Source organism: Pempheris klunzingeri, chromosome 9 (assembly GCF_042242105.1).
Source record: "Pempheris klunzingeri isolate RE-2024b chromosome 9, fPemKlu1.hap1, whole genome shotgun sequence".
In the NCBI taxonomy this organism is placed as follows: Eukaryota; Metazoa; Chordata; class Actinopteri; order Acropomatiformes; family Pempheridae; genus Pempheris; species Pempheris klunzingeri.
The window spans coordinates 5,193,980-5,264,412 of record NC_092020.1 but is presented as its reverse complement, the minus strand read 5'-3'; the positions used below and the strand labels follow the sequence as shown (position 1 = coordinate 5,264,412).

The 70,433-nt window shown below is 44.5% G+C and overlaps 6 protein-coding genes across 7 annotated transcripts; 4 read left to right on the top strand and 2 right to left on the bottom strand.

The window, feature by feature from the left end:
* Positions 1-13,254: 13,254 nt before the first annotated feature.
* tbx22 (T-box transcription factor 22) lies at positions 13,255-20,164 on the top strand. The gene is made up of 8 exons (XM_070837228.1): positions 13,255-13,402; positions 13,780-14,035; positions 15,373-15,474; positions 15,576-15,750; positions 17,515-17,679; positions 19,149-19,213; positions 19,447-19,532; positions 19,623-20,164. The coding sequence occupies exons 1-8, from the start codon at positions 13,264-13,266 to the stop codon at positions 20,162-20,164; spliced, it is 1,530 nt and encodes a 509-aa protein (XP_070693329.1). The 5' UTR covers positions 13,255-13,263.
* An 8,790-nt stretch (positions 20,165-28,954) lies between these two features.
* LOC139207057 (charged multivesicular body protein 1B1-like) lies at positions 28,955-33,330 on the bottom strand. The gene is made up of 8 exons (XM_070836690.1): positions 33,249-33,330; positions 32,805-32,902; positions 32,556-32,702; positions 31,151-31,219; positions 30,948-31,055; positions 30,778-30,821; positions 30,353-30,425; positions 28,955-29,693 (listed from the first exon to the last, which is right to left on the bottom strand). The coding sequence occupies exons 1-8, from the start codon at positions 33,262-33,264 to the stop codon at positions 29,646-29,648; spliced, it is 603 nt and encodes a 200-aa protein (XP_070692791.1). The 5' UTR covers positions 33,265-33,330; the 3' UTR covers positions 28,955-29,645.
* Positions 33,331-34,806: 1,476 nt separating this feature from the next.
* On the top strand, positions 34,807-45,154 carry LOC139207589 (terminal nucleotidyltransferase 5C). Its single transcript, XM_070837328.1, has 6 exons — positions 34,807-35,006; positions 35,280-35,391; positions 37,481-37,795; positions 38,179-38,456; positions 40,935-41,494; positions 45,042-45,154. The coding sequence occupies exons 1-6, from the start codon at positions 34,807-34,809 to the stop codon at positions 45,152-45,154; spliced, it is 1,578 nt and encodes a 525-aa protein (XP_070693429.1).
* Positions 45,155-51,265: 6,111 nt separating this feature from the next.
* On the bottom strand, positions 51,266-54,598 carry hmgn6 (high mobility group nucleosome binding domain 6). 2 transcript variants are annotated; one of them, XM_070836624.1, is made up of 6 exons: positions 54,479-54,598; positions 53,490-53,522; positions 53,264-53,293; positions 52,541-52,591; positions 52,302-52,421; positions 51,266-52,174 (listed from the first exon to the last, which is right to left on the bottom strand). In XM_070836624.1, the coding sequence occupies exons 1-6, from the start codon at positions 54,491-54,493 to the stop codon at positions 52,127-52,129; spliced, it is 297 nt and encodes a 98-aa protein (XP_070692725.1). In that variant the 5' UTR covers positions 54,494-54,598; the 3' UTR covers positions 51,266-52,126. The 2 variants fall into 2 exon arrangements, with proteins under 2 accessions (XP_070692725.1, XP_070692726.1); XM_070836625.1 differs by having other exon boundaries at positions 52,541-52,588.
* Positions 54,599-55,632: 1,034 nt separating this feature from the next.
* sh3bgrl (SH3 domain binding glutamate-rich protein like) lies at positions 55,633-65,525 on the top strand. Its single transcript, XM_070836623.1, has 4 exons — positions 55,633-55,833; positions 62,427-62,612; positions 64,072-64,152; positions 64,528-65,525. Exons 1-4 carry the CDS (start codon positions 55,789-55,791, stop codon positions 64,561-64,563), a joined length of 348 nt encoding a protein of 115 aa, XP_070692724.1. The 5' UTR covers positions 55,633-55,788; the 3' UTR covers positions 64,564-65,525.
* A 1,494-nt stretch (positions 65,526-67,019) lies between these two features.
* LOC139207425 (uncharacterized) lies at positions 67,020-68,298 on the top strand. The gene is made up of 2 exons (XM_070837144.1): positions 67,020-67,216; positions 67,459-68,298. The coding sequence occupies exons 1-2, from the start codon at positions 67,048-67,050 to the stop codon at positions 68,148-68,150; spliced, it is 861 nt and encodes a 286-aa protein (XP_070693245.1). The 5' UTR covers positions 67,020-67,047; the 3' UTR covers positions 68,151-68,298.
* Positions 68,299-70,433: the final 2,135 nt, after the last annotated feature.

Below are 70,433 nucleotides of genomic sequence, written 5' to 3'. Positions count from 1 at the left end.
TGTAATAAAAATCATACTTTGAGTGTATAAAGTAGCCTATTCATCCCCGTGAATATTCCACTCTGTAAACTGACTCTGTAAATACATTCCCTCCTACAGGCTGGGTGCTACCTGCCAGTGTGTCTGTCCACTCACACTGACACACACAGTACACAGCCCTCACTGCACTGTGTGGAAACACAGGCCAGTGCCAAGGCTATACTGTATGTCTGACACATATCCTCAGTCCTCTGGTCTGTGGTGGTCCTCTGCTTCCTCCACTTTCACTCTTCTGACTCAGTTAAGGGTGCACGTATGAGTAAATAAACACTTACTGCTGCACCAGCGCTCTAATTCCACGCAACTCTGTGGCATCTCTCCAGCCCTCTGCACTGCAACTGTACCATATACATCTCCCAAACACACACATAAGCACACACGCACTGTGCAAGGCTATGATATTTCCTCTGTTAAACAGACAGATTGGACCGGTAATCACCACTGAAAGGTACATAAACAGAGCAGCTGATTTCTGTACCTAACTCCCCCTCCGTGCTCTCCCCCAAACTGACTTTCCCTGAAAACCCTAAGTGGTCCTGAAGGCTTGTTTATGGGCTCGTCTTACGCTGTGTTTGATCTGAGAGCTTGCCCACACATGCATGCGTGGACACACACACACACACACACGCAGCAAGAGAGAGGGAGAGCCAGCATTAGCAGTAATAGCTGAGATGATAAACAAAAGACTTAGATTTAATCCTGAGGGCTTCTCAGCATCACACACAACAGAGGAAGAGAAAAAAGAGGAGAGGAGGGGGCGAGGAGGTGAGGAGGCGACCAAACTCTCTTATTCCAGAGGGAAACAAGGGATGTTTGGGGGGGTTGTGGAGGCAGGTGGGGGTGTAATGGAGTGATTCTGGGGGAGAGTGAAGTGATGACTGAGAGGGAGTTACGGGGAGAGGCAGAGCAATCTGCAGCGTCTGATGCTTGAGTGAGTTTTCCGAGGAGCTGATTAACGGCAGATTAAACTCTCCGTCCATCCAGTTTACATCTCAAACTTTCTAACACGCCTGCTAGGTAGAATTTCTGTGCCCTGCGGACTGAAAAGAGCAAAAACATACTCAAATGGACACCCGTGTGTTTGTGCACAGGCACACAGAGGCAGCGGGCATCATAATGGTGGATGGCAGGCGTGTATGATGGAGTTTGAATGCCAGTGTTTCCCTGTGGTCTGCAAGCATAACGTCCAATAAAAGCAATAAGAATACACACACTACACTCATGCACATGCAGACACACACACACACACACACACTACACTCACACACACACACACACACACACATTTCATGCCTGCGATGTCAGCAAACTGTGAAAGTCTGCAGGGGCATAGCTGGCTTCATAAAGTGTGAGAAAAAGACACGCTCATGCATGACATCACCCGCAAGCAAGCCAACAAATATGAACACACACACACAGACACACCTCGTAGATTTGTCATCAATTTCAATACCAGACATGCGAAGCCGCAAGTGACAAATGACTTTGTCCCTTTCACTAGCCCCCGAGCCATACATGCAAGTACAGGCACACACACACACACACACACACAGAGGGAGAGAGAGAGAGAGAGCCCCAAAACTGCTATGGTAACAGCTGGCCACAGAGTTGAATTGAACCAAAAAGTTAGACCCTGCTCAAAGCTTCATAACGTCACTGACATGTCTTCATGTGGACCCACCATAATCACCATGTGCCTCGAGTGGGAGAACATTTAGTGGTCAGGGAGAGAGCAGACGGAGAGATGGAGAGAACGTAAGAGAGACACAGGAGAGCAGATCTCATGGTTCGACATGTGGGGGAGAGCAGTGATGCTGCTTCAAAGCCCCGTTCTGACGACCCCCCCTCCCCTAAAATCAGCGTGCATCACACTCTCATGATCCCTGCCCCACCACACACATGCTTTTGGCAATCACACATGGCTTTGAGACAAGGGTGACAAATGAGTCTTTCCTGTGAGTATCAGCTTCTAAAGCTACCTTCGCTCTCCCATAGCTCTGCCTGTCTGCCTGTCTTCATCCTCTCAGCGAGGCTCACCTCAGGGGAATGTTATAATCTCATGCTGAAGGAGCTCTGCTGGGGATGGCTGAGGGGTGTAATATCACTATAAAGATCAGGACTGGGTTGCAACAGCTATTCAGACGTTTGTGTGTAAATCCTTACATTCGTTTTTAGTAACTACTTGACAGCGAGTAGTTAAAACCTAAGAAACGTCTTACACATTTACATTTGTAGCACTGTCCGTGAAAAGAATTAACTATGTTAGCAGAGACATAGTTTACAGTGTCACAAGCTGTAGCTTCCAAAAGTTAGAATTTAGAAACACAGTCAACATGTCCGTCAATTGTAATGTGTGTTGCACGGGTTAGCGATTATGCTAACCTATGTGCTAGCCGGTGTTATTTGGGTGCTCAGAAAAATGTTATATTGTCATTTTAGCTTTATTGGGCTACTTTTGTGAAAGGTGATATTTTGTCTATGTTATCATTAAATTACTTTTTATCAACAATATTTAACGTTAGCTTACCTGTTTTACTTTTTTTTTCTAAAAGCAAGCTAAAGCTAGCTTTGTCAGTTAGCTATGACGCTGTGATAGATAGATAGATAGATAGATAGATAGATAGATCATACACTCAATTAACAACAATAAAATGGACAAATAATAAATAGGTGAGACAGTCTAAAGTCAGTCAGTGAAATCTGTAAAAAGTGAGAAAAAGTGCAAGTTAAAAATTATATAGAATTAAATGAAAAAGTTGAAATAAAATATACCATAAATATAACATATAAGGGACTATATCACATTGTCCACGACTGTTACTGAGCTCATTAGTAACAACTAATCTTACAAAGAAAATGCGTGTGGTGCATCTTGTTTTAATTTAGTAACACGATTCTCCTCATAGGACACTAGGACTAGTGAACGAACACGATTTGATTTAACTGACTTGTTCTTTCAAACGCTTTGGATTTGAATACAATTCTTGTTTGAGTAATTTATTGAGGGTAAAATAACATAAGATCTAACATTGAAAATACATTTTACATGGACTGTTTTCAAGAGGAGTGGGTGTTTTTCTTTCAGTATTTGATCTAATGTTGTCTGTTACAAGTAACGAGGTGGTGAAAAGACAAAAAGCAGAAGTAGACTATAGAAGGAAAGGATTTTTGAAGCACAGGAGTGAAGGAAAGGACAAAAGGTGGGTCACACGTGTGTGATGAAGGACAACTCAAGGTAACTAACTGGCACAGGTAGAAAGGGAAAAGTTGGTGAATCAAGCAGGATGAAAGGGTACACAGAGGAATGGAGGGATGGATATGGACGCATGTCTGTTATGTTCCTTGAGGTTAAACTCGAGGGAAATTACCTCATCATCATGAGACTGCTCCAGAGCGCTACATGTACGCTTCGGCCATGTTGACTTTGCACACACACACACACACACACACACACACACACACAGACAGACACATACACACCCTGTTCTGAATTGAGGCCAATAGCATCATAGCCTGGTCGAATCACTTCCAGATTCAGTGACGTTACCTCTGTCAGGTTCACAGGAGGAGCAGAAAGCACACACACACACACACACACACACACACACACACCCAGAGCACCTTTCCACTGGAGGACGATACACTGATCTGTATTCCTTCTTCAATTATGACACAGAGGTCATTTCAAGGCTTTTTTATTCCAGCTTCTTTATTGAACTCAGAGAGAAACGATCTTCACATCACCTGGACTCCAACAGGCCTGTAAAAAGGTTTTAGTTGCTTGCAGAGGTTAGGGAAGAGGACGCTGGTTCACATCCCAGGCTGGAAAACTGGCACACCCCTTATTATCAGCAACTACTGTTGAAGTGCCATCAGGCAATAAAGATCTGTGGATCTGTAGAAGAGCGTATCTGAAAGCTCTCAGGGGTGAGTTTGGGTGAAGCAGTGAAATACAGCACACTCAATAAACAGTGAGTAGTCTGAGGTTTAAAGTTAACAGGAAGACAAAGCTTGATCCTGCGTGAAACAGCTCTTTACTGAAATCATTAAATCTAAAAAGCCTTAATAGCCAAATATTACTCACAGCTTTGTGCAAAGGATAGCTTAGTGGAAACTGGTATTGAGTGTACTTCTGTGTATAAATATATATGTATTTTTTTTATGTATGTTTTCATTATTTTTTCTTGTTTTTATTCTTGTTACTTGATCTTAATTTTGATCTTAAACGTTTAATGTATTTTAACGTGAGCTTCACCTTTCTGTAAATGTTACTTTCATTTTTCGATTTATTATTATTATATTATCATAATAATGACTATTACTTAAAATTAAACTTGGTTAGACTTGAGGTCTGTCAAACACAAAGTTGTGGCTTATTTGTTGATATGATAATGCTGTGTGTGTGCATGTGTGCGTACGTGCGTGTGCATGTGTGCGTACGTGCATGTGTGCATGTGTGCGTACGTGCATGTGTGTGTGTGTGCATGTGTGCGTACGTGCATGTGTGCGTACGTGCATGTGTGTGTGTGCGTGTGTGCGTACGTGCAGGTGTGCATGTGTGCGTACATGCATGTGTGTGTGTGTGTGTGTGTGCTTGACGGGGGGAGGGGGAGGGTCAGAGGATATAGAGTAAGCTGCTAAAATTGATGACATCCCCAACACCACCCGTGATTCTCACCATGTCAAAGTTCACCATGCCAGAAAGAAGACAAATGTGATGTGATATACTTTGGATGAAAGTGATAGCCTGTGTGTGTGTGTGTGTGTGTGTGTGTGTGTGTGTGTGTGTGTGTGTGTGTGTGTGTGTGTCTGATTGTCTGGAAGGACTTTCCTGCACTTCAGAAGTCTAAGTCCTGGTCAGGATGTAGTTATGGAGCGCTAATTTGAAAGCCGTCTGATTGCGGGCTTTCTGTGGGCCCCTACCAAACACACACACACACACACACACACACACATACACACACATACACACACACAGGCTCTTTATCAGTCATTAATCTATCAGGTGTCATTAACAGGGGGAGGATGGGCTGATTGAAACCAGAGGGAGACAGAATGATGTCACACAAACACTCTTCACTGCCAGAGTGCTCATGTGTCTCCAAGTCCTCCTTTCATCCTCATCATCGCCACACACACACACACGCACACACGCACACACTTGTACATGTGACTGACATATAGACAGATAAAAGTGTAGGCCAACAAGGGAAACACTTATTCATGCTGCCTCGCTCTTCTCCAACATGTGAGCCACACCACCCTCCCAACACCAGGTTCCATAAAAACAGATCAGAGAAGAGCCTGAAGAGAAAACCGAAAAGCTTCGACTTGAAAAGTTGAAGCACAATAACAGGAAAGTTGTCCTGTGTGAGGGTAAATGTGTATCTTTAATGAATGAGCCCGTGTTAAGAAGGACAGAGGCATTGTCTCTCCTGCTCCAGTCGCTATTTTAAACCCCCTCCCACAACATACATGAATACACTTTTACACACTGCTAAGGATATCTTCGGAGGACCGGCTATTGTTTAGCAGTGACAGTAATCCCTTAAAGAGGTACTGTGTTTCCAGGCTGAGAATGGATCTCTTTATTAACACTGACGGAGGCTCATTATCTATAAATACAGGCGGGAGCCACTAATAAATCATTTCTCATGGCCCTGATAGAGCACTAACCGCAAGGCATTAAGGCATCGTGAATGCAAACCACACGTTGGCAGGCGAGCTCTCTGCATGTGTGTGTGTGTGTGTGTGTGTGTGAGTTACACCACGCTTTGGCAGCCTGGATGATGGGGCTCGAACTAGGCTTTTGATTGAAATAGCATGTTGTCTTTTGGAGTTCCCATTTTGGCAGCGTTTAAATTATAGTGTCTCTACGGGGCTGCAGAAAGTCTCTCGGGGTGGGAATAAAGTCAGAAAAGAGAAAATGCTTTTTTATTCATGTGAGAACGATCTGGATAAGACTGAAGAGATGTTTAATGACTTGACTTTTCAGTAGCGGGATTAATTAGTTTCCCCAGCATATCATATCATATCATCTCCAGCACATCAGCGGCAAAACATTAACATGTAGGTGGATTTTCATGTCGACAGGGGCTTCACAAGCTACGCCTCAGTTAGCACCTGATGCTGCTCATGTGGGGATTCTTGAATCCTTCATTTTGAATTCTTGAATCATTGGGTCTCTCTCTTAATTAAAGAGTTCGGTCTAGACCTGCTCTTTATGGAAAGAGTCTTGAGATAACACTGTTGTGAAGTGGCGCTATATAAATAAAGATTGATTGATTGATTGAAGACTGAAGTCACTATTATTAGCTACTTTCAAACTACAGATTTAGGAATTATTTACACCATTACAACTTAGGGAATGTTTTAACTAGCAGTAAAGACTTTAGTGATGTGTAAAATCAACTTAAACATCTGTAACGCACATCAAACCTTACTGTTAATGTAGGTATTACTCATATTTATTGCTGTCTACATGAATAGATGGAAAAATATAAAAATATATGTTTGAGAGTTAGCATTCTAGCTGGTGTTATTTGCCAAGTCATAATCATCTGTACACAAGCACAGGTTTATTGGGTGCAACCTGTTGTAATTTAATGATTCGTATGCCACCACCTAGCTATAACTGAGATAAGTTTGAATTTAGTCCAATCGGGAGAAAGTCACAGGGCTCCAGTGGAGACACACAAAGGATAAAGTGACGTCCAATGGATAATCAACAGTTCTCAATCAAACCAAAGCATTTCAAGTGGATAAACAGTATTTGTCATACAACATAACCCTCTGCATATAACAGTATGGCCAGCCTAAACAGACATTTTCATCTTTGTGATTACTGGCTTGGAAACATTGAATTCTTGCTAGATTAACACTGTTTCCTCCACTCTCGTTCTTTTCTCATTTCATTCTGCGTATCCAGAATAGAGTCTAACTCAAGCCAGGCGAGACTGGCCAAATTCTGACAGTTTAACCTTCCTCAGAGGTCACTCCTATTCTTGCAGCAGCCAGTCCAGCACAGCCTCCTGCTTCAGTCTGAGCCAGACCTGCATAACCAGTCATACTCCCATCCAGGCCCATTCTGCAGAGACGAGGGATGAAAGGTCCGATTAGGGCCTGCTGGAAGTATTCAGCATGCAGCCCCCTGCCCCGCCCGGCTCATCACCCCAGTCGGCGGCCCCTTCTAACCAGCCCCTCTCCCCTCGGCCCTGCACTGCTCAGGGCTGTGATTGACATGTGAATTACAGTGTGTGGTGATGATAATAAGAGTGCTACCCGGGGCCAGGCCTGCGCCTTCCAGCCAGCAGCCAATCCCAGCTGGCACGGCCTGAAAGACAACCGCTGCCACCATCTGAAGAGGCAAATAAAAATGACAAGCTAACTGTTAAAGAACTGCAGATTTTTCACATGTTGTTTTAAAAGCTTTTGTGGCCGTGCCAGATATTTTTTTTCAACTCTTTCTCTCTTTTCCCCTACATTTTTACTCTTCTTCCCCCCCCCCCGACCACATCCAGATATATGAAACCCCTCATTTATCAGAGCAATCTAAAAATAATTCCCCTCCACTGTGGCGAGGCTTTGATAAAAAATATTTGTGTTCAGAATGATTGCACTCAGTGGGACAAAAACAGATAAAGACGTGTGTGACTGTGGGGTTTCTCAACAATCTCCAACCACATGCACGCAGAAAGCCATGGCTTTCCCCTGAGTAATTACTACTTCCTCTCACCATGCATGTTAACAATACCAAAAAGGAACCCTCAACACATTTCAAACTCTGGCTGAAGTAAGCTAACGATCTGAAAATCTGTTTATGTTTGTGTGCTGGCGTTGTTCACTTTTATGCATTATTCTATCCAAGCAGGCCGACATAATGTGCTAGTTACACATTATGTTATTAGGAAATGACACTCTAACACCCCGTGGATTGGTTTTCCACCCACGACATTGTTCTGGGAAGAGTCCTGCTTGGCAAGGCTGCCCGTCTGAGCCGTCACTCCGAGGAGCTGATGGGATGGAGGGGAGAGAATAGGCGCTCGACTGAGATCCTCACATGCAGAGTCTGACTCTCATTATCAATTACGCCTGTTTTTGTTTCTTTTTACCACAACCATTAACCACACAGTTACTGGCAGTCAGGGAGAGAGAAAAAGGAAGAGAGATGCAGAGAGAGAGAGAGAGAGAGAGAGGGAGAAGGCAATTTTCATCAAAAAGAATTAGCTATCCAAACAAGTGAGATGAATGTGCCATAGAGCCGGATTCACAGCGGGCCTCATGAAAGCACTGTGGACAGATGAAGATCTATATGTGTTTAATAGGAAGAGGGTGAGTAGCAAGGGATAACTAAAGGCTTAGGAAGAGAAAGAGAGAACGAAGGGGGGAGAGAGAGGAGATAATTCACAACACACTTGTGGTGAGAGGAGGAGGAGGAGGCTACGTCTTGGCAGAGAAGTAAACTCCCCTCTTCTCTTTTCCTCTCGCCCCCTTACCCACCGGGCAGAGGGAGCCAGTGAAGGCTGGATGCCGTGGCACATGAGCCATTAAATCTTCCTACACTGTGGGCAGGGGGAAGGCGGTAGTACCAGGCCTCGTGCCCAGGCTCCTCAAATGCTGCCAGGCCAGAGACCCAGACAGCAGAGGTGCTGCACAGGGGGGAGAGGAGAGGAGATGGACAGCAAGGCAGAAAACTAAAAACATTTTATCTCATTATCTCTTACAGCCTCCACCATTGTTATGCTCAGTGAGTTTTAGTTGGCTGCACTTAATTCATAAATCTATTGGCCAAGTAGGACCAGAAAGAGATCAACTGAGTGTTGATACCTTTAAAGGATTAGTCTGGAAAAAACTTTTCATACAGTCAAGAAATCCCAAGAAAAGACCAAAACCAACAGCAGCTGAGCCAGTCTCTTATTGTTTCCAACCCTGTCTGTGTCTGTCAGCTCCAAGACCAGATCTTTAAAAGCAGGTCAACAATGGATTTTTTTTTTTGTTAAAAAAAAGACATGATTTGCTGAAACAGCTGAGCACTGTAGTTTTTCTTTAAAAAAACTGTTATTCAAAAGGGAGTAAATGTTGCTGGGGATTATTTTCAGCCTCAGGTTTGGTGGTTCTCCATCTCCGGCAGGAGGATGGTTTCTGTGGGAGGAAGAAGATGAAGAAGAAGAAGAATGTCCTATATCACAGGTTCAGATGATACTTTGTCAGCAGGATCAGTTTAATGTTGGGTTTAATATTTGCATAGAATTTGTTTCCTTTTAATTAAGCTTAAAACCTTTTTTAATTACTTTGTTTATACTGTTAAAATGTAAATTTTCACATGTAAATCTTTTATCTTTACGTTTATGTTTGTGAACATTAGTCTCTATTGTTGTACTGTTCTTATTTCTACCATGTCATTAGTCATCATAAAGCACTTTGAAACGCACTTTCATGCACTAACTTGCATGAAAGATGCAATACAAGTACGTGTGACTGATTGTTTGTGTATAGACGATGATGGTGATAAAAGAGCGTATTTTGGTGAAAGTGATTATAACCTAATCACACTGCAGCAGCCAGTTTAAACTCCCATCTCTCAGGTGAGATTTTCCTCTTCAGCCAAATCAGATTAAACACACATTTTTTCCCCCAGTTATAGCTGATTGGAGGAGCAAATCTGGATGCTTTTCAACAGCAAATCAAGGGGCAAGGCGCAACTGTGTTGGCAGACACAGCCAATTAACTCGTGCAGGCAGAGAAGGATGTGATGAGCGTCTCGCTGACTCTCCCATTAGAGCTGCTGCAGAAGCCGAAGCCATGAGGAGACACGGAGAGGATCCCTGCAGGGACTCAGCAGTCTGAGAGGCGCTCTGGACCTCAGACAGCTGCACCCCTCGACAGAGGGACAAGAAGGAGGTTATGAGTAGCAGATGTGACACCACACATTCACACATACACACTCTCACACACACCATGGAGCTGATGACATGTCAGGGTCAAAGGAATTTGTCACTCTGTAATCGGTCATGTTTTAAAAGCTCTGACTGGTTGCCTTTGTTCTGTTTCTGTTCTCATCTTCCTCCTCTTCGTCTTCCTTTCACATCTGCTGAGGATGTCTGTTCAGAGTAGAAATAGTAGAGGCAGTCAGTAAAAACACGTGTAAATAACAAACAGCTTACGTGCTACTTGACATCCTCACTGGATGAGGTTGAGGTTTTCAAGACCAAATTTATGTAACCAGTGTTGGAAACAATTAGCACATCATTGTCTCAGAGTAGAGTGTGTTTTCCACCAGGTGAGCCGTCATTCACATTCAGCACAGAGAACTCCCATCCCATTAGTGCCACAATACACTAAGTGTGTACAGCGTTCTACATTCAAACACTCCACATATGTCTCAGCAGACGGGTGGTGGAAGTTTGACGTTTGGCAACGAGTGGGCATCCGCTCCAGCAGGCCATGCCCAGAATAACCCTCACATACACACACACACACACACACACGCACACACGCGAAAACACACACACTAACTGCCCAGCATTGAGATCCAACTTAAAACAAACCATCAGGGGGCCCCGTCACATCCACTCAGCACTGAGCAAGAGACAGACAGGCCTGTTTATAAACACACACACACACACACACACATACACACGCATCAATGTGTGAGCATGTGCACATATACAGTACAGACAGACGCCTACAAGAAGTGTAGGGCTGGTCTTGATTACTCTTTGGGCACCAGACTTCAGCCACACATACACACACACACACACACAAACATTTCACCAGAGAGACATGGTGGATGTCAAAATAGAGAAATACGTAATTCATTTCACAGCAAAATGTCCCTTTAACAGACAAACTTAAACTTAAAGTTACCTTCATGCGACACTGGAGCCTACCTAAGGCCTACCAATGAGTTCCACTTGCAAACCAATTATTCAGCAGTGACTATTAATTAGACCGTGGACACGCAAATCAACAGCATGCGAACTGGCCTTGAGGCGCAAAATGATCGAAAAGCCTAATTGCAGCTGGTCATCAAACTTCCGCATTAATGGAAACCTGAAGCCCGTGCTAAATTGGATTTGAGTCTCTTGTTTCCGCCGAGCGTGCGTGTTGTGCTTAATAAGAGGAAACATGTGTGCCAAACATCCCAGAATGGGACAAACGCAGATTTGCTCTGGATTAAGAATCATAAAACAGCGAGATGCAGCTTCCTGTTGTGCTCAGCACAGCCAGGCAGCACTTGCCCGCGCGCCCGTCATCACTCGGCTGACATCCCATAATCCCCTGACGAAGATTTATGAGCTGACTGCTGAAGACAACATGGAAAAATAATCTCTCCGACTTGAGTGGAAGGAAACTGCACGGGCTATTTCTATCGCGTTTCTTGCGCCTTTTGTTCCAACAATGGGGCCCGCGCGCACAGAAACGCGCAGCCGGTTATTACGGATGCACGCTCTCCTCTCTTGTGTTTGAGATGCACTTTTGTTGCAAGTATTGGAAGAAAACGACAAGTTGGGAAAGAATAAACACAAATCCACAGCCGCAGCCCTGAAACAGGTTATGATGACAGAGAGCATGTGATTCCGGTTGGTCATAGTTCTCCATTTCCCGGCTGTTGTCAGAGATTTCCATCACCAACCAAACCAACCGTGCCGTAAACACAGCCCTCATTTGTTTTCTCCTCACAGCAATTATATCATGTGATCAAAAAGCATTTTAAATAGAGCCTTCGCTGACTTTTATTTGTGTAAAGCGGATCTATTTCATGTCGAGCAGTAATGTAATAATCCCGAGCTGTCATTACGGCCCAGTTTCCCCTGTGCGCCGAACTCCATCTGATCTCCGCGTTTATGAGAACCAGACTGGCGCACACCCTCACCGGGCAGCGCAAAGACCAAAAAGAAGTCCCACTTCTGCACCGGAGGGACGGGAGACAGCAGACCGCTCTGAGGAAAGCCTTCAAATTAATATAGGAAATGTTAGCTTCAACAGAAACGCAGAGGGTTTCGTGGAGATATTTCACCTTCCAGATGGTCTGAATTAAAAGACTTAAATATTTGTGCCTAAACTCCCCCTCCAGTGCTCTAAAATGTTCATTCTATTTATCTATCGGATGTCTGAATGGAGGAAAGCAACATGGAAAGCACGCAGGTCAATCAAAAAGCTTGTTTGTGCTCAAAAAACGGGAAAAAATGTGTCTCACATTTTTTTTTAGGTAAATCACACTGGAGACTTAAATCCTGCCTGCATGCAGCTGCGTGATGTTTAATCAGTTAGTTTTTTTTACTTTGTTATTGTTATTTTTCGGCTTAATACTCTCACGTTTCACTTTTGAAGACACTGAACTTGCATTATATCACAAAAAACCACAAATCTAACAAACAAACAAAAGTCCACCTTTTAGCCTTCAGCCTACACGGTATCATCACCCCACCGTGGCACCGCGCGTAAAGATGCTGCTGCCCGTCCTGGATGCTCAGAGGCCACTGAGACCAAGAGAACACTGCAAAAAATATCTGTTATTCATTAGTCTCATTAGTTCTCTTCACCTAGTAGAAAAATAGCAACTGAATTGATGATTTAACTAAGTAGTTTCCTTGCAAATAAACTGAATTCCAAAGCTGCCTTGAAACAAATGACACCTGTTGATGCTGAGAGTAATCTGCAGTATTTGGCATAGTTTCAAAATTGTGACGCCTCCAAAGGAAGAAAATGTGACTTCTTTAGAGTTGTTATTTCACTTCTGCATTATGATAATATATTTCTCATTTGCCTCTGAAAACTTAGGACGGGGAAAGTTTAAGGATGGATATTTTTTGCAGCGCAGGCCCATGTGGAGGAATGCACGCTGCGCTCTTCCCTCCCTCTCTGTGACGCGCAGAGGGGAACCAGAGGAATAAGCCCTCTGTGAGGCAGAGAGGAAAGGGGAGACACGCTAACGGATAAAGGGGGAGAGAGGGAGATATTGTAGTGAGGAGGAGAGGCGTGCCAGTAATCAAGGATTTTGGATGAGGGCGCGCGTCACGGAGAACACATGGGAACGCACAGGATCAATTACGCAGCGTCACGGAGCCGCCGAGAGAGAAGAGGGGCTCCCTGAGGTGCTGCTTCTGCTGCCTGTTCTGCCGCGTCCTGCCCTAAATGAGCCGGGACTCTGAACCCTTTGCGGGACAAAGTCAAAGTTCAGACGGATATACGAGTCGCAGAAAGACGGGATCTGACGCCAAGATGCAGGGTCTGAGTTCACGGGCCCACGCGTTTTCGGTGGAGGCGCTGGTCGGGAAACCGTGCAAGAGGATGAAAGTGTCGGAGGGACACGAGTCAAGTTCAGCTGGAGACACCGGCAGCGACACGAGCATCTTCACCGGTGAGACCGATGGATTTTCCATCTCATTGTTTGAATTTCCACGGTTTTACGCACAAGATGGAACAACAGACCCCAAGTTATTTTGCTAAATAAAACCTATATTTCATTCATTTGCTTTGCTTTTTCTTAACTGTACATGTCTTTGTCTTTAATTTAATCAAATTTAAAAAGGTCACATAAAAATATCTTAGAGGGGAAATAAGTTTAAGCAAATGTGTCCAATGTTATCTGGCAAACTGGAGCAACGTAGCTTTTGTGTGATTATACACTAGTAAGATCCACAAAAGCTGAACTTGCAGCTAACTTGTAAATAGTTTTGAAAAACAAAATGTCTCACATATATCACCAGGCTCATCCCAGTCTTTGTCTCTTTATAGGCCTGAACGAGTATCCAGTCAGCCAGACGAAGAAAGCAGGTTCGGCACCGAGGAGGACGGAGGACACCCCCTGTGACCCGGAGAGACAGACGGTCACATCCAGGGCCGAAGAGGCTGACCCCAGCGGAGAGGAGGACAAGCCGAGGGAGAGCGACTGCCGCCCGGACAGAGAGGTCCGGGTCGAGCTGCAGGGCTCCGAGCTGTGGAAGAGATTCTATGAGATCGGCACCGAGATGATCATCACCAAAGCGGGCAGGTACAAAAGCTGGATGTTAAAGACAGATTTTACAGTGATGTGGAGGAATTCTAAAGAGGGCTGAATCCATCCCTTACCTACTTTATGCACCGTTTGTATCCTGCAAAACTTTAAAACTCCAAACTTATTAGTCCGTCTGCATATGAAGATAAACAGCAAATATTCTACAGGTAGTTTTTGGCTTTGTTAATATATATCATTTGGTCTTCATTCATTTTAGGTGTAAAAACCAGACATGTCAGCTAAAACGAAACAAACATCCCATATCATCTGATTTAATTTTGGACCCGGTCCTTTACACTTACAAATATTTCTCAGTTATGATAAAGAAAAACTTTACAGAAGTCAGTTTAATCACAGAGATCAGAGCAGGCCCCCCCGTGCTCTGCAGCCCGGGCCTCACATACGACTCACAAACCTTTCGATAAGTGTCCGATCTGTTGTCAGTCCGTTATAATTCTCCTCTAGTTTCCATGTTAAACGGTCTGTTACGCATGAATACAACGGAGAGTGCTTCTGATTTTTGCATGAACTGTTCTGCGGTCACAGGTGCGCGTTTATCAGGTGTAAACCGGCTGATTAGAAGTCAGCAGCAGAACCGTCACTTTTATACTTCGTAAACAAATTAAGTGAGTAATCGAACAATAAATCGACTGCACACCAGAGACTGTAGCCTCGCTGTTTTTAGTGTTTACCTATATTTAAGTTTGGGCTAACATGCAGGAATATTAATAATCTTTAGGATTTTACTGATATTTTAGAATAATACTTTAAAAAAAAGAAACAGTGCACATTATATATCGGGCAGATTTATAGGTTTTGTTGAACATTATTATATTTTGTCACTGAATTAAATCGTTCAACAAAATATTTTAAAGAAGACTTAATTTACGTGTTTTTATGTGATCCACGACTGCAGGTTACATAATGAAACCCTGGGATAAAGAGACACGCTCGGTTAAATTAAATGTATCTTTCAGTTTTAAATAAATCAATTTGCGGTCTGATAGGTAGCTATGTGCGTGTTTTTCTACAGAACCCCCCCCCCCCCCCTAGAAATGAGTTATTGGGACATAACTACTTGCTGAAATCTAGGTTCCGTTTATTCAATTACGGGGAGCGCACGCTATAAATCTCGGCAGTGAAGATGCCCTCCTGGCCCCACGAGGTCCCTGAACTTCCCTCTGAACTTGGCCGCTGCAGGCAGGAACCTTTCAGCCTGTCTGTGTGGTTCCACGATGCCTGTTTTAGGAGAGCTTAGACGGAGGTTTAATTAAAAAGGCATCAGACGTGAGACATGTCAAGTTTCTAATGACTCTTTTCCCACCTCTCGTTAGGAGAATGTTTCCCTCAGTGCGCGTAAAAGTGCGCAATCTGGACCCGTGCCAGCAGTATTACATCGCAATGGACGTCATGCCCGTGGACTCAAAACGTTACAGGTGTGTGTGTGTGTGTGTGTGTGTGTATAAAAATAACCAAACCCACTATCTATTTACTCGTGTGTTTACTCACTTCCTGCTTCCTTGATAACCCCCGGCAGGTATGTGTACCACAGCTCGCAGTGGATGGTGGCTGGAAACACGGACCACTCCTGCATCTCTCCCAGACTCTACGTGCACCCGGACTCGCCGTGCGCAGGAGAGACGTGGATGCGTCAGGTCATCAGCTTTGACCGGGTCAAGCTCACCAACAACGAGATGGACGATAAGGGACATGTAGGTAACCCATCAGAGCATGCGCTGTTCCCCTCTCTGATATTAGACAGTGACCATGTCTGCAGAAGACCTACAGGTGAGACCTGTTTGGGGAAACTGTCTTCCTGATTAATATTATTCTGTATGTATGTGTTACTATGTACGTCTTATTATGTATTTTAATGTTTTGACTTATACCATGACTGCAGATTGTATTTGTCGCTGTGTCTGTATTGACAGTGGCAGGCCTAAATATAATGGTGAAGGATCAGCAGAGTCAGTCTGTCCTGTCATATTGCTGTCAGAGAGGGAAGCCTGTATGTGTTTTAGGGATAAAGGAAGTGGAAATCCTTCTCAGCTCCAGAACTTCCTGCATGAGGTCCAGGGATGTACAGATGTCACAGATGTGGTGACTGGGGAGGCTACAGGAGGCTTTTCACTTGATCCAAGTGTTTATATAAAACACCGTGGAATTCGTGTGTTTGGAGGATTCATTATTCTGGGATACGGCGGGGGAATGTGGAGACTGTGTTTGCACTTCGGCTCAAGCCTGGTTCTCTAAAATAGCCTCAAAATCCCTGATGTTGTTGTGGTCATTTTACCATCTTGTATGTTCTCTTTGGGCGCTGTTATTTCGCTCATCTTTTTGTATCCCTGGAAAGTCTTAGCTTTTTTGAAGCTGAAACATATTGGCATTAAATTCGCCAGTCCAGCTGCTTTGGAGATATCTGCCTTCTATGAAACCATATATAATACACATGACATTGGATTATCATGTATATTGTTATTTGGCTTCTTCCTTAACAGGTAAAAGGGAAAAGAGCTCAAACTGTTCATTTTAAAATACTATTTTACTTTGACTTTACGAAATAAATCAATTATGCCAAATGAGAGGAATAATGAAAACTACAAAAATTAAATTCTGGGAAATCAGTTTTAGTCACTAACAACTTTTTTTTTTATTGAAATAAGCAAAATCGATTGCACCAAATGTGATTATTGCATTTGCTGCATCATACCAATTTCCATGAAAGTAGTTAATATTTGTATGATACACCAAGCGAATAATATTTGATGTTTTATTAGTTATTATTTATTAAATATCACATTTGAGCTACATCTATATTATTGTATGTGATAGTATTGTGCAAGGTATCATTGTGTTTTCGTAGATAAATGCTGTAAGTTATATTTTGTTAGTAACTTATAACCATATAACATGTCAGGTGTTGCCGTTAATATGTCAGTGCACACAGAACAACATGATTTTAAATGTTGTTTTTTTTTAAATGATTTGAGACTCTTAAATTTTTACCAACATCCCCGAACTATTTGACAAACTGACTTTATACTGCAGAACTCAAACACTTTAATCTCATAGTTAATTGACAGAAAAATTAATGGCAGCTGTTTGGATAACTTCCTTTTTATGGAGTTTATAAATAAAAAAAAATTAAAAATTTAATTGCCACAAAATGACAAATTTTCTCTAATTCCAGTCTCTTAAGCACGCAGATTTCTTGCTCCTCTTTGTCTTGTGTGATAGTAAAATGGACATCCTCTGGTTTTTGGACAAAATGTGATGGCTGTGCTTCAGGAAATTGTGATATTTTTCACTACTGCCTGAGATTTCATACACCAAATGATTAGCCAGCTCAATGGAAAGACAACATTCAGATGACGTGATAATAATATTAAACCTCTGTGTCTGCAATTCACCTTAAACATAATGATATAACCGAGCTTCAGTAACATTTCAAATATCATCTTCATCTCCCCACCCAGATTATCCTTCAGTCGATGCATAAATACAAGCCACGTGTGCACATCATCCGGCACGACCCTCGGATGGACTTGTCACAGATCCAGTCGCTGCCTGCTGAAGGAGTGCACAGCTTCTCCTTCCCAGAAACGGAGTTCACCACAGTCACAGCCTATCAGAACCAGCAGGTACCGCTCTCTGAAGCCTTAACTCATCCCACAGAGCAGTAAACCACTCTGTAACCTGATCACAAGCAACGCACCGAAGAATACCGTATATTCTAAATATTTGGTTATTGCCTGTTTTAAATTACTGAATTTCTGTTTCTATTTTAAAAAAATTAAAAAAACTCAGCGGTGGAATCTAACTAAGTACAAGTACAAATTTTAGGTGTATGTACTTTACTTGAGTATTTTTATTTCATGCTACCTTCTATATTGTAATTTTACTCAACTACATCTGTCTGACAGCTTGTGTTACTTTTCAGATTAGTTTGTCATACCCTTCTTGTGGAGTAAAACTCTGGTGATTTAGAATTAGATTTTTATTCTAGTGAACTGAAAGAAGGTGAAAGTTTTTCTTTATGAGTTGAGAAAATTCCCCAACTTCTAAGCAAAATAATCAGTTTCAAATCCCTTTGGATCAGGTGGACAGAGCATGGTCACACAGGTGAAAGTCTAGAGACAAGTGGTTCTCACAGGACACCGATGCCACAGACATATGACGGTCCTATATACCATGATGCATTGCTGCAGATTTAAACTATTTAAATTTATTGAAAAGACCACAGCCTTAATCATCTACAGCAGTGAAATGCAACATAAACTTTAATCCAGCAGTAATATTAATCTAGAGATATCACACATGATAGAAAAACACTGACTTTTTTTCTGATAATACAAACTTTTACTTGAGTATGATTTTTACTTGTAGTGAAGTATTTTCACTGTGTGGTATTGTTTCTTTTTTAGCATCTGGATGCTTCTTCCATGAGTGGAAATAATGTAGAAATGTGCTACATAATGTTGCATGTCTACATTCTACACCCTTTATTCACCGGAAACATTAAAAAAGCAAATACCAAGTATTTCAATGGTCACGCACACAGAGACTGTAATATTCCTCAGTGATCCAATCAACACCTTAAAACTGCTTTAAACTGAACAGCATGGAGGTGATGGGGCCCAATTCTCTGTCGCCTCAGCAAAATCATAAATTGCAGTGTCCTGGTTTTGTGCCGGGCCGGTTGCTCAGAGCGGGTGTGTGTGTTCCTGTGCAGGAGGGCTGACCCCGCTGTTGGCTACCATTCCTCCAGTAACAGAGCCGTCCGCGGGGACTGCCAGCTCTTTTCATCAGGGCTCATTTTACGATCAGCGAACGTATTATTACAGAAACTCAGTAACGAGCAGTGACTGGGCCGACTGCTGGAGTCCACAGCCCATTAAAGCACCAAATAAAACCGCACGACCCCGACCCCCTTCTCCAAGAACCCTGTTTGACATGGCTGATCGCCCTAGGTGCTGCTGGGAGATGCAGTCCCTGAGGGACAGCCCTGCCACTCTCCATGCCATTATAAAGCTGAGCTCATTGTTGGCTTAACACATCAGCGGTTGACACGTTCACTCTAACCCATGTCTGTTCCTCTCTCCTGGGCCAGATCACAAAACTAAAGATCGACAGGAACCCGTTCGCCAAGGGCTTCAGAGATCCAGGAAGGAATAGGTACGGAAAACCTCACCAAACAGCGACACTTATTTTAGCTCAGGGGCTACTCCACTAAAAGACCCAAGAGGGATTTAAGGTTCAACCACTGACATTTGACACACATAAAACCTTCACATGAAGCTGAGCTGTGTAGTGCAGAATTTCACACCTCTCAGACCCAATATTTAAATACCTGGAATAACATTTTCAGTGCTTTTACAGTAAGTGTGTGTGTGTGTTTGTGTGCGTAGGGGAGTGTTGGATGGCTTGTTGGAGTCGTATCCCTGGAGAGGCCCTCTCAGCTTGGACTTCAAGCCCCTCACCATACAGCTCCAAGGTGCAGTGCTGCAGCTCTTATTACGTCTCTGCTCTTTGCTGTTTCTGTCTTCACGATTCAAGTTTCTGACATCCTCCTTTTTTTTGACAGGAGGCTCAGGGTCGCCAACCAGCAGTGTGAAGAGCTTCCTCCCTTTCTCCTCTTCCTCGTCCCTTCACCCGTTCTCCGTCTCCGCGCTCTCCTGCCAGGACCACGCTCTCCACACCTTCGCTCTCCCACTCTACGGCAAGGCCTCCGCCACCTCACCTGCCTCCCCGCTGCCCAGCAGAGCCCTCTCCTCCCTGGGGGCGGACAGACTGAGAGGCCTGCCCCCGCTGTCTCCGCTAACAGACCTCCCGCTGCTCTCAGCACTGCAGGCGAAGAAACCTCCCCACTGCAGGGATCCATGTCTTCATGGGTCTGCGGGGAGCTCCCCCTGCCTCTTCCCCCTCCACAGCCCCCTCAGCACTGAGGGGCCTTCTCTGTTCCCTCATCTCTCTGACACTGCGGGGCCCTACTGTCTTTACCGCTACAGCTTCCCCCTGAGCCCCCAACTCACAGCCATTTCCCGGCACGCCAAACTAGCCGAAGACACCACAGAATGTCTGCTGCGCCAGTCTCCATGGCACCCAACCACCAACCACTGCCTCTGACAGCTGGACCACACTTTTAGGCTCCGGCCCATTGAGTGTAACAAGCCAGAGCTTCTTGCAACAAAACAGAGAGGGCCGGCTCTCTATTCGAGCAAGACTCAAAGGAGCAAAACAGACAGAGCTGTTGCTGTGGGGGCGTTTCGGTATTTAAAAACGGTTTTGTACACTGTGTTGGATTTACCAGTACAGAAACTGACCCTGAGGCAGATCATGAGCTGCTCCTCTTCACTGTGCATATTCAGCTAGAGCCAAACATTGGAGTGAATAGGAATGTAGACAGGAAGCAGATTTTTATTTGGAACAGAAAACACAAGTTTCTTTACTGCAGGGCAGAACCTGTTTTCCTACTTCACACGATGTAGCGGTGTTACCAAAGAGGACCTGAGGTATGTGATATAAATATGAATGAATGGCTGTTTAACTGACCATAAGCGCTCTTTAATGTATTTTTCATACTTTTTGTCAGATCACACACCAGCATTCAAAATGTTCCTGTTCCATGCAGAGTGTATAAACAAAGTGAATGAGGAAATGCCTTTTCCATGTTGTATACAGTGTATTTCAAAGTAAAACATATGTGATATTTTGCAACAGGAAGTGATTTTGAATAAGAAATTATGCAAAAAATCTCCTTTGGGGTACTTCAGTGGTCCTGCGATAGGACAGACATGATGTTGGAAATTATACTGTGCTGCACAAAAGCGTGTTTTGTGTTTCTTTAGCTCTAAACTCAGCTGAATCTCAGTGTCAGGCTAGGCCACCCCTGACTAATAGCATGAGCTCATCAGGTCTCCCTGTGATTTTAGGGGAAGAACAACAGCTGCCAAGATTCAGACGGCCAGTTTCCATTCCTGTACTTTATTACCAATAACAGGACTAATCAGAGACGCATGGAGGTGAAAGGGTTATTCTACAGAGGCCTTTATTAGGCGCAGTCTATAATGAGATCGGAATAAGGCTCCTTGCCCTCTAAGATGTGCTGAAGCGGCTGTGTCATCATTATAGAAGTCACTGTTAAGACGCTGTTCCAGGATCAACAGTAAATCAATACTGCTGTGTGAAGACATGACTTTTCGGAGACATGTGGAAGGCCTTCGGAAAAGTGAACTCTGGTGTACCGAATGAGAACCTTTCACTACTGTGGGCCAACATAACGCAGAGTTTTTTTGTCCATACCAAAGGGGGCACGCCCGTTCAGCCGCTGATGTGATAATTCCTGCCTTCAGCTCAGACTCCAAACCCTGCACCATCCCTCCCTGCCTCCCTCTAAGCAGAGCTAGGAACAGCGGTTTAGGCAAAGCGGGGGAAATGGCCTGTTTCCCGACAAACGGTCATAACCAAACAGCAATTTACTTGTCATGGCCAAGCATGGCAGTGAGCTAATGCGTGCTGGACGTGGAAATAGCAGGAAGGAGTTAATTGAGGAACTCAGGCAGGGGATGGCCCGAGTTTCAGCGCGCGGTCAGGTGCGCTGCTATCAAACAGCCTGCCCTTTGTCTGCAGACGGATATAATCTGTGCTGGTTATTTGATACTGTCTGTCATTTCCATGTTTGGCTGTGTCGGACAATCACTTTAAACTCCCAACTAATTCCTGATCTTTCAATTAGACAAATTGCTTTCATACCAGGAGAGCTGGACTCTGCACCTGTTGCTCTGAGAGTGTAATACCCCCGTCTAAATACTGCTATGCTACATTGTGAGAGGTAATAGCATAAAGTTTGAAAAATTAGCTTTTGATTAGAGTGTTTCTGCAGGCTAGGACTTACATACATTTTGCAAAAGTAGGCCTGCAAATGGTGCTTTATGAAACAACGAGTAGCCAAACAATGTATAAGGGCACTCAACTTAAAACAGATTTTATTAACACAGCTTACTATTATGGGAAGTATTTTTAAGCTTTCTGGCTTAGAGTTAGATGAAGTACGCTCCATTTGAAGCTACTTTGGTTAGCTCAAATTAGCATGAGGACTGGAAATTGGGGAAACACGCCTGGCAAACCACAATCATTAACACATGTTACCCTATTTGTTTTATTAGCATAAAAACCGAAATGTAAAAATGACGAGGTTGTGGTGTTAGGGTGTGTTACGTGGTAGACTATTTCTTGGCGAGGTGCAGCAACTTCCTTCATTTTTACATTCTGGTTTTTGTATGGATTAGATATAACATGTTAACAGATATAACATTAGTGAGCTGTAGAGGTGCTGGTGCGCAGTTTGTGCTTTTCCTCAGTGTTTATGCTAGGCTAAGCTAACTAGCTTCATGAGAGTATCAATCTTCATCTAACTCTTGGCAACAAAGCAGATGAGCGTATTTACCAAATTATTCCTATAAATAAGTTTGGAAAAGCTTATTCATTATTTTATTAGCTTATACTGTGAATATTTCATACAGTCTTTCTTGTCTTATCAAACATCTGTTTTACAACACCTCTGTTTAAGAACTTGTTAGACCCCAAAGCTGGTTGAAAACCAATGTTGAGTTAACCTTTTATCGGCCTGTCAATGATTAACCACGCCGTTCATCCCCCCACATTGTTAATTTGCTTGATAATGTGTCAACATAATCCTCTTGAAGGTGGCGGCTGGAATAACATGGAAACTGTGCTGATTCGACATTGTAATAACACGAGGAGGGACGTTTCTGGGCCGCTCCAGAGTGATTGACAGGCCGTAAAGGCAGAGAAATTTGACCCTGAAGTCATTTGTTTCCAATCATGTGAAATGGCATCCTGAAGGAGGGGAGAAGCTCAGCAGCGTTGGGACGTGTAAATATACTCTGGCTTCATTAGATTAACATACACAGCGCACGCACACACACACACACACACACACACACACACACACGTCAGTTATCTCCTAATAATAGCTGCCATACACTCGCTCACAACCACCCAGATGCACACACCCGTACACACACACACTCCTTTGCCCAGTCGGCTTCGTGCCCTCCAGCCTTGCCTGTACTTGGCTCTGAGTCTCTTGTGAAGGTTTATACTGGACGCTGTTTTCTCTGCAAACTCAATAAAAGCTGGTTATTTATCAGGTCAGATTATGGGACGTGACTGAGCTCAGCTGTAAAGTTGAAAGTGAAACCAGCTGTGGCTGAAATTGAATTACACTGAGTGAGTAATGTGAAAAGCAAGGGCAGTTTAACAGTGATTAAGCGCTCTTCCACTGCAATATCGCGCAGGCATAAGATGCTCAGTCAAACTATATTTTGCCTCCTGGACAGTGAAATTCCTCTCCTCTCGTCTCTCCACTGTTTCCCTTCTATCTCAAAGACATCCTCTGTTGCTGGAAACATCAACAAGTCAGTTTTAAACACAGGCCAAGAGTCTCAGATCCTCCTCTGTTGTTCTGCAGCATTAGATCAAAGAAGTGCTGACAGAACCAGGAGCCTCCATGGATTTGCATGTTGCTTTGTGTGCGTGTGTGTGTGTGTGTGTGTGTGTGTGTGTGTGTGTATGCATACTGCTTGCAGTTTGGCCACAAGTGTGTGTAGACACGGGTCACCGAGGCATTACATAGGCATGTGCTCCCTGACAGGCCCCTGCCTTACAGGAGCAGAGGTGAGTGAGTGGAGGACAGACTGCTTTAACATGTGGCCTGGCACCTGGCCTGCATGTTTGTGTGTGTGTGTGTGTGTGTGTGTTTTGGGGTTTCCTCTGAGCGCTCCATCTGGGCCTCACACTCATGCCATTATCAGAAAACGTGTTAATGACCCAAACAGCTCTGGCACTTTCACTCACACCTCACCTCCCTATTTTCACTTTTCCTGCCTCTGTGAAGTGAACACACTCTGAACTAAAACAGCTCCGTATCAAAGTGTGGAAAGTGACTTTAGACTTATTTCACTGTAACAGTCACTAGTTACCTTTCAGGTTAATATAAGTAGTTAATATATAAAGCATTTAAAATGAGATCCACTTCAACCAACTAAAATATCAAAGCAGTGCTTAAATCTATGGCAACAGCAATAACAATTCACTGATATAATAATATAACTCTGATGGGACAGTCTACTTATTTTTTGTCATCAGATTTCTAATGCCTAAGAAAAAAAACCTTTGTTTTCAGCTGTGTGACACCTGTGATCCAATGGGTTTTTAAATGGTGTATTTATCTTAAGAAGTAGAACTTTTTTTCATCAATAAAGGAAGACGTAACCATTGAGTTTTCCTGAAAGATTAAAAACCACCAGATATCTTTGGACAGCAACATTATGATAATCGAAGCATATTTTCTTGTGAATACTGCTGTACTTTTGCACAAGTTACATTATCAGTGCAGGACTTTAACTTGTGGTGGACTTGCTCTATATTGATGTGTTACAGAAGCAAATGATCTGAACACAGCAGCAGCTACATTAAAATGCTATTCATGTGTTAATACACCTGTAGTAACCTCTTGAAATGCAGTGTTACACATTGTAGTATTTCTTACTCGATTAAAGGCTCTGATTACTTCTTCCATCACTGCCATACTCACTTGGGCATTTAGTGCTGCTCCTGTATATACTAACCCCTCCATAAGTTTAACTTGCTGTCATAATGGCATAATTGTTATCTTATTGCCGTTCTCTGCCTTTCACCCGTTCTTGTTAAGCTTATTGTTTTGTCATCAGTGGAGCTGTGTGTGCTGTGAGTGCAGCGTGGCTGGAAAAGGGCTGTCAGCACTCCGCTCATGACCAACAAACACAACACACACTCTGACCCGGGCTGTCCATCACACGGGGGGCCTTCCCTCCCCCTAACAGAGAGAGCATGTCTGCTAATTCCTCCCTGTCGGATGGACCTGAGGGGGATTCTACAGGTGCATGTGTATGAGTGAGAGAGAGATAGAATAAGAGAGTGAGTGAGAGAGAGAGGCACTCTCTGGCATTGGTTTTATTTAATACGCACCTATAAATCAAGCCTTTTGGAACAAGAGATGTGAGATATTCTTTTTCTCTTTGCCCCTATCTCTGACAGAGGGATAGATCGTTTTTACCTCTTTCTGCTTCCTGTGTATGACAGGTTATCACTCCTGGGACAGATACAGCACAGACAGGGGAGAATAAGGAAAAAGATGGAGAGTGATTGAGTGAGAATGATGCTCCGTGGCTGATGTATCGGATGGCAGATGAGGGGCTGGGGTGAGGGTACGGGGAGGAGAGAAAAGAGTGATTTAAGGCTGGCCTGTACTCTCCTCTCCTCTTATCCCTGCCCTGCTTCTTTCATGTCTGAAGCCAGGGTCGACCTGCCTGCTGCCCCAGATGGTGCTGTCTGTCTGGGTTGCCCTCTACAGGATGTGCCCCCCTTACCCACACAACTACAGACCTATACTTGCCTAATTGATTTCAGGGAGGAAGGCCCTCTTTCTCTTCTGTTTCACACACACACACACACAGACACACACACACACACACACACTGACCACTTGGCAACAGCTAGTGCCCCAAGTGCACACACACATACACGCGGCTGGCGCTGTGCGCTGTCAACGCTAATTCAATTTGTGACGCGGGAGTGTGACTAACAGCAGACCTGCAGAGTGTTTTACCATATGAACCACACACACACACACACACACACACACACACACACACACTCCCAACAGTCACATCCACTGGTATAATAATAATGTAATTCCAGAGGTATAAATCCTATTAATAGATCTCTTCTCTTCCTGTTTCCCTCATTATCAGGGGAGAGTCAAGTGGTCAACAACTACAGAGTGAACACCTTATTAACTCCTTCAACTTCACTGCCAGACCCAGAGTCAACTTACACAACCAGCCGAGGGAGACGCACTGCAGTAACAGCATGCTAATTCTGAAATAACTAGGTGAAAGTGTGTACATTACACATAAGAAGAGTAAATACAACCATGAATGGTTTAAATTATTATTTCTAATTTCAATTGCATTTTAACATAAGAATAAAACAAAATATCATGTTGAAGAAATACTTCATTGTTTTGAAATAGCGTGTAATATTTTAAAAAGTTAATAGAAACGTACAAGAAGATAGTAAAGAAAGTATTATTATTTAGTTTTGACTTGATAGTGGTACTTGAGAAGTGGCATTAAGGGCTGACCAAAGCTAGCACAGTTCATCCTAAAGGGGGAACATAAATAAATAAATAAATCAAATCTTATGACAATCCATCCAACAGTTGTTGGGACAGATCCAAAGAGCGTTTCAGAGCCAAACCAGGAAAAGCTGAACAGATATGAAGTGTTTTCACAGTTTTGAAGCACATGGGATAAATGAGAACTCTTTGTTTGTTTGATTTAGCCTGAGGCAACAGCCGCCTGAGTGAGGTGATGAACTATAATGTAATAATGAAGCGTGGCACACATTCCATACTGCACTCATGTGTGCAGACACAAAGACTGGCAGACAGCTTCAATAAAAAGTAAAAGACGGGGCTACATGTCCTTGTTCACGGGTTGTTTGACTGTAAGAGATACCGGGGTGGGTGATGGGCTGCGGTGAAATCTTAATGAAGCGTGCTCTGTAGAGCAGGGATGGATAGGGCCAGCTGTACCGGCGCGTGTGTGTATGTGTGTGCATGAGACAGTAAAACTGATTAAAAGCAGCGTTAACACATCTGACAGGAAGCAATGGTCAAGAGGTGAGTGGAAACTGGGGAAAGCCTTGGGCTGGAACGATTAGACACACACGAATCTGCAGCAGCAGCAGCAGATGGAGGCCGGGGGAAAGCCCTGGGCAGCAGCGATTGGTCACACATGCCCACCGATATCCGAGTAGAACCAATCAGCTCGGCTTCCTGTGCTTGACCTGACCCTTCGCACATAGTAATAGAATATTTCAAATGGGAGGCTGAGGAGGAGAGAGGAGACAAGGAGAGGAAAAGGAAAAAAACAGAGGCAGGGCTAACTGATCGCGTGAAACTTTTCCACCTCAAACGCCACCTTAAATAGATGTCGAGTCTCTTCACTGTCTGCACACACTGCTGATGATACACCATAGCAACCAAAGGGGTTGACTTGTGACCATTAAACAACTTTAAGTCATACCGCAAAGAATATTAAACAACAAAAACAAGCAATAAACGCATATTCTTGTGAAATAGAGTATGCACCATATATTTTTTTATACCAGATGAGCGTTGATTTTCTTTCTGTTTGAGGCCCTGTGTTAGTTTAAACCTATAATATATACTATAAATATGCAGCTTCAACATTTTTGTGAACTTTAAGTTCACTTAAGGACACCTCAGAACACTACATGTTGTAGGTCAGTCACTTTCTTTGTAATTCCTGAGGAAGTTTCCTGGAAAGAATTATAATTTGGTACCAATCACAGGGAAAATGGGAAGTAAATAATAATAATCTTATATATAATCTTAAATACACATATGGCTGCAACTGAAGTTTATTTTCATTCTCGATTTAATACATGGATATCTTTTTATTACTTGAATTTATCATTTGGTCTATGAAATGTCAAAAAGTAGAAAAATGCCCATCACAACTTGCCAAAGCCAAAAAGGATCTTTTCTATTGTCTTCTGTTTGACCAAAAGTTCAAAATGCACAAGACGATGCCACATGAAATAAAAAATAAATGTCAAATGAAAGCACTGAATCATCTCACATAAGACGATGAAACTAGAACATTTTCTTATTTGATCCCTGAGATAAAAATGTGGGTTTTAGCAACATGGATCTTGTCCTGCTGAATCGCAGCTTGTAACCGTCTGGTTGTTTCATATCATGTGTGTGAGTCACATCATACTCTGACTGACCCCCCGTGTTGTAACTGGAGGTTTTTCACACAGCCACCAGCAGTGTGGCTCCACACCATGCTGAAGCAGACAGGTCAGCCACAGGGACAGGACCACCAGCCCACCAGATCCCTACCTGTCAGCAAGTCCCTCTCCTCTAGGAGTGAGGAAGAAAGCCACTAGGTATCAACACCTGACACACACACACATATATATACAAACACAGGCTTCCTCTGGAGCAGTGCTCATACAGGAGCTGTCTTCAGCACATCTGGAGGACACATCCCGGCACATATGTTGAGGTGCGCACAGTGAAAGAGAAAAATCCGCCATGAAAGACTCTCTCGGCTTTAATCATACTTAAAGAGATGACCACACGAGGTTAAAAACAGATTTAAAACAAAACTTACCAAACAGATTTTGTGGATCTGGCAGCAGAATGATGTGGAATTTTAATTCCAGGTGATCTAACTCCCGGCAGAAATGACTGACAGCTGTTGGATCACTGGGGTCAGTGTTTTCTGGATAACTCCAACGTCTGAGGACTTGGAGAAGTATGTGCATAATAGGCAAAATAGAGACTTGCGTCAGTCTGGGGGCACTGATGATGATTGTGAATGTAGTTAAGTGTGTGCTGATGATGATTAGGAAGGACACAAAAAGGGTCAGAGGTGGCTGAGTGTCACTCTGGAAGACTCCCATCAGCTACGGGGCTGCGGGTGTGTTCATGTCTAGATATTTGTGTGTGCTTGGACAGCACCTGTAATGGCTCCCAGCTGAGGGATATGGTGAACTTTATATATGTGTGTGTGTGTGTGTGTGTGTAATGAGGCACTGGCATGCGAGCGGCAGAAGGCCGCTTCCTCTACTGGTGACACCTTTGACCTCTCATCTGTTCCCTGTTGGAAGAGAGAGAGGAGGGGTAAGATGGAAAAAAGAGGGACAGAGAAGTATGCAGGGATGCATACTTTCCCCAAAACACGCCTATAAACTGACAAAAAAACATGACGAGAGAAACATGTTAAAATCTTTTAATCTGTCTTTGCATATGAATGTGTGGTCAGCCACTACAGTGGTTACCTCTACATGCAGGATATCAATAATCTTCCAGCTTTCTCCAATGCATATGCGAGACAAACAACAACTAGCCCTCTTTTTATAGAGGTAGAATATAAAAAATAAAACATGTTTGAGTTTCGGCAAAGTCATGCACATAGGACATAACAGTTACAATACCAGCATGCTCTTAGCAATACCCAGCCAGTCAATACTGAAATATATAAATACATACACAAATAAATATATTGCTCTGTTAACTTTACACATAGTGTATAACCAGATTAGAATGAGGTATTAGCTATTAGACAGTACATGTTTTTCTCAACAATTTGTGCAAAAAAAAACAAAATCAGGAATACGTCCACCGTGTACCGCCTTGAAATAAACACACCAGCACAGTGGTGTCCAATAGCTGAGCTAATAAATAATAAGAGTGCATGTCAAATGTGCAAATGAACATTACTATACAAGGTCTGCATGTGATGCAGTTAGTGCCAGGACTGTAAATATCCTGCTTTTCCCTCTTGGTCCTCTTCTACCTCCATTTTTTCTCACAAAGGAACAAACCTGGAACACAGAGCTTGCAGACACGGGGCACCTTTTTTGTTTATTCCCCACTTTTTCTCTCCCTGCTGTGCGTCTCCTGCTCTTCTCCTTCCTCCTGATCTTGTCCGTTTCTGCATCATTATGACACCTGGTCGCGCAGCTTGGACAGCCTCTGGGAGAGCTCATCCTGACAACAGCACAGAACAGGTAAAACAGACAGGGGAGGATAAAGCCAAAGGTATAACTGCACTGGTCTTTGAAACAGCAGCAGTCCCAATATTTTGAGACAAATATTTCAAGCTTTTTAAACCCAAAAGATCTTTCTTCTATCAGAGTATTAGTGGCTGTAAAGACCCTTCCAGGTTTAAGACGGTCAGTGGGGCAGCTCTAGAAATTGCACGTAAAGTGATACTTCTCAGGGCATCACTCAGCCCTTGTAGGTTTGAAAGGGGAAGGCATAAAGTTCCTTCACAAACAGAGGCTGCGTTCAGCTTGAGTTGTGCTGGTTACAATGGATTCATCACATCTTTAGGAACGACTCAGACAATTCCTGCCACATAACCCTCCTTACTGCCAAGCCGTATGATCGAAATGTTCCAAACAGTCATTGTTCAGCCGTTTCTGTGGACTTTTGTTAACTGCGAAACATGTCAACACCAGAACCTACATAATGCACATATTTCGAGTGAGTGTTTCAGTTGAGTATCACTTTAAATTTCCATTTGTGCGACGCTGGTTCATAAGTACCAATGAGACCGCCGGGGACAATAAAGATAAAGTGAGTTTTGTTTGTGGGATGTAGCCCCCGACGTAGCGCTAACTTCATGATAACAGTGGATGTGTTACCTGCTCTGATGATGCCACAGATGAAGCCAGAGAGGAAGTCTGGCCTGGAGGAAGCTGCAGGTTAAGATCCAACCTAGAAAACACGGGAACAGTTTCTCTGTCATTTCTGCTCGGCTGCTTACAGAAAATCGACATAATGGGGATATTAAATTCTCTCTGAGCTCACAACACAGCATCTTTGAAATTGTAGCATTAATCTTAATGATCTTTTAGTGTTACAAGGAAGCCTTGTAAACACTGACAGAGATCACTTCCTACATTTTTAAATGAGCGTTATATATTAAAGCTTTTACTACAACTTATTCATCATGTCTTATTTTTCAAAAGTTTAATACATATGTAAGTGTGTTTTTTCTTAAATCCTCTGCATTTACGTTTATCTTTTATGTTTTCTGTTGTTATTACTGTTGTATTTGTGTACTCACCCTGTTTCATCAGCCATCTCATGCAGCAGCATATCCACTTCATTCTAGGGACCAACCAAGGAGACAGAAATTTCAAAAACATGTGTTTAGATGATTCAGTTTTTGAATTATTAAGCCAGCCTTGGTCTCCCCTGGCTCTCCCCTGGCTCTGAGAGCACAGTGCTTACTACCTGAGGTGTTGTCAGAGTGGTGGTGCTGCTCATTGTGTCGTCCATCTGCGCCGTCTGCACATCTAGAGTTTCAAATTGATTTTCAAACTTGTCCATTAATGCAGAGATCTGAAGAGAAGGGTCGATACAGAAAATGATAACATATTATGTTTCACTTTGTTTGTGTGTGTGTGTGTCCGTGTGTGCTTATATTAGCTTTTTACCTTCTCCAAGTTCATGCTTTTCAGTGTAGCATCCATAGACTTCACCACTCCAGACATGGATTTAGATACCTGGGCAAATAAAACACGTATAAATAAAATGCTGAAGCTTCTGTAGTCTTCTCACATTTTACCCGTCTGATTTGCTGTGACTGAAAAGAGGATCAGTGTATTTGAAGTCAGACAGGGAGATGGCAGTTGAGATGGGGAAGCTTTGACTGCTGCATCCTTATACTCCCACTAGGTGTCACTTTTACCTTCTAAACCAGATACTTTGTCATGACTGGCTCTCTTCATAAAAGCATCCCTCAGACTTCAAGAATAAAGAGTAATCTTGTCAGCCAATCTATCAATAGTTGGCCAAATTATGGTACAGAGGTTTATTATTAACGCCATTGTGTTCATGTTTTATGAGACGGGCGCAGTATTACAACAACATACAGCAGATCTAAGAGGTGTTTTTCAGTGACACAATCTCACACTGTGCTTCCATTTCTATAGACACTATTAAGTTCTATTCTATGAAATGATGCCTGTTCTACAGTGAACCTAAATTAACGCAATTTAAAGAGGCTGCCACTCTCAGAAGAGCGAGAAGCTAAAAGCCTAAAGTCTGAAGCACATCTAATGACATTACGTAATTGGTGGCTTTTTGTTTGCATGTCTGCTTGCTTTTTTTTCGCTCACTCTCACTCCCTCTGTCTCCTTTGTGTGTGACTTTTGACTAAGTGAATCTTAAGGAAAAACTACTTTGGAGTTTTTAGCCTGTAATAGTTACACTATGCAGCTCTTCAGAAGTAAGATGTAGCTGTTGACATATGCACTTAAGAAAACTACATGCACAGTGAAATATCTGGTATATATGCGTATAACATATTACACCAGCGTAACTACTAACATGTAGAAGCCATGTGAGTCATGTCAGTCTATAGATATCTACCAAGGAGGCAGATAGGTTAATGAGGTGGGTGTCTACTGGGTGTGCTGTTTTGAGTTACAGCATTGGGCGCCCCGGAGGCTTACATGTTAAGACGCTGACTATAAAACACTATGTCCCTGCTTTGCATCTAGCTAGAGGCCTTTGTTCCACATCTCCTGCCCTCCTTTCTACTATTGCAATGTTGACCAGGCAAGTGATATTAAATGTGAAATATCTTAAGGTCAGATACATGATGGACTTATCATTTGTGGTGGTGCTGATTTTCCATTACAGCAGACAGTATAAACCTTTCTCTTGCTAAAAGATATCAGTAAGTACCCAGACTAGGAGCTTATCCTGAAATAATCCTGATGTAACTGACTGCAGTAAATGTGTTAGGTATGTTTTCACCTGTTGAAATCTACCCGCTCTATGTAACAATAGAAAACATGGCGGGTCTTCTACAAACCATTGACCTGCAGTCCTGACCTGGCTCATGGTGACAGCAGTCTGGACCCTAGAAGCCACAGCGTCCACCCGTGCACTCATCCTCAGGAAGTTAATGGACTGATGCTTCTGACGGATGGCATTCTCCGCATGGATCCTGGCTGCCTCCATATTCCCCTTCTGAATAGCCTGAGAAACACAGGAAATGTGAATGAACACACACACCTTATATAGGCAATAGCTTGTTCCTGAATCCTGCTCTCTAGTGAATCCACAATCTATCAGGCCAACCTGCTTCACTTTATTCTTCTCTGCCTTTTCCTCTTTGTCACATTTCTTGGAGTTGCGCTGTAGGTCCTTGGCAGCAAACTTGAGGTTGAACAAGTGTTCTGTATGGCTGGTCAAGGGATGCTTTATTTTAGTGTGATAATAAATCATACTGAAGATGAGCTAAAGTACTCAAAGACGTTGAGCTAAATCAACCCAACTCAGTGCAGGCAACAAAAAAATTACCTTTCTTCAATAAGTAAAGACATAACAACCAGTCATCTAACTAGTTACAGAAGTGAGCTAGCTAATGTTTTAATTCATCACTGAATGACTGGACTGAAGTTACAAGCTAACTAATGCTTGACAGGACTAGCTACCAAACCCAGCTTTGGTTTAGCTAGCTAGTGCCCCTGCCAGGCTACTGTATCTACCGTTATGCAGGTTGGACTGCACAGGAAAGGATACTCTCCATGTTCGACATGCTGAAGCTCTCTTTCTGAGACAGACACCCAGTCTGGTTATGCACAGACACAAATCAGCATCCAGCCACACTTGTTTCCAACAGTTGTTTAATGGGACTTTTTCAAGCTAATGTACATCCGCCACTGTAGCGAGGCAAGATGATTCCCCTCTGCCTACTTCCGCATTTGCTTGCAGGAATCGCTGCAGTTTCGCTTTAGTCTTGAAGTGAAGACTACTGACTTGTAATTGCTGCAAAATAGCTTTCCCTCGGTAGAGCTTTTGTAGTCTGTCCAGGTACGGATAAATAAATAAATAGATTGTAAGATCTTGAAAAGTAGGCGTCTCTCATGAGACGCATGCGCAGTAGTACTGACTCACATTTCCCTACGTATTTTTTTGGCGGTTTTGTATTATATGCCGAGTCATTCATGGGTTAATTATAAATAAATAAGCACAACATTAGACAGATGGGTCCATGGGACAGATGATATATGATTTGACCTTCGCTAGAATGACGGCTGGGCCCACAAACATGTGGCCGCACATAAATGAATGAACCATCTTGACTCATCTGTGTCTTCGGACCCTCTCGCTGCCTCTCCTGTCGACCTTTCACCGTCGTCACACGGTCACGATTTCGCACGCGCGCGCCTCCCACGTCACGACCGTTCGAGGAGTGGACAAGCGCGTGTCCGTAGCAGACAAGTTCCATCCGGGCTAAAAATAGTTTGTACCCGGGATGGTACCCGGTATCGGTGGGTTGTGGTGCACGTCTAGTGACGTCATCTGTGCTTTTCACGGTGAAGGAGTAAATTGACCTTTTCTACGGAGCCGCGCGCTGTTTGCCTTATCGCTTTCAATCATGTTTCTCACTTTATTTCTGGTGCATCAGCGAGTGTGTAACATCTGGAGCCGCTCCTCTGGGGACAAACAGGGTCGTCGGTGGTCCGGAGAGGGGGGCTCTGGTCCGGCCAGCCGACGAGGGGGTTGGGGGGATTAACGGCTGGGTCAGGGGGAGGGAGCAGCCTGGATGACTCATACTGTAACGGCTGATACTGTGTATGGACGCAGCACCAGACATGTAGGTCTAATGATGTGAACGAGGAGAAATGCTCCCTCCAAAACTATAGCTTATTATCTTTAACAGCAGCCCGAGGCGGTTTCCCTAACTGCGTAACCCAAACGTAAAAACTCCTGGCTCCAACAACCAGCCCAGGCTGGGGTCACATTTCAGGTGATTTTATACCATTTTATCTCCCATTTATACTGCAGAGCAGGCGGACAATAAAGTGCCTCACTTTTGTCATAATAACCCCGAGAGTCTGTCAGTGCGCAGCTAAAAGGTTCCGTCTCTCGGTTCTGAATTTGCCTCATAAACTTTTATTTTTAACACGGTCACACATGGCGGTGGCACACGCACTACACCTGTTATCGCCCCACGCGCCACCACCACGACACACAACTTCTGCAATATTGTTGTGACCGTGCGCACACACACACACACACACACACACACACACACACACACACACACACACACACACTCCCCAGTCATAACTGAATGACGGCAGGTCGCTATGGAAACTGCGTTACGCTCCGGGCGGCCGGAGGAGAAAACAAGAGCGCGAGGACTCGTTCCTGTCTTCATTTCAGCACCACGCGGGCTCCTGGACAGCGCCCGAATGAACTCGCGCGCACATTCCAGCCTCACATGCCTTTTAGGGGACAGAGCCGCTTCAGCACCGAGCCTGACCGGAGTGGGTAGGGACTTCTCAAGAAAAACAAACCCACGCGTAAGACACACACGCACGCACACCGGACCCGAAGCTCGGCGGATACTCGAGGTTCACTTCTGCTGTCGAGCCCGGAGCCAGCCGCTCCCGTAAAAGCCACAGCAACAGGTAAGAACCTTCAGCTCTGTCAAGTTGGATAATTCACTTTTTCTCCCCCCCACATCAGTATCTGGTGATGAATCCGGCCCTTCGCCCTGCCAGGCTCTTAATTGCGGTTAATTGCTCTCACCTGGTATCTCAGGAGTGAGGAAGTGCGTGATGAGGCGATCAGAGCGGAGACCAGCAGGGCGCAGTGGAAGTCAGCAGGTCCCTGGATCAGCTCCAGTGAAGGACTGGGCACCAGTGGGCAGAAGGCAAACTATAATCTCCACAAGTTTTAGCTCTAACATTTTAGATTCCACATGTTTTACACAGAGTCTCTGTGTACAAGACATAGCAGGTAACAGCAAATACTGAGCTGTTACCTGCTATTTCAGTATCAACCATAGTTGATCACAATAGTTTAAGTGAATAGAACTCCAAAACAGAATATTTGAACACACACAAGGTCAACGTAAATTTTAAAAAGTATAGATACTCAGTATAGTATAGTATAGTATAGTATAGTATAGCACATCACATACAGGGCAGAGTTTTCTATACATGAGGCTCATAAGACAGAATTGTTTTTTTCCTCCTGAATACTACTTTATAGATTTTATACTCCAGACAGCAACCTAAGTTTACAGAGCATTATTGCTTGTGTTTGTTGTAAACTGAGTCCTGTGTACATGAGAGTCTCAGATTTTGTTGGGTTTTCAGTGGCCATAGATTATGTGCGAGCTGAGCCGATACGCCTGGATGAGTCACTCAGGCTGCAAGTTTGCAGAAGAGTGCGAAAGGGGAGGGGGAGATACAGGGGCTAGCTGGAAAACAGTCCCGCAGTGCCTCTCTGCCTCCTCAGCACATTGTTTCTTTGTACATATGGTCACTGTCAACATCTGGAACTCTGTTTATCGCCTCTGGATGTGTGATTGTTATGTTTATTTTTCTTGCAACTTGCAAGTTCATCCTTTTTTGAAGCGGGGCACAGACAGATGTCTCATCCACAGCAGTTTATTCAGGAGCTTTGTGTTCTCAGACTCAACTTCTTTGTCTTCTGGTAAGCAAAGTCAGTTCTTATATAGAGAGGTTGTCTTTAGTAGCTTTGCAGGTGTTCTTTATAGTGTTTGTTGAAATGTGTGATTTCTAAACACTCCCTATAATAGATTGTTTGTGGTTGATACAGAGTATAGCTCTCTGATGCCTGACAAACTGCAAGCAAAGACCATCCTATTACTGCTCATTAGTATCCCAATGTTTACCCTGCTGGTATTGACAAATCATAGCAATCAGCAGCATTCAGCTGTAGCACTGAGTGACATCTATTGATTAAAGCAAACAATAGATCATAATGGGCTGCTATGAACCACAGCAGCACACTCAAACATGAGCACTCATTCCCTGAAAGACTTCTGCATGCACCCACAATCACACACTCCTTCACATAACAGACTGACTGCCTTGGTTAGGAAAGTGTTGTCTGGTTTTATTGAAAAACGCGTCTAGTCCGTATAGATTGATTGATGGAGTTTGGATGCAGAGGCTGCAGAGGATTACACGTGTGAGAGCAAAACAAAAAAATAATTGGCTGATATTAAATCCCACTTTGTTCCAATTTGTTCCAATTTACAAAGATGTTATATAAAAGCTCGAGTGCACTCCCATCAGTGTGTGTGGGAGTGATTGTTTGTAATGTATACACATCATGTGCTGCACACACAAAAACAGATGTGTGTCTTTAATTAGTGACGTTGGTGTGATTAATGCAGTCTGCTGGTGATGACTCATTCACCTTAACCCTTGCTCCTCTGGTGGAAACAATCAATAAACAAAGATTTATTCTGGCTTTACATGTAATTATTATCATTGTTGTTATTATTCTTTTATTGTACACAATAATTGACTTTAAGTATGTTTTTATTTGTCATTCGGTGAAATGTTTTCCACAGAAGTGAGCCAGATATTGTATCCGAAGGGACTAACTGATGTGATAAAGTACTGGGCAACAAATACTGTAATGTGTTTCAGATTTTGTGATTCCAGTCAAACACTTCCTCTTAATTTGTTGTGATCTGGTTGAGCAGTGGGAGAATATTTATGCAGAGTACATCTATGTGGCTCGCTCCATGTGTCAGCTTGTCAACACAGCAGTTACATTAGCATTGTGGAAAAGCTGTCAGCCAAGCTGTGACTTGCAGACAGCAGACTGGCAGGGAGTGTGCATATGAGTGCGAGTGAGTGCAAAGTGTGTGTGTGTGTGTGTGTGTGTGTGTGTGTGACAGCGAGAGAGTTAAACACATAGCACATTTTGTAGAGGACTTGTAATAAACTCTCATTTTGGTCCTTCCTCGCTCCCTCTAGGGCAGCAGCATGTCTGAAACCAAATCCAGCCAGCGGTTCCACAGCCTGAACACCGAGCAGGTGGAGGTCCTCCATCAGGTTCTGTCGGAGGTGGTTCCAATCCACGGCCGCGGGAACTTTCCCACGCTGGAGCTGCGTCCCCGGGACATCATCATAGCAGTGCGGGCCAGGCTGCAGAGGCAGGGAATCACTGTGCGAGATGTCCGTCTGAACGGCTCCACAGCCAGCCACGTCCTCGTCCGAGACAACGGAACGAGCTGCAAGGACCTGGACATCATCTTTGGAGTGGAGTTGCCCAGTCAGGAGGAGTTCCAGGTATGATTACTGCACTGTTAGTTTAGGAATAGGAAAAAGCCCAATGCAATGCAGAGTTTAGCAATAAGGTTCAGTCCCCTGCATTAACCAGCATTCATTCTGCTGTATTATCTGGTAGCCGGCACTGAATCTCTACTGTCTCTAGAGTTCATTTTTGTGGTGATATATTGATAATGATGTTATCATAACCCCACTCATAATTTAATTCTAACATCTTACATAAGGCTGAATCAATAGTACTGGTTCTTATATCTTTAAGTGTGTTATACAGAAAATAACCCACAAGAGAATCACAGTATTAGTTCAGTGATACAATCAAAATTGCACTCAGATTGCAGTCATTAGTTGTAGCTGTCATGTTGTTGAACTCTTCCTCCCCCCAGGTGATCAAAGAATCCGTGCTGGGCTGCTTGCTGGACTGCCTGCCCGCCGGGGTCAACAGGGAGCGGATCAGCAGCGCTACAATGAAGGAAGCCTACGTCCAGAAAATGGTCAAGGTCTTCAATGAGCACGACCGCTGGAGCCTCATCTCGCTCTCAAACAACAGCGGCAAAAACCTGGAGCTCAAATTTGTGAGCGTTCTGAGGCGGCAGTTTGAGTTCAGCGTCGACTCCTTCCAGATCATTCTGGACCGTCTCCTGGAGTCCTACATGCAGCAGGAGTCACAGCACAAACATAATGCCGTTGATCTAAAGGACCAGCCCGCAGAGAATCAGAACAAAGACTGTCCCTCTCAACAGGCTGCCGCTCCAGAAACAGAGAGGTCCACTACTAAAGACAAGGAGGGGGCTCAGATCAGCCAGACAGAGCAGAGCGATGAGGTGACTGAAAAAACAGAACTCTCACAACAAACTGAACACTCAAACCAGACGAAGCGCTCCCAAGTTGAAAAAGACAACAAAGAGAAAACACCCGTAGAGCTGAAAGAAGCATCAGATCACAGAGAAAACTTGAACGAGACAGACTTGTGTGACCAGACGTCTCTAAGCCTCCAGTCAGAGAGGGAACAAACCTCTGATGAAGGTGAACCACCAACTCAGACTGAACTCAGACACGAACCAGAGCTGTCGGAGAAGACCAAAGGCTCAGCGACGGTAGAAGAGTCAGAGCAGACCCAGCCTGACGGTGGCCAGCGACCAGCTCAGTCACATCACACGGAGCTCTCTGTCCAGAAAGAACAGTCCGACCACACAAAATGCCCCGACCAACAGACAGAACTCACAGAGCAGACGGGGCAGCCCCAGCCGCCAGAAAACTCAAACGAAACCCAGCCAGAGTCTCCAAACGTGGCAGAAGACCGGCACAGCACAGACTCCCCCAAGTGTTTCAGTGAGGAGCAGAGAAGCAACGAGGAAGATGAAACACACGTGTCTGCCCCAGACTCCTGCACATCCTCACATGCAGAGACAGAGACACAGTTCGCAGACGACAGAAAAGTAGCAACAGAGACAGAGGGACAAGCAGAAAGGAAAAACGGCACGGAAATAAGTGAGGTGGCAGAAGAGATTTTAGCATCAGAAGCAAGAAATGTAGAAGACACACAGGGTATCGATTGTTCCTGCTCCACCTCTTCCATATCTCTTACACTTCACAACACACAGCTTACTGACACACAGGATACACTGGAGATTCACAGCACACTACACACAGATAACTCAGATAAGACACCTACCGTCAGCCCTCCAGATACTCAGGATATTTTAGCTGCACCACCCAGCCTTGTCTCTGACAAAAAGACCTCCTCTCCTCCCTCTTGTAAGGCCTCAGATAGACTGTCTCACATGGTGGTGCTCAAACACTCCTCTCCCAAACCTCCCCGGAGGATGTGTAGGAAGGTCCCAACCAATCTTTACCCCAGTACAGTCTCTGAGAGCGAACCGGTCACAGCGTCCTGTCCAGATCCAAATCCCTGCCCCAGCCCTGACCCTGAGGTAGCCTTTAACCCAAATCCAGCCGCCCACAGTCCAGAACCCACAGCTACCCCAGCAACCAGTGTCTGTACTGAAACAAACCCTGGGCCTCAACCCGACCCTTCCACTAACCTAGCTTCAAACCCCGACCTGGCCCCAGCTCCTGATCCAGCCCCTGATATAATCTCCACCTGTGCTGCGGATCCCATGTCTGCTTTACCTCAAGAGCCATCGTCCTCTCAGCCCCTTACAGAGGGGTCGTGTGAGACCAGTGTTCAGAGCCCGAATGAGACACCATCTACACATGTGGCTCCAGATGAGCAAAGCCAGTCCTCCCTGAGAGAAACTGTCCCTGCACCCAAACAATCAGAGCCTCTTGACTCAGTGGACCCGTTAGTTTCCCACACCGACGTGTCCAGCTCAGACACCCCAGAACCGGTACATACCTCAGAAGTTGAGCTCAGCGATGAAGATGAAAACGGAGAACCACGGACCAAAAAGACCGACTTGAATCAGCCAAACGGCAGCCCACAGGAGACCACACTCAGCTCACCCTCCTCCTCCCACTGTGTCACCCCTCCTGTTTCCTGCCTCACCCCTCCCATACTCAGCCTTTCCCCTCCCTGCTTCACTCCCTCGCCCCCCAGCCTCAGCCCTCCCCCGTGTCTGACCCCTCCTCCTCACTGCCTCTCATCTGCGATGCTGAGCACCGTCAGCCCTGCTACCAGCTACAGCTCTCCGCCCCTGAGTTTCAGCCCTACCTCATCCTGCCTCAGCTCACCTCCTTACCTCACCCCTCCCATGCTCAGCCTCAGCCCTCCTCCACTCTGTCTTAGCCCCCCGTCCCCCTGCCTCAGCCCTCCCCTCCTCTGCCTCACTCCGCCGGTGGAGTCAGAGGACCTTGTACCTCAGGTATCTTCAGACATGGAGCCTTTGATACTGAACACAGACAGCGAGGAGCAGATTAAAGAGTCCTCCTCTCAGCCAGGAATTCCTCTCCTACAGTTGGAGGATAAAACGGAACAAGATCATATCTCATCATTGCCTCGGGTTGCAGAGCCCGTCTCCTTTCCAATCACAATTCCGAGCTCCACCTCCCATGTGCTGCCTCACTCTCAGTGTGGAGGCCCAGGGGAATCTGCCCCTCCAAAAGCTGATGAGGCATCCAGCTCTGTGCCTGAGAACAAAGAGGCCCCTGAGGTAACCACAGACATTCCTGAGCAGAGCAGCGGTCCTCAGGCATCTGGCTCAGTCCCCGCTGTCGAGGTCCTGGCAGAGAGCATGTATGGTGACTTTGAGGCAGCCATGGACCACCTGCGCTATCGCCTAATCGCTACCAGGAACCCTGAGGAGATTCGAGGCGGCGGCTTGTTGAAATACAGCAACCTGTTGGTCAGGGACTACCGCCCGGCCAGCGAGACTCAGATAAAGACACTGGAGCGCTACATGTGCTCGCGCTTTTTCATTGATTTCCCTGACGTGCAGGAGCAGCAGAGGAAGATCCTGTCCTACTTGAAGAACCACTTTATCGGCGAGGAGAGAAGCAAGTACCAGTACCTGATGACGCTGCGTCGCGTGGTGGACGACAGCACAGTGTGTCTGATGGGACACGAGAGGCGTCAGACGCTGAACATGATCACAGTGCTGGCACTGAAAGTTCTGGGAGAGCAGAACATTATCCCTAACACAGACCATGTGACATGCTTCTACCAGCCTGCCCCATACCTTGCCGAGCACAGTGCCCCCTATTTAGCAGAACCCAGCTACTGCAGCTACTACATACCCCAGGGGGGATCAACTCTGCTTTACCAACCGTACCCCTTACACCTGCACACACAGACTGGACTAGTCTAAAACACACCCAAACACACACGTAGTTACACAAAACACACAGCCGAGCAAGGGGAAGGTGCTCGCCATGAGGAAAGAGCTGGAGAATGGAAATATAATCCAGGGATAAACTGTTTGGTCTATAATAGACCTATGGGGGTGGGATTGAGTGGGTTTTTACAGTAAACTCCCAAGTACTCTGTAAGGTTCTAACATGATTATATGTAATTATCTGGGCTTTGTGGGAAAATAATAATTCTTCCAATATTGTTAAAATTCCAGAAAATGCTGTATGCACTGCATGAGTCATAGCCCTTTGGTCTCCCTAGGAAACCAATTGTGCTGTTAACATTCACACACATACAAACATGCACACACACACAAACACGCATACACATAAAACACACGCTTCCAGGTTCTTGAATTCTTGTACACTCTTTTCATGTTCTTACTGTGTTGTTCTTAATGGGTTTGTTCAGAATGTGGACCTTGCCTGTGGTTGATATTGTGCATGGATACATTAGGACTGTTCTCTCACTGCCAAATACTGTGTGACTACTATGCTTCTTAAACAGTTTAATGTAACTTTGTTAATCCTTTACTGAAGGGGTGTATTCTTTAAAAAAAAAATACAGAGGGACTAGTCTACCAGTGTGTACAGTACTTTCATCAGAACACACACACATTCACACAAACAAACTTACAGTATACTGTACAGTATGCACACATAGTTAGACAATGCATGAGTAGCTAAATATATAGATCACATAATGAAGTCAAAGCAAAGGCTTTTGATTTAATAAAAATTGATCTATTTTTGCAAGACTTTCCAAGATAATACTCAGTGGTAAACAGACGGGCGAGTTCCTACAGAAAAATGCCAACAACAATGCCTTTGCAATAGACTGTACAGTGTATTGATTACAGTATATCGTGTGCGGATACACTGCATTGTTTTCAGGTAAATTGTGTTAAGATGTAGTGCTTGGTTCCTTTCCCTCGTGGAGTCCTTTCTGTAAACATGTGAAGTACTGTACCATCTAGTGTCAGTTTATTTAACGCTAAAGTTTACTCTGTGGAGGTGGTCAGGTTATAACCATCTTTGGGTCATCTCTAAACATGGCAGATGCAGACCTGTCTAAACCGAAGGAATTCTATTTAGACTTGTGTGACACCTCTCAGCATGAAATCAGCATCCTCTAATTCACGCAGTCAGAATCAACATGAAACAAGTTCGAATCCACCTCAAACCTGTTTGAATCTAAGTTCAAAGCCGCGCAACAGCAACTATGACCAAAGATGGTTCGGTAGGGAAAATCAAGTGCCTAAATGTGAGACATCATTGGCATGTCTTTATCTCACTGCACTGGGGGCGTTCATGGGGTGGGCCTGGGGCTGGGTTGGGTGTGTGTTCAGTTGTTGACCCCTGTAATTGCTGCCTGTTTTGATGTCTTCTTTAATGTAGTCCTTTGTTGTAGTTTATTCATGTACATTTTGATAAAATAAAGGGGAAACTCGACAAACCGTCAGACGTGCGAGAAACTGAATTCTTTCTAAAGCAGCTGAGCCTTTACTTTAGGGAGAAAAAGAATCCCAATATCACTTTCTCTTATGTTTTTGCTTCATTCTCATTCACCCCGGCTCCCACTTCTCCCCAAAACGACATGCTGCACTGCTTACGTATCCTCCCCATGATGGCGCTCTGCAATGATCCACTTAAGCGTGACCGTCAAATCACGATGGTGCCCAGGAGAGCGACCCAAAGCTGTGAAATTCTGTCTGCGTGAGGCCTCTTATCACAAATCACCTGTCCTTTAGATGTGTTTGGACCCGAATGACGCACGGTCTACGCAACACAGCAGGCTCAACAATGTGTAAATGTGAGGAGAATATGGTTCGTGAGGTGTGAGACTGAGAGGGGAGACAGGAGAGGTGGGGGCCAGAGAGAGAGAGTGTGTGTGTGTGTGTGTGTGTGTGCGCGCGCGCGCTTTGGATGGGAATATATGTGCATAAGCAGCATCAGGTGGTCCCCTTCCCCACCTAGTAATTGAAGAGACGTACAGTATAATGAAACAATAGGGCTCCCTCCTTACTCCCCCATTGCCTCCATCCTTTCCCATTTAACACCACTGATAAGCCATGGGCACAGGGGGAGCTGGGGTGTCTGTTTCCACAGAGGGGGGCTTGTGCACGATGGCAGGCAGTGGCGCGGTCATACCATCTATTTACACACAGTACAGGCTTGCACTTGGGCGTGCGAGGTTGCAAGCATGTGGCTCTCTGGGAGAGAAAGAGAGCGTGTGATCTAATAGGGTCTGTATCAGCGTCTCACAGACCTCTGAGCCACTCTTGTCCACTCCGGGTTTCCATAGAGACAGAGACAGGCAGCGCGGTGGGCACAGAGAGCATGACGAAAAGCAGGGAAGACCCACACACCAAATGAGGGGGTGAGAGATGAAAACAAGCAAAAAGCAAAAAGGAGGTGGGTGAAATGAAAGAGAAAGTGCACAGAGAGATGGATGGATGAGAAAATAGAGCTGAGGGGGAGACAGAAAGCAAAGAGAGTGAGTGAGTGAGTGAGTGAGTGAGTGGGGAGGGGGGGGGTTACAGATAAAGGGAGAGGAACAGGAGCAGGGGAGTTGATGGGGAGAGCGTGGGAGGTTGTCAGGCCTCCAGTCGCAGGGGAGTCACTGTGAGGTGGCTGCAGTGACGACAGCAGTGATGCTAGAGCAGGAGCACACACACACACACACACACACACACACACACACACACACATGTACGAGTTTGCGCACATGCCCAGAGCTGCATGTACATCAATTTTCCTAATGGCCTTCCCACCCATCCACCCTCAACAGTTTCAAACTCACTGAGACAAAAAGAGAACATCACCCACACATCTGTCTCTCTGTCTCTCACATGCTGTGGCCAATACATATTTTCAGTACCATGTCATAATCCCTCATGCAGGTTTGACAGGTTTAAAAAAAAAAAAAACGAGTAAAAGCCTTCACATTCTCCTCCTCATCTATCCATACCTCAGAGATAAAATTGGAATGCAGCCTCTGCTGTATGAATGAAAACAAAAAGCATCAAAGTTGGGGCTAGCAGGTGCTTGAGGCATGAAGCATGTTGCTCTATCAGAAGTGTGAATCAGGATAATTATGACTCCCGGCCAATTTTTTTTTCGACTCTCCCTTCACGTTGCTTTGCCAATGAATTCCTCTGTAACTTCCTGTCGATCCCCAGCCACTTTGAAGTCTTATGTGAGAGCAGCATTTATTGAATGCTGGGTCGTCACCAGCCGTGCTGCTATAAAACACTTGGTGGCACACAGCTAATGGAAGCCATGATCACTTCTGAGGGTGTTATGCTCCTGTGCACACACAGTATCTGTTTCTGTGACTGATGAACGCCAGGTAATTAAATGGACTCATAGTATTCACCATTCATAACGTTTTTCATTCACTACAACCTCCCCCACACCCCCCTTAATCCGTACCACCTACGTCCTCTATCTTTCTCCTCACCCCCCTCCCCTTCTCCCTCGCCCCACCCACTGTGTGCCTCCCACCCACCTGCTTTCTTGACTGCTATGACTCAGTCCTCTTCCAGCTGAGGGTACAAGAGGATAAAAACCTTGATGAAAAACAGCCAAGAAAACCATTTTACTCAAAGAAATAGAGCAATTGGCAACGCAAGTGGCTGCTGCATCTTTAGTTTTAATGCCACCCACTACACACACAGACACACACACGCCTCCAGTCCCACCTCATCACAAATACACACACACACACACACATACTCACACACCGCCCCCACATTGAAATTGATGCACTCTTATTACTTAATTCATCCTTAACAGCAAAATTGGAAAGGCAGTGAGGAGTGTTTCAAAAATAGTTTTTCATTTCTCTGGATAGAAGTCTGTGTCGTCACGACTCTGTGACATGGATGGATGATTTCTTAAAGGCGAACTTGCCAGATACATGCCATACATGGAGCCTGAATCAGAGAACCCTGAGGAATCGAACCCGTCGATCACATTACTTTGTTGTTCCACTCACAACTTCGACCAAACTGTGCCATTTTCTGGCTCAAATTGTACCGTCATTACTTTAACTCCCCTCACATCAATCCAAATTGTGCAGTGATGCAGAATACAGTGGGAGACGATTATGTTTCCTGATTGGTGTGTGCGCCTCCTGTCTGCTTGTCTCTCACGCATCAAATCCACTCAGGAACCTGTGGGTCACTGAGACCTTACTTTGTTAATTATGCAAACTAAATGCAGCATCATGGCTCATCATGTTAGCCATGTGACAAGGACACAAGCTTACATAAGATGCGATCAATCAGGCGGACAGACAGGGTAGGAGGAAGGAAGGCAGCACATCTGTACATGCAGCTGGCTGGTGTATATATATTTATGTGTGTGTGTGTGTGTGTGTGTGTGTGTGTGTGTGTGTGTGTGGAGCTTCATAATGCCTAAAAATCAAGTGTAGATGGTTGACTTAAGTGAGCATTCCACTGATTTTGCACATGAATCTCTGTTTATTTGCCATGAGACCAACTACTGAGGAAACAGGTGCCCTCATTGGCTCATAGGAAGTAAAAAAACAACAACCCTGATGATGTCATAGTGATGTCATCAGAGTCATTGTGTGCCTTCAAATGGGGTCGTGCTTACTGCGTTCATGGTGAGAGTCCTTACGAACGACCCCTCTTGTGGTAATCACAACTTTGGAAGTGGACATTTTCTGAAGTCGTGACATGTTGTAGACATTATCGGAGATGACGGAGGCTGTGGGAGTTAGTTATTCAGTGGATGGGAGGTGAATATATTTTGATTTTAGTCGTATGGAGTCGTATCGAATTTCATGTCTGCTGATATTCCCAACAGCCTCACATTTCCTACATTAACATTTTGTCACCAGCTCGCTACTTTGCTAAATTGTCAGCTTCTAGGTGGCATCAGTCTTTGCCTAGCAGCAGAGCTGCCGTAACACAACTAACCACTTGAACGCCATCATCTTGTACATGATGTCCCATGCCGTAACCATGATCTCACAAATTCCATTTGAAGGCAGCTTTCTTTCTGCTTGGGCTTTTTGACAATTCTCTTTTAAAATCTGCCTTTCTCAAGTCCACAAACTTAATGGGGGGGCGATATTAAATTGCTGGAAGTGGTGGAAAGTAACCAAGTACATTTACCCCAGTGCTGTACCCAAGTACACTTTTGAAGTAAATGTACTCTATTCAACAATATTCTAAGCACTTTTATGCTTCTATACTCACTACACCTCAAAGGGAAATGTATTTTATATTCCCCTACATTTATCTGATAACTACAGTGACTACTTACTTTAAAGATTAAGATCTGACATGAAAACAACTTATAAAATACAATTATATGACTCCTAAAAAATAAACAGTGTCTATAATGGGCGTCTTGTTACAGTTAACACATCTATGAAATCAATGAACTGGTAGCAGCTCCATAAAAAAGAGAGATTTCCTCTCTAAACTTCTCAGATGGTTGTTTGAAGAGAAGGGGTACAGTTTTTCAATATTTCATCAAAAAGAATAATACAAATAAAAATGTATGTAGCAGAATCTCCAAAACTTCTTCTCATGACTCTTCAGAGGTAGCCCAACCCCCAGGTTGGGAACCGCTGGACTGAAGTGGTTCTAAAAGCTCGACCTCAACCAGCTACAACAATAAACCTCAGCATTAATAATCTAATAAAGCCATACTTTACTATAATAAACTGAATAATAAACTGCAAACGAGCAGAAGCCATGTTTCTGCTGAACTTTTGATGCTTAAAGTACCGTTACTAGATACTTAAAGCTGATAATACCTAACTTTGATTTTATACATGTCTAATAAGCACAGACACTTCTGACTCTCGGGCCTTTAGCCTCATGAACGATGATGCACCTTCGTCTTTTGGTGAAAACTTTGAAGATTCTAATTCTTCTAATTTTCTGAATGAATGACAGAAACAAGAGCCTGACATCATCAGCCAGGTCACAGATGAAACTCTGTGTGTGTGTGTGTGTGTGTGTGTGTGTGTGTGTGTGTGTGTGTGTGTGTGTGTGTGTGTGTGTGTGTTTGTTGTTGGTAGTGGTGGGGGGGTGTTTATGTGTGCTGGTGTTTATGCCTGTGATCCGTGCCACTGCTGCTGTTTGCAGTGGAGCATGTATTAGCATGGGACTGGAGGAGGGGGGGAGTGCTGTGTGTGTGTGTGTGTGTGTGTGTGTGTGTGTGTGTGTGTGTGTATGTGTGTGTGTGTGTGTGTGTGTGTGTGTCTACACTGATTGACGTCACAGACGCCCACTCATTTCCATCTTGTCTGCGTGCGCGGAGAGAATAGATCCCCATCTGCATCCAGCTCCTCTCCCCCCCCTGCACACTTCCTCTCCTCTCTTTTCACCCCCCACCCCCACCCGCCTGCCTCTTCCTCACCTCCCGGTACTTTCTCTTCCTCTCCTTCTCACCCTGCCTCTTCTCATTCACTCGCTCTCGTACATCCCACCCCCGTAGAGCGCAGCCAGCCTCGCAGATAAACAAGACAGTCGAACACAAACAATTTAAGACAGCCAGACAGCAACATCCTCTCGGAGCAGCGTATTAGAGCTCCGTGCCACTAAGCATCTGTTCATCTCAAGCATCACCACGGTCCGGTCTGCGGGGAGGACATTTGACTCAGGCTTTTTCACATAAAATGTCAATGCGTACCTGTTGGCAACATGTGTGTGCACGCGTGTATGTGTGCGCATATTGTCCTCTTTCTGCTGTGTGTGTGTGTGTGTGTGTGTGTGTGAGCATGTGCAAATGTGACGTTCTTTCCACAACAAATGCTCATCCACGTTCACACACACACACACACACACACACACACACACACACACACACACACACACACACACACTAGTATCCCTGGTGACGACAGGACATCATTTAAATCACTTCCTCATAAAAGGTCATCTTCATCCTTTACGCAGAGACGCAGAGAATACCCCCCCCCCCCCTTCTCCCCTCCCATCGCCCACCAGAACCACACGCAGCCCCAACGCACATTGGAAAGCGTGTGTGTGTGTGTGTGTGTGTGCGCGCGCGCAATCACACGCGCGCGCGCGAACTCATTCAACCCATCCCGCGCGCGCGTGGCGGCCTGAGCAGAGTGATGTGGACAGTGGATGTGGAGTGCGGGGAGGAGACACGGGCTGGAAACGCGTGGGATGACAGGATAGGATATGCACATGTTTAAAAAGGGAAATGGGCCTATTTTAGTCACCATATCAGAACCCATCGTGGAGCTGGAGAGGACAGAATGAGAGTGTGCGCTGAGGGGTGTGTGTGTGTGTGTGTGTGTGTGTGTGGATGGATGGGGGATGGGGGGGGGGGCGTACCTCCCTCGTGATTACCAGACAGATGAGGAAGAGCTGCAGACGAGCAGGCAGACATGGCAGATGGTCTCTCAGACAGTTCAGACAGGCCATGCAGCAGGCGCGCACAGACCAGATCAAATAATATCGCAGTAATTAGCCCTGAGGTGTCAGGGTGCCTCACGAGAGGGCTGATCACCTGCGCGCGTGCGCGTGGCACCGAAGCCGTTAAGGAGTCAGAGGACTGGTCACAGGAGACAGGAGGATGAATGGACGGATCAATACAGGTGCAGGGAGATCACAAGCACTGCGCTGATGAAAGAAGGTGGCGCGGAATAGAGAGACCACCGCGGCTGAGACCCCAAACTTTGTGTCTGATCAATAATGCAGATATTTCCTTTTAGCCCCCCCCTCCCCCTCTTATCGATAGAAAAGACGCTCAACTCACAGTCTGGGCTTGAAGATCTGCTCTTAATTGAACCGTCTGGGTGAAGTTAAATGGAAAAGCAAGCGCATCAAATAGATGATGCTGCCAGAAGACTCAAAAGAAAGTATGAGGGAAGATGTGAATGAAAGGTTTTTTTTTTTCTCTCTCTCTTAAAAGCCCGGAGGGATCCACTTCAGAGTGTTTGAAGTGCTTTTTCACGATGAAATGTATGATCTGTCTCCTAGGATTCAATGATTCCTACAAATATGCCCCAGGAACAATAATAACACGTTTGACACATCAGTTAATAAAGTACGAGGATAATCAGAGCTCGACAGGACGCCATGAGCAAAGCGCCTGTGAGTTTGCGCGAATAAAGATGAGACAAGGGTGACATCTAGCGGTGGCGAGAGGCAATAGCGCTGTGTGCACAATAAAATATCGACAAAATGGAGCCCGGTGCTCGGCCATGACAATGCAGGTCAGAGGGTCTGCAACTGCTGCACGACACAACGGGGGAAGGCGACACAGGCGCACGCTCTGAGGGGAAAACCCACGCAGTGATTTATAGCTAAATGAACGCTCATGTGTGCTGCAGTCTTTAATAAAGAAGGCGTGCTGCAAGTCAGCTGCAGCCAATCAAGCCTTATTTAACCTCTTTCTTTTACAGAGGATTGTTCAGTTGTTTGCACAATGTGAGCCAAAGAAAAACAACAACATTCATTTGCATGTTGTGACGCAAAGCAAAGTGAGGTTTGGGCCTGAGACAGTGCAGCAGTCCTGCAGACACATTCACACACTGTCAGTGCTGCAGGCGCTTGCACTCACACACACACACGAGCACACACACACATTGCTAAGAAAAAGTAGCCTATTCATACTCTGCTTGCTTGATAGACTACATGCATTCCCCCTCGCTCCTGCCAGGCCTCGAACATGAAGCGATGCATGCGGCTTTACAGAAGAGAACTAAATGTGGAGCTGTCTTTATATGATGTTGCTAAATAAATCGGTGGTATTTTGTTTGAGGGCCGAGGTGAATGTAGTTCACAGCGCTCACGCTTGAGTTCATGTGGAGTTAAATGTGAGTGTGTGAAGCCTAAAGGGCAATAAGGGTGCGGGGTGGGCACAGGCCTCTGTAGGAGAGGATATACTGAGCACTCTGACTCCCCTCACCAAAGGTGTAGGCTTCACTAGAGGCCTTTGCTCAGTGGTCTAACATCATGTCCTGTACTTCTAGTGATTCTCATACAGGGTGAATCACCCTGTAAGGATAGAGGATGACGAGGCAAATGTGAGATCCACACTCACTATCAGGGAATCTAGTGCCGCTGACCTTTTGCTGACCCGAACCTCCCTGTGGATCTGTAGCACCACGCCGGTTTCAGTGCTCAGCTAACAGCCAGCGTGGCAGTAAGTTCTGGAGGATCGACAAAAACGTCTACGGTTTAAGCAGACAAAGCAGACAAGCAGGAGGACCGGCCTCCGCTAACAACCTGCATCCTGCAGCAGCTCGCTCAGAGGAAATGTTGGGATTCACCTGCAGTGGAACTACATTACAGACGTGTTTCATTTAGTCTCTGGGTCCTGCTTGGTGTCTTGCATATGCTACCATGCATCAAGCACATTAAAGGGCTGATTTTACATCTCCCCACACAGATTAACACTGGAAACCTCTCGCACGTGGTTAATAATGGAGACTGCATTAGAGCTGGGCTGAGTAGGTTTACAGGCTGAGCTATAGCATTAGACTGTGGTTCCATTGCTGCGTTGACTCGAGTTTAAACCTGAGCTGGAGTTTACTTTGCAAAACAGCATGATTTGATTATTAACTATTATTAATATAAATGTGGAAACTCTGCCTTCTATCCGTCTGCATCTCTTAAAGAAACATACTGGAGGCACTGATTCGAGGAAAATTCCCAGGACTTCTTTTTATTAAGAGAATTTCAGAACATAAGAGAGGGACCAGACACCTGCATTTGTCAGAGAAGGTTTCCAAATTCAATCGTTTAAAAAAACCAGAGTGTTTAGAAAAAGCCGACATGACAGCGTGGATGGAGCAGGAGCTGTTTTACACGCAGGGTCGTCTAGGAGACAGGTCGGAGGCAATCGCTGTTCCCGGAATGTTTCACATGTTCATCTTCCTCTTTCTTATGGACAACACACTTCAACACGCTTTTTTTTTTTTTAAAACACGATTTCAATGAAAAAAAAAAAAAAAAAAAAAAAAAAACAAGAGACAGAAGCATAAGGGAACTCACTGCACATTTAGAGGCCTAAAAGAATTACCCACATTAACATGGCTGAACCGTTAATAAAACATGGATAAAGGCTGAACTGTAGGGGAGAGGAAGGTCTAATCTGTGGAGGAAGAAGAAGGGAGGACGAGGAGGAGGGGGAGATCAGGGGAGGAGGAAAAACACAGGAATACACAACTCACAACGTAGCCAATCCGGCAGGGACGCACTTTCTACACCACACAAGCCTTCAACAATCATGAAATGCCATTTAAAAAAGATTTTAGTGTGTTCATCTTGCTTGCAGACACTTGATATGACCACTGCAAATCTGCAAGGCGCTCCATATTCAGCTTTGCTTTTTGTGCTAAAAATCTGTACGGATACTTATAAAATCATTGATAAAAATATTCCTCTGTTAACAATACGCCTTGGAGGGAAACCATGTGAGAGACTTGGGGGGGCTGGCTGGCTGGCTGGGGGTTCGGGGGGGAGGGATTGTAGAGGAGGAGGAACTTGGGCAGTGGTGCTACTCGGACTTGGCCTCCTCCTTGGCCTCCTCGGGGGCTGCCTCCACCTGGGGGACAGAGCAGACGGGCCCAAGTCAGAACTTTGAAGCATTTTTAAGTCGATACTGTGCTTGTGTGTGTGTGTGTGTGTGTGTGTCTATGTGTGTGTGTGTGTGTCCTGAGGACTTCACCCACCTCGTTGGTCTTGGCCTCTCCGTTCTCAGAGTGGTTCTCCTCGTTTGCCTCTGCCTCTGCGTTCTCCTTCGCCTTCTTGGTCTTCTTGTCCTCCTTCTTGTCGTTCACAGCCTTTTCTTTCTGTAGCACCAACAGGAGAGGCGGTCAGCAGGCCCAAACATCCACACACACACACACACACACACCACCTGAGTCCTCCGCTTTGTGAGGCAAGTTCATTCACGGCCGGTGTCTCTTACCTTTGCTGCCTTCTTGACCCTTGGCTCCGGCTTGGGTGGGGCAGGGGGCTTCTGTGAAGAAAATGGATGGGAACTAAGAACAGCTACAGTGTAACAGGACCTCATTTGCTAATTTGGGTTTTTTCTTCATGTGTTTCTGAAGGTATCAGAACACTTTAGTGCCCATAAGACACTTTTTTAAACGAGCAAGTGGCAAAAATGTAAACTCTGAAATGTCCCCTAGAAGGAAACTTCTTAGAATTAAGACATTGTCTGAGGGTTTCTAACACTAATATGACTGCCCCTGATTGGATTAATTAAGCACTTATGACAATATTGCAATACTAGGAGTAATAACTTTAAGCGCCACTGTTATGCCAGCTATTGGTCTTTAGTTTGTGTTGTACCACTTTTACTGGCAGAAAATGTGTTCTATTTGCATTCTAATAGCTTTACGGTATTTTTACTAACTTTTTTTACAACCCAATGCACCATTTATATATTCTGAACTCATTCTTAAGCTTAATAATGTAAAAATCACATATTTTGCAGTTTTGCATGGCTTAGAATTAAATTCAAGCATTTTATCGAAAGAAAACCTTTTTTCTTTGCTTGTTTTTGCTTCTCTAAAACCAAAAGTACTGCTTTGTCTACATAGTTGTACTTTTCAGCATCCTGCCACGCTGCACACGTTTACCGACTCATTCTGGAGATGTAAATGAGTTTGTGTTCGTGTCCCCTTACCGCTGATAACCGAGCTGATCTCCTCTTGGGCTGGAACAGAGACAAAGTGTTATCACGGGGCTTTGATTTTGATTGGGACTGTATTCGGGAAACACACTTTTCAATTCAACACTCAAGCACTTTCTTCCTGATAATGTCCTCACATATGCCACACACTGATTAAAAATGTCATTTTAATCACATGTACGGGCGTTAAATAACACCCCGTAACGCCCGCGGCCCTTACCTCCTCCTTCTCTCCTGCTTCTGTTCCCTGTGACTGAAAAACACAAATTTAACAAGTTAAAACAGAAAAAAATCAAAATGGCATTTCCTGGAGTTTAAATTGTGTTTATAAAAACAGGAAACAATTGCTAAATGCTTCAGGTGTATATTATGAATAATTACAGACCTGCTGAAAAAACTTTTTAGTTTCACGCAAAAAGAAAAAACTATTTGAGAAACAGGTCGTTTTAAAGGGCTGCAGCCCTCAAATGTTGGGGGGATGCGTGCCTGCAGCAGTGGGCTGTGAGAGCTCGGCCATGTGGGCCTCTGGAGCCATGTTTTGAGGGCCCTGGCCCTGCTTTTCCCCTCCACTCCCCCATCTCTTTCTCCCATTCAATGCATGAAGCTCAGATTTGAAAGCTGGCGCGGGAGTCTTTGAGAAGGGGGAGGGACCTGCCGGGGGCTCGCGCGCGCCACCGCGCGGCAGAGGCGCGCCATCGCAGCCATTTGGGACCACGAACAAAGAGAGAAAATATACAATTTTATCCAAACGCCGCGGCGAAGGTTTGTTTTTGCGGCCAAAATGCAAAGTAAAGGCACTAAAGCATTTTCTGGTGGCACTTTCGGCCGGTTTGGTGGCGGAATGGCGATAAGTGAAGCGTTTGTTCTCGGTAGGTCGGCGACGAAGGTGGACAAGAGCTGCAAAGCATGGCTGCTGCTTGTGCTTTAACTGCATGGAGACCGAGAGAGACTTCTGACTCCCCAAAGGACAGCGGCTCGTGAACGAAAACGCGTTTTTTAGGCCGCGTCCGTGCAGGAAAATATTCATTCTAACACATAAAAAATGTACATTATATCTACAAAATAGGGAAAAATCAGCAGCGAGAAATAACGGTTTAACATAGCGTTATAATTAAGTAATGTCTCAGAGGGATGTCTCCACAATCGTTTGCATGGCATTAATAGCTGATACCCCCTTCAAACTATTTTTGTTATTTTCAGAATACGTACCTTTCTCTTGGGCATGTTGAGCTCTTGGAGGTTTTCTTACAAATACAACTAAAAACTGTTTTTCTTAGTGGGCTCAGTGCATGTGAAGACGAGTGTCTCCCGTATGCTCGGCAGTGTAGTAAACACACTGGAACAGAGAGGAGAGTGGTTGAATGGGGGGAGGGGTGCGGCTAAAGGCATGATTGATAGGCCCTCAGCCAATCAGGTGACGCCATTCGGAGCTGCAGAACACTTGGAATTTTGGAGCCGGCGATGATCTGGGGTCTGAGCGAATGGCTTCTTGCAGGCAGAGATGGGAGGAAGCCTGCAAGAATAAAAGGCTCGCATTCGAGGACATATTGCCTTCATACAAGTTGAATTACAGTGAGAAAAGAGGCCGCGCGGATAAGCCGTGCGCACCGCAGTACAGGCCCCGGCGGCGGGCAGCGCGCCCCGCTGTAAAGCCATGCATCCTCGCTGGCCCGTCTAAAAACAGGGGCTCACATCTGCAGCGGCCAGCGAGGGGACATTTCACCACAAATTCACTTCGTGTTTCAGTCCAATATGGCGCCCACTCATCTCCGACACATTTTTTTTTTTTTTGTTTGTCAGTCGGCTTTCCTAAATTCGTTTCAGGGAAAAGCCTTGCGTCGCCTGCTCCAGACGCCTGCAGGGGGCCCACAAAGCCCGTGTAACGTTGTGGCTGCAGGACACGGCGCTTCGGCGGCTGTGCTCTCACACAAAAGCGCCCAGAAGTGTTCAAAATCTAGCAGATTTGTTTTTCTTTTTTTTTTTTCTCTCTCTCTTTCTTTTTTTTTCTTTTAAACCAACCCCTTCACTCATTCACCGCCCCGGCTTTTACTGGAGCACCTGCGAGGCTGCACATTTCGCAGGGATAAAAGAACAATAGCCAATGTCTGGCTTGCAGACAATGGGGTCGATGCTGAAATATTCAGACAATATAACCCTGTTGTCTTGCCATCACGATGGGCCTATTGCCTCCCAGTGCGCGCGCGTACGTGTCTCAGAGTGTGTGTGTGTGTGCTCTGGGTCTACAGAGAGAGAGAGAGAGAGAGAGAGAGAGAGAGAGAGAGAGAGAGACTGGAAGGGGCGGGGAGGCGGAGTAGAGGCGGAGGAGGAATGCGAAGCTCCATCCAGTGCTGAGAGTGGGAGCATTTGCGCAGATAGTCTGCGCTGCCTCCATCAGACGCACAGCATTTCAAGCTTCAGGGGGAAGTTTGTTGTTGATTTGTGTCTGCAGAGCAATCCGCCTGCACAGTGTCTGCAGGGAGTCACGGCAACCCCACCGCTGTCAGCATCACGGATCTAACATGGTGATCAAAGTGTACATAGCATCGTCCTCAGGATCCACTTCGGTAAGGGAGAGAAAGAACGGCACGGCTTTGTTTTGTGTGCGTGCGTGCGTGTGTGTGTGTGTGTGTGTGTGAGATGCTTTTAGCTGGATTCACCCGCTGCATGCAGGAATCAGAGAGGCAGTTGAACTTTTATTGAACTCACCAACTGATGTCCACCCGGCTGTCATCCCCTCAGTCTGGAGGAGTCTGACTCATCAGTATAGGCATGCTGCTCTGCCCTCCTCAGGACTCCGGCCACAGATGGGCTCCCTCAGTGTCTCACCCTCTGGCTTCTGCAACTTTGTCACAGAGGAAGTTTGAGCTGCTTGCGCTTCTCTCTCACAGCTGCGGTTTGTCACACTGGTTCCTGAAGTGACAGTTTAGCGCGTTTGCGGCTGAAAAGCAGGAAGAGGCTTGCAGTAAAAAAATCCATACACGAGCTTAACACGGTCTGTTCTGTCACCTGATGCCAGGAGAGGCAGGCTCACGGTGCGTGTGCTCGACAGGGAGACAGATCTGACTTGTTCTAGAAAGTCTTGAGCGTTGCCTTGACTGCCCTTCAGTCTCATTCTTGCCAGTTTCTTCCAGAGTGGAGAGGAATGGTGGTGATGCAATTCTCCAGGGCCCCTTTTCAGACCTGCAGCTGCAGCCCAGGAACACTTATGCTCTGTTTGGGACTAGCCGGAGGTCTGGATTCGTGGCAATCTACAAATTTTCTACTGGAAAAGTGTGTTATGGCTGGAATTCTGGCAACAAAGCACCGTTCTTGTAACCAAATATGTTAAGCTTACAGCTGCAGCAAGACTCAGCATAATCAGTGATCAGTGAAATATTACTAGCAGTCACTTAGGGTCTCTCGTGGTCTAGAGTTGTTACAAAAATGTTCAATGGTGCAAGTGTGCTGAGGGAAACAGGAGCCAGTAAATCTAGTCCTGTACTTAAAAGGACCAATTAAATTAGAGTACCCTGTGAGGTCATGGGGTTTAGAACATCTTTAGGATGATTTACCCACATCGAGCAGCAGGTTTTCACAGCTCACGCACAGACAACATGATCAAGCACAGAGGCTCTTTTCAGTCGGACAGCGCCGGGCGGCTTTATTGCCCTTACAGTAAATGGCATTTGCCAAAGCTCAGCAGCAGTCTGGGAAAATGCATTACCCCTCATTGATCTGGCTTTATTAGAGTCTGTTAGAGCAAGTGAACAAGCTTCTGTCCTCCTAAATGCTGCACAGGCACACCTGCATTATCATCTCCATTCTGAATTAAAAAAGCAACAGTGTAATGTCTTTGTTTGAAGTAAAACCTTGTCTTTTGAGAAAGACATCCGGATGAGCTGTTGACAAGTTGTGGCAGAAACCCTCTGTCCTAACCAAGCTTGCAGTTTGATTGCTTCAGGGACCACAAAACAATGCCTTTGCGTTCCCCCATCCAGCAGTGTCTGCTGCTACATTAACCACCCCAGTCTAGTTCAGCATGTAAGAGGAGCGACGCACAGAAAAAACAGGGAGGCGTGTTTCAAAAAACTTCATTTACAGCTTTTGGTCCACTGAGGGAACAATTGCAGGTCAGAGAGAGGGATGGTGTAAAATTAGCCAGGGGGATGTATCACATTTAGCAACAAGCTACAACAGTCAGCATTAATCGGACGGGTGTGTTTTCTAAAGACACAAAGCTCTGTTTGCACGTTAGAGCACATTTCTAGCTTTTAGTGCTTATTGATTTCATGCAGTATCTGATCCACAATGAAGAACTGAGGCGAGCTGTGTCAACACGATTGCTCCGCAGCATTTCACATCTGTATGAGTGGTGAATAGATTAGGTTATTTGTGTGTGCATGTGTGTGTGTGTGTGTGTGTCCATTGGCTCTATAGTTACAAGAGTTTGCTTGTTGCAGCCCAATGTAATAGTCCTGAAATAAATGTTATCTATGAAACGCTGATGTTGTAGAATGTACAGTAGAAGAGTAAAGCATAAAAACCTTATAATATAATGACATTTAGTAAAACTGCAGTCTCACATCTAATCAATTGTGTGGATTCAACTATTTTCTGACTGACAAAAACATCATGATAAGCTACAAAAGAGGGGTTTTTTTGGGGCCTCTCCCTGCCCCAATTAGTGTGGGTTAGCATCCCTGAGCAAAGCACTGCCAGCTTAGCCCCCCCCCTGCCCTCCTTCCAACCCGACCCCTGACCCGTGCTAGTCCCATGTGGAGGGTGGTATCCCTGCAAACTGACTGAGAGCTGACATCATCATATTTCCACCCAGTAATGAGAAGCAGAGGGTTTGAGTCACCTGAAGGAACTCTGTTGTGACTGGCTGTGAATTCCCCAGAGAGACGTCTAGTGTTACCATCAATGGCTTTGTAAAGATTAGCTCCTGCTGTGTAGCCACCTCCTTATTTAAACTGTAGCTGTGGCAAAACATCAAAGACTAAATACGTTCTCATCATATTTATTCATACAGAGAATAGTACCCTTTATTCTGGGTTAAACCTGGTTCTTGGGTTACATTGAGGCCAAATTTGAAAAACAAATTAGGATTTTCTTTTAAATACACACATGTAAATACACACACACACACACTGTATCTAAACTGTGGAGCACTAAGACTCAAAGTACATCTGAGAAAAGCATAAAAACACTGGCCAGCCCAACAGCACATTTACTGCCTCATTTCCCTTTATGCATTGCAGCCACACTATTGTACAATTTCCTCATCGCTGCAATAATTGTACTTTTATAACTTGGGAATATTTTTCTGGTGTGTCTTGCTCCGGATGCACTGCTCTTCTTCCACTGTGGCTTTGACACGAGGGTCTGTAGGTCAGGCTTGAGTTGGATGGTATTTGCTTTGTCATATTGTGGCCTTTTGCTGCTGTTTCGCCTGTAGGCAGCAGTGAGGACACCCAGCCGGAGCACCAGCATAAGGCTCAATGCTACGTAACAATGCTATAATGCTAACTGCTGACTGAGCTCAGGATTGGGTGGAGGCTACCGCCGGTGCTAAAATTCCAGCGAGCGTCTGTTTTCAGCACACATCAGACTTGATCTAATCAAGACAAAAACCTTTATCCCTCACAAACACACAGGGCTGGAGTTGATTCATGTTTCCTTTAGTCCAGACAGTGGCGTTCCCTGCATTCAAATGTTGAACTCCTGAGACATTAGAAAAGGTCATTTAGTCTTATCTATGAGGAAGTTTTGACAGATTCAGTTTGAATATCATTTTCTTTTCATTGTAGTAAATTGAACATGAGTTGACCCCAACCCCGAGTCGACATAACTGATGGAATCAGTCTCCACCTTATTGATCCAAGCCTGTGTTGTGGATACAGTGCATCCAATCAGTGCCTACCACTGTCTGGCAGCTCTTCTGCTCTTTTTCAGTGATTGATCAAGTCTGGATCTGATCTCACTGCCCTGCCAAAGCTCTCAAATGATGATAATGATGATAACGATGATGATGATGATGATGATGATGAGATGGAATGAAAACCAAAGAGCATATGGTGCTAATTTCATCTCCACATCTGTGGTTTTCTTATGTTCTACTTGGACTCAAAACAAGCCTTAAATCTATTCCTTTATCACCTATTAATTTTAATGGTAACTAAATTGTAAATTAACTGTTTTATTCATTCAAAAATAACAGAAGTTTAACTGTTGGGTGTGCTAATGGTCACCCATATTGTTGCATGCATACCTAAATACAGTCATTTCAGACTCACTTTGATAGCTGCAGTTCCTCCATGGGTGTGTTCATGTGTTAACACATAACTGGTGAGGGGTCAGTGCTGATAAAGCTGCTAGCAGTGTGCAGTAAAAACAGATTTGTGTCAAAGTGTCTGTCTTAATGAAAAAAAAAATAAGAAGGAAACATTTGAAATTAGTTTAATAAACTTCTGTGCGAGTGGCAACTTACCTGGAAACAGAGTCTACAGCCACGCTAGCAGCTCTGTTAGGGCTGTGCACGGGTGCTTTGAGCTAAATGCTAATATGCAGATCTGCTCACATTGATGATGCGAACATGCAGACATGTAGCAGGTATTGTGTTAACTTAGCTACCTGTAGCATGCTAACATTTGCTAATTAGCACTAACCCCAAGTTTGCAGGTATTTGCTCACAAACAAAAGTAACGGACAAATTGGAGCTTGACTTGATGTGGTCTGGGGGGGGTCACTAAAGTGGTTCATCCTGAGGGGAGCATGAATGTTTCTACCAAATTTTATGGTAATTGTTGAAACATTTCGCCCTAAGCCATAAGGGACAACCTAGAGGAAAAGAAAAGGCGTGGGATCACCAGTCATCAGGGTAGATCATCTGGGAACCATGAATGTCTGTACAGCATTTGGTGACATGCCGTCTAGTAGAAGTTAAGATATTTCTCTGGATGAGGGAAAACTTTGACCTGCCGGTGGCTCTATGGATTAAAAGTCTGGATCACCAAAGTTAGTAGGTTTCATCATCTGTTGACTATGAAGGTCTAGTCTAACTTTTATGTCTATTCAATAGATGTTGAGACATTTCCAAAGAGGTGGACTGACACCAGGTATTTCCTGATCCACGTCCAGACAAAACACAGACAATGTCTCTCTCGCTTTTGCATTTTTTTTTTTTTAGCTCAGTGTTAGTATATTTTTGCATTCAAAGGCAAACTATTTAGGTAGACAGCGTGGGTTATGGAAATCAAGTGTTGAAGCTTACATTTCCTGCTGCCTGTTGACTGCCTGCAGGCCTGACACTGGCTCATCCCTCTCTCTCTCTTGTCTGTGCTGAAAGCACAGAGGAGTAATTCTCCAGCATTCCAGGGAGACAGATAAAGAGTGAATAATACAAGGCAACAGGAGAAGAGTAGTTGTTTATTACCACACCCAGAGCCGAGGACAGACTGTTTTTTTTCCACGTTTAAATCATCAGAAGCTCAACTCAAGTCATAGCACTGCAAAGGGCCAAATGGGGCAAAGCTGAGAGCTGCCACTGTGCAATTAGAGTTAGGGGCAGATGGCATGTGGCCAGTTTGCCCAACAAATTAATTTTGCTTGGCAACAGTACAATGCAGGCTAGTTGGGGAATGGCCAGTACGCACAAAAACAAAGGAGAAAAGAGGAGAAAGTTTATCCTTGTGTTTAATTTACCATTTTAACAATTTAGGATAAAGTTATTTAACTGTTGTTTTGGGTGAGATTACCAGCTTAATGTGTGTTTTGCTACCGTAGGCCAAAAGGGAGAGAGAGAGAGAGAGAGAGAGAGAGAGGGGAGGCAGATTCTTCCATCAGACAGAGGATTGTCTGTGTTTAGAGACCGAGTGAGTTAAAGTGAGTTTGAGTTCATGGCGTTCCACTCCGTTGCTTCGTGCCGCGCTGGTTTCCAGAGCAGGTGGGGAGAGAGCTGGTTTTAGGACTTTGGCCTCGGGAGTCCAACTGCCATTGAATGATTCAAACTGTACCACGGTTGATCCGCCAGCATTGTCAGCTCCCTCATTTCCATGCCTCAGTGTTGTTTCAGCAGATGGCTGTTGAATAATCCACCTGTCTCATCTGCACACCACAAAGCTGGGAAGAGCGGTCACATGGAGGCGCCTGGACTGGACGGAAGACAACAAATTCACCATCCATAAAGCCATGTTTTTACCGTGAAGTTGGCTTGGTTTGATTTTAGGTGTGTGAATGTGTGTGTGTGTCCAGCTGAGGCTGGATGTGTGTGTTCCTCCTTGCAGGAAGCCTTATTTGGCTCGCGTTTGACCAGTTACCTCCTCTTGAGTCCCAGAGGAGCTCTTGTTTCCGTCTGGCCTTGTAGGGCCATCCTCCCTCTGACACACACCCACTGAGACCTCATTGGACCACTACTTCATACACTGAATCACACACACATCCATAGTTAGAGGCAAAGCCAAGAGCTACGCGAGCAGACAAGCACACATTTATCTGCCCATTCTATGGCTTCTTTATTAGCTTGCTGTGAACAACCTAAGGACACACCTGATCATACACTGAGAAAGGTGTGTCCCACACCGCCCATATGACATCACCATGTGATTCGTGATGCACTGTTATCCCCTTTGAAGTTGCAGAGTTGGATGTTTGCATCCTCTCAGATGAATCCCCTGTGATATCACATTGAGTAGGATGGACCATTAAAAGTGTTAAATATGGTGTTGTGCCTATGCAACAGAACAGCGTTTTGTGAGGAAAATGCCTTTCAAAGATCTTTTTTTTCAATAATTTGAAACAATGAAGTGAAATTTCCTGTTAACTTCGAAGGGGGATGATGGGAGTCCAATCTTGGGAGTTGTCGTCTTCCTCACTCTGTGGCATTTTTCATGCAGATAAAACACAATCAGTCCTCGCTTAGCCTTGCCCAAGTTCACTCTCTTCAGTACTCTTGTGTTATTTCATTCAGCCGTCGGCACACAAGCGGTAACTTGGTAACAGAGCAGCCTGCGATCCCTGTAGTGTAATTCATCACAGCAGTGTAAAAGTGTCCTTATTTCTGCGGCAGACTGACGACGGCGTGCTGAACCGAGGCCCTTATGCTTCCTCATAAGGCTGAAGTTGACACATGTCTAACTGATAACTTCCCCTCTGTCACCCTCCCTCATCTCACACGCAGATTAAAAAGCAGCAGCAGGATGTGATGGGCTTCCTGGCGGCCAATAAGATCGAATTCGAGGAGTGCGACATCGCGGCCAACGAGGCCAACAGGAAGTGGATGAGAGAGAATGTTCCGGAGGAGTCCAGGCCGGCCACGGGGAACCCTCTCCCCCCACAGATATTTAACGAAATCAAATATTGCGGGGTGAGGCACACACACACACACACACACACACACGCACACACACAGATACTCTGAATTATTTTTTCACAGCTGCAACTTTACATTTGGGTTCACACTCACATCTCATCTCGTCTGTTTTTGGCAACAAAAAAAAACTGAGTACGTTTCCTGCCAGCACTGAAGTGTAGACAGAAAGAGTTATTGATCAGCGGGTGAACACAACAGAGCATTTAACAGCTAAAGAGCCTTCATGGTTTGGTGGAGACGTAGGAGAGGGAATACTGGGTTTTCATTCAACAGGTGGACAAACTGAAGGCTAATGTTGCTGCATATCTGCAGGGTTTTGTAAAAAAAAAGGTAACTGTTTTCTAACAGACCATCAGGTAATTACACGCCAATGTTTAGAATTGACATTTAGATTTTCTCTACCAGAAATGTAGGAGACCAGAAGGCTTCAAAACAGCATTTAAAATGATAGTTTAACGTTTCTTTCTGGAAACAAAGGGAAACAGCCTGGCTCTGTCCAAAGGTAACAAAATAATTTGATCTGTACAAAATACAAAATGAAAAATTTGTGAGCTCTAGAGATGCTGGTAGGCAGATTTCTTTTTTATCTGCTTCCAGTCTTTGTTAACTTTGTGTTTAACTGAGCTAAAGTTAACCATCACCTTGCTCTGTCTTAATATTTAACTGTGTGTGTGTGTGTGCGCGATAGATTTTCTCATCCAACTCTCAGCAGAAAGGAAACATTGTGAGTCCATTTTTCGAAACATCAAACGATTCCTAACTAACATCATGTGTGGAGATGCAAGTTACAGAACTTAGAACTTACAAATTAGAATTAGAAAAAAAAAAAAAAAATGTTTTGAGTTACTATTCTTGCATAAACCTCTCGGGGGGGTTGGGGTTGCAGTATTTCTCATATCCTGGCTACAGCCGTGCTCGGACATACTTGTACCACTACACCATGTACCCTGTGTTAGCAGATGCTCGTTTCCTCCCATTAGCAGCCAGTGGACGGTTTGAGGAGAAGCCGCACATGCAGGATGGGCTGTATTGAATGTCACAGACAAAGAGAACAGCATTTCCCAGGATACTTGCAGCTGGTTGTGTGTGTACTGGTATGTGTGCGTGGGAGAAAAAGGAGGGAAAACAAAGGAATGAGACGGAGTGAGGGATCAAGAATGAGAGAGTGCAGACAACTGAACAGTGAACTGGTGAATGTGTAAGCTTGTTTACTCAGGGTTGCATTCTCAGAGACAATACCCTCCTATCAGATTGACTACTGAGGCCTGTCCTTGGACAAATAACACACGCTTACAAAGAGCTCTCCGTGTGGCATCGCTGCTCGGATTGTCACCCTCAGGCTCTGATCCAGCGCCTGTTTCACATTATCATTCCTCAAGTTGGAGTTCAGATTTAGGCGAGCCCATCCTCTGATCGATCTAAAGTTCTCTCTGCGTGTCGTCCTTTTTCTCAGAACTATGAGGCCTTCTTCGATGCCAGAGAGGACAATGCTGTGTATGCGTTTCTGGGTCTGACTGCTCCTCCGGGCTCGAAGGTAAGCTCATGAACCCCAACACACACTGCTATCTTCCTAACCATATTTCCTGTAACACCGGCTTATGTGGCTAAATATATATTTATCCTCACAGTGTGATTTCTATACAGAAAACACACATATTACGTAATACATCTGTTCATGATATCCTGACACCCAAGCGGGCCTCCTGTCCTCTCACTCCTGCACACTTGCGCCTCCTCTCTGCCACAGCGGGAACTGCAGGGAGGTGTGCCAGTTACCATAGAAACAGAGGGGTTTTCCTCTGTACTGTGGCAGGGGATATATAAACCAATATCCTCCATTTTAATATAACTCACTCTCCCTCTTCTCCTCCTTTCCCCCCCTCTTGTCCCTGCCTCTGTTTCTCTCCAGGAGGCTGAGGCTTTAGCGAAGAAAGCACAGCAGTAGCCACTTCACGCTGTTTCTACAGGAGACCTAAACCCAGACCTGGACCTGATCCAGGACGAAAAACAGCAACATTTCACTCAGCTCATAAATATGTGGACGGTTGTCATTTACCTTTTTCAGTATGACTGTGTTCAGCTGTGCCTTTTCAGCTGTAGTGAAGGGAGGTACTAAAGCAAAGCATCATGGGTATCTACAAACAGCTCTGCCTCCTCCCGCTAACCTCAGCCTGCTAAGCCTATTGGCCTAATGTCAATCATCGTCAATCATTAGCATGAATTTGTAGCTTCCAGTTTGAGAACACGTCATCAGACACAACAAAATGTGACACAGATTCATCATTCGGCCGACAGAACATCATCCATGTTAACATTAGATCACAAAGCACCATCATCATCATCATCACCACCATCATCGTCGTCGCCATCATCACCTATTTATCTCGACACCTTTTACAAGTCTTACGTGCTGAATCCTGAAAACATTGAGTCCGATGTTGTGCACCCGTCAAAACTGCAGCACCTTCTAGAGGTTATCTATTGCAATCCCATTCTCTCCGTTCTGTTTTCTTTATATTGTCGTGATGCTGATTTAATAGCAACATTTTTTCTACAAGATGATATGTGTTTAAAAATGATGTTACATGCCGAAATGACAATTCTGCAAACATAGAGGGGTGTGAAATAGAGTTTTTTTATTTGCTGTGTTTGTTTTGGGGGGAGCTGGACAACTGCTCTTGTTTCACTGTAAGCATTCTGCTTCACATGATGTTGTTATCCCCGTCTTACATAAGTTTATATCTTCCCTCAAATAAAATAAAAATAAGACCCGACTGACTCTCAGTACTTCTTGGCGGTTGTCATGAAATAACGTTCAGTAATGACACCGCCAGACTAATTTGAAACAAATCCTGCCTTCGCGTGACATGCTGTTATTTTTATGCACAATAAATGCCTTTAAGTTTACAGCATATGACTTCTTTTTCATTGGGCATGCATGGGCTTTCAGGCATTAAGTGTAATGACATTTAAACATAAACTTTAATAGAACCTTTGTAGAAGCAACACAATGATATGTTTTGAAGAAGTCATCCCTTTTACTTGACTTCCTGATGTTTCTGCATCAACATCCAACAGATTTCCTCCAGAATGATATCCAGCCGCTCACAGAGCCTCTCAGCTCAGCTCAGCGGTGGAAAGGAACTAAAAAAATTACCTTCAAACTTTTTTCTGGTATTCCAACTTTTTTTACTTCCACATTATGCAATTTTATACTTCCTCCCCTTCATATATTAGAGGCAAACATTGTACTTTTTACTACAGCTGAGCTTACTTTTCAGATTACGACTTTACATAAACTTAACATGTTATACGCTTATGACATATTTGCATTACAACTAGTCCCCCCTCACACCCTCCCTTTGTATCCAGCAACTATTTTGCATTAATTTTTTTCCGGCATGACTACTCAAACATATTTTTCAATGTTTTTTGTGTCAGCACTCCTCTCCTGACTCACACTTCTTCAGTACTGAATCTACTTTGAGCAAGCACGATTGTTCCTGTGTGATACTGAAAGCAGTCGGCTGAAACTCTGCTAATAGAATTAATAGAAATAGGATTCCACTGTGTGAATACTCCTTGTGTTGCAATGATATAAATTTTTTTTTTAATCCAGCACGTATCCACACTGAGGTTTTGTGGACGTGTGTGTGACTACTCTGGCATATAAATGATTTTACACCATTGGATCCTGGTGTTTTTGTCTTAAGACCTGCTTCCTAAAGCAGTGCCCGGAGGAGGCCTCTGTTTCAGATGTCAACGAGGTGTAGCAGCTCCACCAAACAGCGATTTCCTCTCTAAACCTCTCACATGGTCTCATTTGAATAACTGCTTGAGGGTCAATAAGATACATTTATTCTAATATTTCACAAACGGCAAAAGTGGTATTTTTTGGTCTTCTTTCCCTGCCTCATTCATCATTTTACAGCCTTTCAAAATGATCCATAGATCCGACATAATAACCAGCTTACAGCCTTAAAATACTACTCACACACTTCAGACGCATCAGTATAAACATTCCCATAATTTTACATCACAGTATCTCACATTTTTCAGCAGAATGAGCAGCAATTTTTACTTTTGATACCTTTTACTGATAAAACATCTCTACTAAGTTTTTAATAGAGAACTACTTATAATGCAGCATTTTCAGACCGTGTCTTTCACTTTAGCAAAGGATCTGAATACTTAGGCTCCTCAGCTCACCACATCTTGTGTATGAATTTACTGTTCTCTTTTCTCTCAACTGTGATTTTCAGTTACTGACGAATAAAGGAAGTATGTGGAGGAGGGCGGAGGGACCACTTCTCAGTTGCAGAAGTGAAACAGGCCAGAAGAACTTTACAATTACATACACACTCACACCGTGCTAGTTTAGGAGCTCAAGAGTCACAAAGAGGGGTAAAAAGAGACAGGAAACACTGCCATGTTGGCCGAAGGTTTTCTCCGAGTGCTGCGTTACAGGGAGGAGAGAAAATTTGTCTCTGCTTCCAAGCTAAAGAGATCGCAGACACACACTCATTGTACGGATCCGTTAAACTGCATTCAGTCAGACTCAGACTCTACAGGTCTACAGGCAGACTCAGCTGAAGCAGGTAAACAGCCTTGTAACATGTTATAACACACAAACTGTCTGATGCAGTGATTACTTTAACTTTCAATACTGGTTTCATGTACTGATGCAAACTTTACACGGGCAAGCTCCCTTGCTTCCCTTTAACCGAAATGGTTTTACTTTGTCAGATATAATCTTGCTGAAGATTTAATGCCAAACAGTGAAAAATGTCAAATTAAATTGAATGAAATTAGACACATCTAAATCATTTTCTCTAATCAGGTCCAAAGCAGGAGGAAGTAGACGCTACAGATTTCCAGGGACTGAAGGTGCCTGAAGGCCCTGTAGGCCCTGTAGGCCTCTCAATCCCGAGGGGTTCACCTGTGTTCCTCCTGAACCCCGACTTTACGGTTTGCTTAGACGATTGTAGCCTCCTGGAACAGTACCCAGACCTGCAGGTGGCTGACTCAGGCCGCATCTCAAACAACCTGCTGAGAGCCACCGCCGCCCAGCAAGGTTTTGTCTCTGAAGTCTCCTGTCAGCCAGAGTGGGCCCAACAGGAGCCGCAAGGTGAGCCTGTTTCATTGATATCAGACCAGGGTTATCTGGTCATGGGGGCCAGTGTGAACATCAGCTTGGATCTGCCTGAATCAGGGTTGGAGCGAATGTCTAACTCGGTGCTGAATGGGCTGCTGGACAAACAGCTGGAGGAGGTATACATGCAGCATCTGACTGACAACCTGGCTCGATGTAACTCTCACCTGGGGAACAGCCTCCTGCACGGCCTGGTGCCTCCGCCGCAGCCCAGCAGCCAGCCACACCACTCACTGGAGGCCAGTCTGGAGGGGGACTTAGCAGGAGACAGCGGCAAGAAGATTAGTTATCTGAGCACCCAGAACGTTGTTCCCTGCTCATCCAACTTCAGCTCCCCTGTGCTGAGGATTTCAGAGGCTGACAGCACTCACCTACAGTGAATGCAATCATGCATCCACCCTGCAGAAGTAAGAAATGTGACGCCGAGCTGCTCTGCCAGACCACTTCCACATTTACACACGCAGACACAAAAACAACTGCAATTCTGTAAATCAACTCATGCTTTTTTTAAAAATTCAGACTTATTTACACAGTGTCTTTGTTTACTTCCTTGATGAAAAGATGCCTCAAATGTACCAGCTCTCATGTGCCATCTGCTGTTAGAATGTCGTACTACGCCGTCCTGAATCTACCTGACCAACATTAGCATTTATTTTGTATACATTATAATTGGTATTCATTATACTGCACACTGATGCTGACTTGTGAATACAGATGTATAGTATGTATAGCATAGTAATAATATGAGTGAATCCATCTGGGCTAAATGCAGCAAAATCAAAAGGTCAAAATATCAGGGTATGATTGTAATCAACAAATAAGCAGTTCTTTCTTATTAAGGAGTTTTTCAGTGTATTTGAACTTAATTCTTTTTCAATTTAGTTCTTCAATAAATGTTCAAATTCAATATTGTGCATGTTTTTACGTGATTTGTCACTCTGCCTATAATGTTTCGGGAAATACACGAGGTATACTGAATGGGTCCATAAGGTGGATTGACTGCATAATTGGTATGATTACTTTAATGAGATAATTAAGGCACTTACATTTACAATACCTGCCATTAGTGCAGTTGAAGTGTTTTCCAAGACCAGAAATGGGTATTTCTTTTTAGTTTTTGTGTCGAACAGATGCAATAAAATAACAACACCACCATAACAACATTAGCGTGCTGAGACAGTCGGAGAGCCATTTTACATATTGGACTTTCAAAGATGTTTTGTTATACTGTGAAAGTTTTATTTAACAGCAGACACTTTATAAACCCACCAAGACAATCACATTTTAATTTCAAGTACCAACTCCAAGCAACTCCAATAATTAGAATATCTGTTGTGTGATTAGAATAATGTAATGTAATGTTAATTCTGCTTCAGTGTGTGTGAGACAATGTGCTGATGGCCTTTTTGGTTGGAGTTTGTGTTGTCTTCTGAAGTCCACAAGATTTTTTCTTCATACCTCACATCACCTCTGTCTTAATGAAACCTGAAGGACCTGTCCAGGAGTCCACATCACTGTAATATTATAAGTAGACTATAAATACTGTAAAAATTGACAGTTTTAACTTAATAAGTTCTTGCTAAAATATCCAAGATGGCATAATCATGGTGCTTTAATAAGGAGCTGTGCATCACAGCCCGGCAGGCTCCAAATGTCCTTGTTAACTCTTTGGCTGGGTATGTAGTCATCACACTGAGCACCTGCACATCACAGGGAGGTCCAGCATGAACTAACGAAACAACAGCGTGAAGATTTATGGTGCATTTGCCTGCTTAAGGTTGATTTATAACCTGTGAAGGACAAATGCTCACAGCTGGGCCTCCTATGTACCCACAGTGAGAGTAACGGTGATCATCATCAGCGTGCAATAACACACTGGGCTTTTTGGAACATAAACTGGTTCACTGATCTGTGCAATAAGATGGAAAACAGAGATCCACCAAGGTTTTTCTCTAAGCTGTGTTAAATACATCTTTTATCTAGAGATTTCATTTTTGATTTTAAGGTAATCTACACCCACTAATTCAAAGATTAAATTAAAAACAAAAAAGTGAGGGAAAATGAGATATCACCCTTGGGAGATGTTGAAACATTAAGCTACAAGAAAACTATGATCTTGTACTTTTCATGCTGAGCAGTTGCTTTTGAACATTAGAAACATTATCAGTGAAGTCTTCAGTAATAGCTGCAGGGTGAAAATGCTCCTGGCTGGCTGCATTAGAACCTTGTATGGCACTTTCACTGTTTGATTATTGTATTATTACAGGGCACACAGGGAGAGGGTGGTGAAAACTATCTGCCATCCATGGAGGACCTCCTCACCCACTGCACCACTCTACACCTCAGGGGGGAGGCTAACAGGATCATCAAAAATCACCCCAGCCGCATACTGCTCTTCCTGCTGCTGTACAGCTGACAGTAGTACAGCATCCGATCCCCCATCACCATGTCAAACACACAAAACCACATGGTGCAACCAATACACAAAAACACAAAACTCAACTAAGGCCTGCTCTACCACTTAGAGTGAACTTAAATCAGAGAGTAAACTGGATACAAAGAGTCTGATTGATGGCCAGCTAAGTTTATTTTAGCCTGACTTGTGACATGTCGAGATGTCACATTCAGTGTGTTCAGACCTCTAACTGGGCTGAAGGAAAGCA

Bases quoted from the DNA above. Each gene is read 5' to 3' on its own strand.
- LOC139207057 (XM_070836690.1), bottom strand. The intron at 30,426-30,777 runs GTGAGTACACAA...CGTGTTTTCTAG, and splicing joins GAGATGGCTGATGAAACAGG to GTTGGATCTTAACCTGCAGC. The intron at 29,694-30,352 runs GTAACACATCCA...TGCTGTTGTCAG, and splicing joins CTGTGGCATCATCAGAGCAG to GATGAGCTCTCCCAGAGGCT.
- LOC139207589 (XM_070837328.1), top strand. From the start codon at position 34,807: ATGACGGCAGGTCGCTATGGAAACTGCGTTACGCTCCGGGCGGCCGGA. The intron at 35,007-35,279 runs GTAGGGACTTCT...CTGGTATCTCAG, and splicing joins ACCGAGCCTGACCGGAGTGG to GAGTGAGGAAGTGCGTGATG. The intron at 41,495-45,041 runs GGGGATCAACTC...ATCCGTACCACC, and splicing joins CAGCTACTACATACCCCAGG to TACGTCCTCTATCTTTCTCC.
- tbx22 (XM_070837228.1), top strand. From the start codon at position 13,264: ATGCAGGGTCTGAGTTCACGGGCCCACGCGTTTTCGGTGGAGGCGCTG. The intron at 13,403-13,779 runs GTGAGACCGATG...GTCTCTTTATAG, and splicing joins CGACACGAGCATCTTCACCG to GCCTGAACGAGTATCCAGTC. The intron at 15,475-15,575 runs GTGTGTGTGTGT...AACCCCCGGCAG, and splicing joins GTGGACTCAAAACGTTACAG to GTATGTGTACCACAGCTCGC.
- LOC139207425 (XM_070837144.1), top strand. From the start codon at position 67,048: ATGTTGGCCGAAGGTTTTCTCCGAGTGCTGCGTTACAGGGAGGAGAGA. The intron at 67,217-67,458 runs GTAAACAGCCTT...TTCTCTAATCAG, and splicing joins GGCAGACTCAGCTGAAGCAG to GTCCAAAGCAGGAGGAAGTA.
- sh3bgrl (XM_070836623.1), top strand. From the start codon at position 55,789: ATGGTGATCAAAGTGTACATAGCATCGTCCTCAGGATCCACTTCG. The intron at 62,613-64,071 runs GTGAGGCACACA...CCTTTTTCTCAG, and splicing joins ACGAAATCAAATATTGCGGG to AACTATGAGGCCTTCTTCGA. The intron at 64,153-64,527 runs GTAAGCTCATGA...GTTTCTCTCCAG, and splicing joins CTGCTCCTCCGGGCTCGAAG to GAGGCTGAGGCTTTAGCGAA.
- hmgn6 (XM_070836624.1), bottom strand. The intron at 53,294-53,489 runs GTAAGGGCCGCG...TCTCTGTTCCAG, and splicing joins AAGCAGGAGAGAAGGAGGAG to CCCAAGAGGAGATCAGCTCG. The intron at 52,592-53,263 runs GTAAGGGGACAC...TTTTCTTCACAG, and splicing joins GATCAGCTCGGTTATCAGCG to AAGCCCCCTGCCCCACCCAA.